Genomic DNA, 72,089 nt, shown 5'->3' on the forward strand with positions numbered 1-72,089 from the left:
GAGCACGGGTTCCAAAAAGGATTTTTTATGGCTTTTTATTAGAGTGCGTGACCGGACTAAGGCGTTAAAAGCGCTGCCACGCCCAGTTCACCGTATACGGCTAAGTAGAGGCCAAAATAAATAAAGTTTACAGGGGCGGTACACCCGCCACATGATAATTCGATAGCGCCAGGGCAAGCTCAGCCCAACGAACAAGGTGGAAGCTATTTCTTGTTTGAAGGGGCAGAGGTAAACGCGCAGACGGGTCCCAAAAATGATTTTTCTATGGCTTTTTATTAGAGTGCGTGACCGGACTAAGGCGTCAAAAGCGCTGCCACGTCCAGTTCACCGTATACGGCTAAGTAGAGACCAAAAGAAATAAAGTTGACTGGGTAGCATAAGTGGGAGGTCACGGGATACGGCCTCGTTTCGGAGACCAAAAGAAATAAAGTTGACTGGGTAGCATAAGTGGGACGTCACGACATACGGTCTATTTTCATACTTTAACGTACCGGTTTTTTGGAGCCAACCGGCCAATCAAAAGACATGGCCGGCTTTTTCACCATCCCTGTCATCTTACCTCTTTACTTACAAGGGCACTCAGCATGCCGATCATCATCATCAACTTTTCACATGAGTTTAAGCGCGGGTAAACAGCGGCAATAACTATGACTCTCTTGATTCTCGAAGCTAATGCCGCCAAGTCCCGTACTCTGACTATCCTGCCAAGCGGAAAAGCAGAGAAAGTGAAAATTATCACTGACTGTACCTACACCATAGGCGGAAATCAAATCGAACCTATTGGTTGTACAACTCAATGGAGGTACTTAGGTATCAGATTTATGGCGACTGGAACAACTTACGACAACGTCCGGCAGGACCTGAAAGTGTGCCTGCATCGGTTGTCAAAGCCGCCACTAAAGCCCCTACAAAGGCTGGTTGCCCTGCGCCAGTACGTTGTTCTGTGGCTACTCCACCGCTTGGTACTTGGGCCAGTGACAGCAAAGCTATTGCTAGGCCTTGACAGGACAATTCGATCCTCGAACAGACAGTGGCTGGCGTTACCAGTCGATGTGCCTCTGGTCTTCTTCTACGCCCCGACCTCCGAGGGTGGACTTGGGATTATGGACTTAAGAACGGCAATTCCCGGGATAAGAGTAAGAAGATATGATAAACTTCTCCACTCCCCGTACCACCCATGTGTGGTGGCAGCCACAACAGATACTATGGTAGATGCCACAAGGCAGGCTAGACAGCTCTGCACGTATAGGGACACCAATATTCGGAACTCAGAAGATTCCCTGAAATTTTGGAAGCGCCAATTGCACAGAAGTTTTGACGGGATGCCGCTAAAAGACTGTGCAAACGCCAAAGGAGCAACAGCCTGGCTAGGGGAAGGCACGACCTTCCTGAGGGGAAAAGAGTACATCGATTTAGTCAAGTTCCACATTGCGGCAATCCCAAATATAACAAGACTAAAAAGAGGGAGAAATGCTCCCATCTTATGCAGAGCCGGTTGTGCGACAGCCGAATCCTTGGGGCACGTCTTGCAACGATGCCACCGAACTGATCATCCCCGCATCCAAAGGCATGATGGTATAGTAAAGTATCTGGCCAAGCGGCTCCAAGTGAAAGGTTGGCGAGTCCAACTTGAACCCCACTATCGAACGACAATGGGCACACGGATTCCGGATCTGGTCATCAAAAGGGACGGCCAGACGGTGATCCTTGATGCCCAGGTAGTGGGGACTCGAATCCCTCTCAATGAAGCCCACGAAAATAAGAAGAAAAAATACCAATTCCCAGAACTCTTAGCCCTCGTGGATCCCTGCTCACGCGCAGTACTGTCTTCAGTTACCTTGTCTTACCGAGGAACATGGTAAAAGCAATCGGTAAACACCCTTACAGATATTGGGCTCGGTCGTGAGGACTTTAAGATCATCACAATTAGATGCCTGCAGGGGGGGTTACGGGCTTTCCGCGTGCGCCAGCGTATGACGTCAACACACGTTGGCTGAAGGCTGGTGCGAGCTTCCTTGTCTTGTCGCTATGCTGCGTATGCAGCACCCTGGAGCTGAAGGTTTCGCTACCAGTACATAGGTCCCTCTGCCTTCTCAGAGTGATATGTTTTGGGTCTCTTATCCTGAATTAACATTATATGTCGATTGAATAAAGAGAACTTAAAAGAATAGCCAAATGCCTCGTCATCAAATTAGTGATGCGCATGAATGGATTAACGAGATTCCCACTGTCCCTATCTACTATCTAGCGAAACTACAGCCAAGAGAATGGGCTTGGCAAAATCACCAGGGAAAGAAGACCCTGTTGAGCTTGACTCTAGTCTGACCGTTCTTTGTCCTGCTCCTCACATCCCTCCCTTTAGCAGCGGATATACTTTGGCACGGGAGCAGGCATCTGCACGCCGCCTTGACAATTGTTCCGGGTGTTACATATACTTTTTGCTTCTTTTTACTCTCCCATACATGTACATATCTCGGATGGAGGCTTAAGTGGGCCATTATAGCTCGCTCTATGGGTTTTGGTGACGATGGCTGCCCGCGGTGCTTAGTGTTGACCGGGCAGTCATTGTCACCACTTCTAATCACTGCTCTCAAGTCTATTTTCAGATTTTAACGTACCGGTTTTTTTGAGCCAACCGGCCGATCAAGGGACATGGCCGGCTTTTTCACCATCCCTGTCATCTTCCCTCTTTACCTACAAGGGCACTCAGCATGCCGATCATCATCATTAACTTTTAACATGAGCAATCAATAAACGCTCTACGCGAGGACCTTGTGCCCTCGCTGACCTCGCCTTGGGATATTAGCTGTTACCGTGCGCAACCTGTCGTTTTCCAATTGGCTTTTCTATATAAAATTTGCGCTTTGGGCTATTGGTCCCATTTCATTTATTTTTGATTGCTTTAAACCTGTTATTGCATCAGTAGGAACGGGCTTTTCTCTCCATTCATTTATTTCCTTTTATTTTATATGAGGGAGCAGACTTCGAAAAGGGGCGGTACACCCGCCACATGATAATTTGATAGCGCCCGGGCAAGCTCAGCCCAACAAACAAAGCGGAAACTATTTCTTGTTTGAACGGCCAGAGGTGAACGCGAGGACGGGTTCCAAAAAGGATTTTTGTATGGCTTTTTATTAGAGTGCGTGACCGGACTAAGACGTCAAAAGCGCTGCCACGTCCAGTTCACCGTATACGGCTAAGTAGAGACCAAAAGGAATAAAGTTTAGTGGGGTATGAGTATCTTCTCGCAAGACGGTGATGAGCTGATAAATATGGTCGAACAGGGCGTCGCAGTACTGAGGGGAGCGCCGGCGGGCGTCGACGTAGGAAACGAAAACACTACCGGGGCTCCGATTCCAGCTAATTTCACAGCAAACCCGATCAACCCGGCTGCCGATTTTAGGTTCACAGAGAAGTGGGATGCGATTGCCTCGCATCAGCGGCGTGTGGCAGAAATCCTTTTTGACGACAAGACCAAAATTACTAATTTGGTTCGGGCTCAGATCATTACGGAGTTGAATGCCATTGTCAAGGACTGTGCAGATTTTCAGGCGGCGGCGGCACGGAGAGATGGCGAGATTCAAGAACTTCGCCGGCAGCTCGCCCAAGCCAGGCAGGAGGCCATGGAATCCCGGATCCAGGCGGCCGTTGCGGGTATGCCGGGGCCCGGCCGCTCGTACGCCGCAGCGGTGGCCGGGCGGCGTATTTTCATCCGCTAGCATGTACAACGGGGCGTGGCACTATAGGCCAAAGCAGGTCACGTGGCTTCCGCTGCTTTGGAAAAAGTCAGCTAAAAGCTAAGTGTACTGTGGCGTATGTATTGTTAAACAAGATTTCGTAAATCACAAAAATACTGTACGCGACGCCCATTGCTGAAATTAACGCCCGTTGTCATGACAATGGTGGAGACGCTGCGACCTTGCCGAGTGCAAATGGCGTCGCGCATGCGAACTGAACAGCCGCGCACGCTCGTTGGCCACATTACCGTGCGTCGGACTACACTGGACGAAATGTAAGTACAATTTTGCATTATACGTGTGCTATCTTAGCAAGCATGTTGGCAACGTGGGACTTATGCTTGGCTCTGCAACGATACACTCAGCTCCTCCTGAGCGCGGGGCTCTTCGCACCACGAAATAACTACACGCTTCCCGCGAAGTTTAACACTTTGGGTTGCGCCTGACACTGCGCAGCATCCCGCCTGGTGCAAGCTGGTGCAAAGGAGCGTGTGCAAAATAATTTTCGCTGGATACTCCTATGGCACAAAGGAGCACCAAAACAACGCATCTTTACATTCGACCTGCCCCTGTACTAGCGCCAGGAATAATTGTCCTTTGCTCTATTCATGACCACGCGAGCTGCATTGCATCGCTGCACGAAGCATTATTGCGGTACATATTTTTTTCTTTCAAAGCTGCCATAAGGCAAATTGTATATATATATATATATATATATATATATATATATATATATGTGTGTGTGTGTGTGTGTGTGTGTGTGTGTGTGTGTGTGTGTGTGTGTGTGTGTGTGTGTGTGTGTGTGTAAAATCTTCTTTACAGACATTTAGAATAAAAATGCTGATATTTGGATTCGTGAGATGTTCAGACTTCGTTAGGCGATTGACTGGGAAATGCAGTGAATACATACCAGCAGCAAGTATGCTTCAAACTTAAGTTGCCACACTATCGTTAGAAAGACCCCAACATTGTCTCAAATATTCACATTCTTGTAACTGTTTGACAATATGCACCATTTGCAACTTTCAGCAATTTTGCAGAAACAAGTCTAGTTGCTATAGCAGTATTATGCAAAAGGTGTTGGTCAGTCCAGTATTAATGAACCTGCATAACTGACAATTTGTCTAATTTGTTCAAAACCACATCTGTAAAGAGAGATGTGCCACAAAGGTGGCGACTTTCTGCTGCTTGATACTGAATTGGTGAACAACTTGAAAGCCAGGAAGACAGACCATGCCTGACTGCATTATTTAGTAGAGTAGAAGAAAACGCAATGCGCTATCTCTGCGGAGATTCATTCAGTGCAACTGAGTTCGTTATCTTAAGTCTCTAATGAAAAGCCCGATCAGCCAACTTTAGAATGTAAAACATACTACTGCTAAAGCCAAGAAACACTAATATCTTTCGAAAAATACTAGTTCTTTCATTAGTGAAGACATACAGAAATTATTCTTATAGAATTATCTGTAGGGACACTTTAAAAGTAGGTCAGAATCAACGATACACGTTTTTCAACGATACAACTGATCAGGAGCTTACAAGGCCATGAAATACCCCCTAGTGGCCAAATAGAAATATCTCGGGGTATGGATAAACAAAGGACAGATGTACACGGAAAAGCACGAACAGTCTCTCCTAGCAAAAGGGCAAAGAGATGCCGGGATAATGAAACATAGGGCATTGTGGGGGTACAACAGGTATGAGGTACTAAGAAGTATTTGGAAGGGAGTAATCATGCCGGGGCTTACTTTTGGGAATGCGGTCCTGTGTTTAAGGGCAGAGGTTCAGTCAAGAAAAAAAGTAAATCTGAGAGCTGTGGGAAGCTTAGCACTAGGTGCCCACGGGAAAACCACAAACGAAGCAGTACAGGGAGATATGGGCTGGGCATCGTTCGAAGCACGGGAAGCTCAGAGTAAAACCTATACGAAAAACGTCTGAGGAAATTGGACGATAACAGGTGGGCAGCTAAGGTATTTAAATACCTATACAGAAAGAGCGTTGACTCACAATGGCAGAAAAGAACTAGGAAGCTAACCAGTAAGTATGCCAGACACGAGGACAAAGAAAGACAGAGCATTAAACGACAGGTTAAAAACGCGGAAGGTAAAAATTGGATAAATTCAATGGAAAAGAAGCATAGTGTAGAACTATATCGATAGTGGAAACAGCAGATCAGGAAGGAAGCGTTTTATGATAACTCAAGAGGCAGTGCCCTACTCTTTGAAGCTAAGTCAGGATGTCTTAGAACGTGGAGCTATAAAAAGAAATTTAACGAAGAAGACACATGTACTCTGTGTGGTAAATATGTAGAAACAATGGAACACCTCATACTAAAATGTGATGGAATCAAGCCCGATGTCGATGCGGCCACAATCACGCTTCCTGAGGCCTAGGGTTCAGAGATAACAATAGTCATGTAAATAAATATGCGGTGGAAATTAGCAAAAGGCGATTGGAGGATTGGTGGTTCAAAAGCAGAGAGGTGACATAAGGTTAAAAGGGTAGGAATACGTATTTAAGGAAAATCACGAATTTAATAAGGAAGACGCATTTAAAGAAAATCACGAATTTAATAACACACAACACAGGTAAACAAAAATAGAAGGCAAAATAAAAACCTGAGCATGGTGGCGACTGCCATCACCCCGTTTCAAAGGGGATGCCCCTACCTTCCATCCATCCAGAATAGTGTAGTGGGTACAAATAGTAACTCTGAAAAAAAAAATATTGATGACTATATATTTGCATTCTGCGGAAATCAGTTCAGCCATAAATAGGAAGCAAATGAAAAGTTGTTTATGATTGTCGTATGGACGGCAATAATTTTACATGGTCTATGTATCGGACATCTTGCCATAAAATCGTAATAGTTGACAGATACACAAAGCCTATCAGGCGGTAGTAGTAACAACCGGCTTAAAGGCTCTGTGCTGTCTTCAGTTCCCAAGAGAATATATGCTGTTTACATTCTATTTTGATTAGAATTGACTAATCACGGTGGTGAAAGTTGTTTCCCTCCTCTCCATTTTGTGAAATGTGACAAATGTTCCATTACATGAGTGCCTTGTTCTCTCTGGTCTTAAGCTGGACTAATTCTGCACTCGTTACAGATGCTGCTCAAGAATGCACATTGACTTCGGAGGTCTTCTTCAGAATATTGGAGTAAAGCCAGCAATTTTAATGGACTCAATCCGTCCATATGACCACTTGGTGCAAGCTTCATTTTTGTGTTACACATTCACTCATTACAATAACTGTAATAAAAGATTTGAAAAATACATTTCTCAAGTCCTCTATTGCCCAAGAAAAGAAACATATGATTGCAGGGAATTCAGAAAATAAAGCCTATTTGCACCCTTCATAGCATGAAACACAGTTTGAAGCAGGTGTACGTAGCATCTGCAACATAAAAAAACGTGAAATGCGATTAAAACTTGCCACATAATGGCAACTACAGAAATATAGAATGCCACAGGAATCTAAAGGAAATTTATTTCAGCATAAATATGAAGTTCAAAGGCATAAAGTTTCCTTATTATATGCTGATGGAGTTCTCAATAATTTTTTTAGCATGCTATATATCATCCTTGCCACAGGTAACATTTCAACACTCAACTTTCACTTCAGAACATGTTTTTATAGAGTTCGCCGCTCTGGCATACAAGTGACTCGTCAAGAAACCTTTGTACCGCAGACAAATTCCTCACAAATTGGGTAAGATGAAGTGCCAGTGAAAAAAGGCCCCGAAAACAAAAAAGGAATGGCAGACATTTTTTGTTACCACAGCAATCAGTCTTTGCTGCCGAGCTTAATTCTACCCTCAGATACACAAAAACCTCGCACAGTGCTGTGCTTAGTGATGATCTCAGCATACTGTTCAATATTGTATTGCTTTCTGTCTGGGCAGGAACTACACAGGAAATGTAGCGTTTTGAAATGCACTCACGTAAACACTGTCTTGCAAATTAAAGTGAAATTCAGAGGAAAATAGTATCAGCAGCCCCCATGACTTCCTGTCCTATGCTGGTAAAAGGCACCAGGAGAAAGAGTGGACAGGGTACGGGTGGGACTTTTGAAGTCATCCTTTAAGGTTTGTATGGCTCCTAAAGAAGTACGGTGAACTACCTAAAATATTCCACACACTTGAGGATTGGCCTACTGACCCAAGTCTAGTTACTAAACAGGACTCTTAATAGGCTGAACGTCTCAGCTGTATAGATTTTTCTAAACAGTGCTAATTTTTGCTTCCGAGTGTGTTTCTTTTATGGCATCGTTCTTTTTACTGTCACTTTACGAAGTGCGCCATTAACTCAAATGCAATCCTTTCCAAGAGCAGTCAAGAATTTTACATGGAAACACATGCGGTGGAGAGAATACGGTTAATTTGCACCACTTGTATCAAAATTTTCATTCTGGCATTTCTTGTGCCAAAACCATGATTTTATTATGAGGCACATCATAGTGAGGGACTCCAGATTAATTTGGAACATCTAGGGTTCAATAATGTGCTCCCAATGCACGGTATATGGGCTTTGTTTAATTTCATCCTTATCGAAATGCAGCAAGCGCGGCCGGGATTCATTGAGATGCTGTTGCTGTGGTGGAACGTACAAGCCATGGCTGAATACTTACAGAGTGTTTGGAATATGTTGTTGCAATACTGGAATTGATGACATCGCTAAAGGGCATCAAAGTATAGCGCTGTTTGAGGTTAGCGATCGCCTGCTCACTTATATGCTTGCATTTCTTCTTTATGAAGCAAGCATATAAGTGGGGTGCCAAAGTCTCGAGACACTTATAAGTTGCCACTTCAATTGTACCAGCAACTTTGGCACCCATTTAGAATTTTAGAACCATTTTACAATGGATATCAGACATCAGTTAATCAAAACACTGCAGTGGCGCCTTTGCTAGCACGATAGTGGCGAGCACGCCAAAAAGCCATGTTCTTCGCAATGTCACTGAGCCCCCCTACGCCCTAAATATGACATGCACTGTAACTAAAGCAATGGCATGTCAATTATCCACTACTGATGTGGCAAACAGAGGATGAAGATGGACAAGGCTGATTTCCAAAAAAATTGAAACAAGGTGTGAATATATATACAAACCATTCCAGCTTGTGCATCTGTCCTGGTCAACCATCTCAGAACACATAGCAAATGATAACATATTCACACCTTATTTCGATAAATTTTTTTTGGAGTTGGCACTTAATTTTGTCTCGTCCACAGTCCCATCTTTGTGTTGTTCCTTTAAAAAGAAGTCCCTGAATTATTTTACTCTAAGGATTGCTTCAATTAGTACCAATTTTTCTGTCAATCACGACAAAGGTTTGTAGAGGCAGACCACAATGCACACACCAGTGTTTTTGTAGTTCGTAGAGATTTCAAATTATTACTTAGACATGAATCTCCTACTCAGCCAATGCAGCTCAATACATGCCAAGTCATTTCAGCGTAGCACAACATGGCATTGAACGTTTTCACTGCACAATAACTGTATCTGTCATGATTTGAATTCTACTGCAACAAAGCAGATGAAGTGTGTCCCTGAAGAAAAATAAATAGCACCATAAGCAAAATAAAGATCTTGCTCAAAAGCTATTTATTGCAATATAGATGAAAAAACAGGAAGAACATTCTGTCAGCGACACTTGCAGAAGGTCATTTGCTGGCAAAACTTGACGCAGCAGCACCACCATGACTTGCGCCTGCAAAAAAAAAAGCAATCCATATTCATCTGCATTGCTACCACACAAAGAAACCCACGGCTTTGCTATTGTGCCAACACATTCCACAACTCGGCCCATGCATGTTATGCATGACTGGTAAAAGAATAGGGACCCTAAGCATGCTAAGAAAGCATCAGCAATGGTGCAGCGAGCTATTTCAAGAACAGATTTAAAGTTTGAGTTATAGAAATAAGTACACCTTTGCAAAATGTGCTCTTTCTGCAACATAATGTAGAAGAACTGCCTGCGACAGATTTGGAGCAGTAGCGAAACATCACACCGCATTGTGCAACCTCTGATGCCCTACCACTTATTTTTATGCTTTTTATGCACTTGCGACTAAATTGGCACATATGGCACGTACGTTCACTATACTCCATTCCATACGTAGCAGTCAACACTGTGGAAGCTATGCAAGAAGTTCGGTCAAGAAAAGTTATCACTCCGTGTGTTCCATCTATCCTTCGCTCACACGAGCATATATGCGAGGCTGCTCGACGGGTTGAAAATAAAAAAAATTCGAGAACAAAAACAAAAAAAGATCTAAAACAACGATTAGCCACCGTATACCACAGTACGTTTGTTTGTAAGGATTAAAATTTGTTTCATTCAATACTGAGCCTATATATAAAACAGTTGTGCACAATTGTGGTCAGAAAGCATCAAACTAGCTCGAAGTGCAAATGAAGCCACTGCAAGAAGTCTCTTTAGCCTTCACAACGTTGACTGCTATGTATGGAATGGAGTATATGCAGTTACGAAAGGTAACATCATTTCAATGTTCTAAAAGTTGAAGATAAAACATTCACAGAGCTGAAAAGAAGAAGCTGAAAGAAGTGTGAGCATGTTCCTGCTCCACTAGGAAGCCAATCCTGGCTATGAAGGGTAGATACTTGGGCATGTTGGCAGTTCATGTTTAAAAAAAAGAACTGCACAAGAGACAAGTACAAACAGGTTGGAAGTCAGCACTAAGTGTGTCCATGTTTCTCATGTTGTTCTTATTTCAAGCTAATCCACTGGCATTGGTGGTGGTGTAGGCCCACCGACACAACTGAAGTAGAAGTGTTCAAATCAAAATTTATTTGGCAAGAGTGGAGGAAACTGCTTTTAAAAATGAAAGGTTTCTACAGGAGCTACATTTCATTTTTCATTTTCTTCATCATTGGCTCAGCCACTGGCACACTACGCTGTTGCTGTTATCAGCTGCCGAACACAATGAATGAGAAGAAAATTTAAACATTATACTACCAAGTTTAAATTGTCTGCTATTGCCCTGGCAGTCAAGAATGATAACCATGCACCAGGACAGCACTTGGCTGTCAGCAAAATAATGATTTGTGACTGGCAGATAACTTCAGAAAGTACAAGCTCCACAAAGGGCAAAAAGGTCCTGAACAAGGGTAAAAAGGCAGAATGGCCGGAAATGGGAGCTCATCATCGATTATAGGTTGCAGTGCAATGGGCTGAAGGCATGGGAATCAACATTGCAGTTGCATCTGAACACAGGGAGACAGAGAGAGAGAACAACTTTAGCGAAAATGCCTGCAGAGTCGGTTAGGCTCCCTCCACGCAGGGAGGACAAGCTTTTACCGCGACGCCGCCACTACATCAGCCTCATGCATTGTGCTCCTCGAGGTCTTGGTTCCTCGCTACTTCCGCGGATCCGAGAGGGCTGCCGCTGCCTTCCTGGGGGTGCTGCCCCCCTTCTCCTCAGTTTCGCGTGGTTGCTGCCTCTCTAGAGCTGCCGAGACCTGCTGGACGGCCTTGAGTTGTGTATCTCGGTCATAGCTCCTCATTGCAGGCTCTAGCTGCGGCGGGATTGTCGTCTTCTCGCTGGCTTCTCGTGGATTTATACTACAGTCCCAAAGGATGTGAGCCGCGGTGACTCTCTCCTTAGCGCACAGTCTGCACACGTCACTCGCGTACACGCTCGGACACACGTGCTTAGCTAGCACCGAGGTGAGCAGGGACCCCGCCTGTAATTGCCTGTATAACACTGCCTCCTTCCGGGTAAGCCCCGGATGAGGTGGCGGCATAGTCTGTCTATTAAGTCTGTACCACTTCACTATTTCGTTAAAGGTGGTCATGTTGTCCTTGGCACTGCACCGCGACCAACACTCCGAGTCGGCCGTGCTTCTACACACAGGGACAAACAGGGACATTGGTGAAATATATGAATGCTGATAGTTTTGTCAGTAGACCAGCATGGTTCATGTCTTCAACATTCACGAGACACGACTTGGCGATTCGAGCTTGCACACTCATGTGCCAAAAGCTGCCAGGCAACTGAGCAGCAGCTGCAGAACTTCAAGGAATAATTTAAGAACGAATTGACAATCTTAATGTTTGCCCTAGTCACATCATCAAGAAGGACAAAGTCCCTTTACAAGACCCCACTTCACTACCATCAATGTCTGTGATGTGGACAGAATGAAGCTGCCACTATATTTAAAAAATGATACTGAAAAGGCAATTGGCTACTGGCGCTCAAGACACCTAAGCCTACTTCACCACTCACACCCTGAAAAACACAGCAAATAATGCCCATTCTGTGCCAATTATGCCAACGAAACCCCACAATACCTCCTATCCCTCACCAATCCCAATGGGAGGCTGTGCTGCTCAGCTCCAGCCTGAAAGACCAGCGTGAGCTGGTGGCCCGTGCCTGCTTAGCGGCCAAAAGAACCTTTGAATAAGGGCCCTTCCCTTGGTAGAAAGTTGGTTCACTAAAGCTTATTCTTTCTCTCTGTCAGTTTTAGAAAATGCCTTCTATTGAGGTACAGTATAAGGGCGCATCACAGCTGCAACTCCGAAATCAAATAAGGCAACAAATTGAACATCCATGGTTATTATCAGTGGAAAGGCAAAAATGCTGTAGCCACTTGATACTGCTGCTACCACACAGCTCTATGTCTGCGTTGCAGCGCCAGTGGGATTTACAAATGACAGATGCTGAGCACAGCATCAGATTCTCTTGGCGCATGAAGCCCACTTCATTTGACAAAGTGGCCAAATCGGTCCACAAAGCCTGGGCCACAGTGCCTATGTATACCATAACTACAGGCTTCAGGAAAGCTGGCCTAATTTCATGTCCACCTGAGTGCAACAATGAAGTGGAACCCAGCCGCAATCCAGAGGCCAATGACTGGGACAGTGGCAGTTGAAATGTTTGACATTGCATCACAGGAGAAGAACATTGAATGAAGTGCAATAAAGTTAAGAGTGCTGCTTCTTGGGCAAGTTGAAATTGAATCCTGTGGTGAAGTACGTTTTTAACTCAGGGACAGAGTAAGGCATATAGCTAAACGTTGTCTGCTCTTGTTTGTTGATCTGTGCCTTACTCTGTCCCTGTCCTAAAAGCACACCTCGTCACAGTTTGCAATAATGTTGCCTTCCTGTACCCAAGAGGAGCGTTTGTTGAATATTTTTAAAGTTTTCTTGTCCACCATCCTGTGTTCTGGGGTGGGTTGATCAGTTGCTGGTTGGGTTCTCCCTGAGTAGACACTTCATAAAAAAAGTTAAGCAAATCCAACACACATGCTGTGAAGCTTTGGTGATACCTATCTGATGCTGTATAAGGACTGGTTTGGTTTGATGACAGCTAGCCCCAGTCACATGAGCATGCCAAAGGTCCTTTGAAGTTAAGGAGCATTGAGCTTTCAAAGGCACATTAGTTCAAGGGATATGTCTCGGTGCTACACGGTCTCCAGATGGTCTCCGTTGAAGCTTTTAACAGGAACTGCAACGTATCCTTAGCGCTGCCATCACCTCGATAGTAATAAAAAAATATGGCCCAAATGCGTCTTATAATAAATTTGTCATATTCTTTTTCAGCAATATTTATTTTTCCTAATACATAGAAACATCAAAACAAAATCCACGCGTACTAAAGGCATTACTTTACCAAATACAGATGTATTTATTGTAATGATGGCCACCATGTGTACCGCTTCGTACACCGCATGTTGGCGTCGATTATTCAGTGTTGCCCTTGCTTCAGCCGCTTTGTTTCATTCCCTGTGGCTAGGCAGCGGTAGGTACACGTAAACGCGGTAAAATAAAGAACTACAAAACAAAAGTGACGAGGGAAGAAGATGCGCAGAAGAAAGCCAAGGAGTCTGGGATGCCTAGCAACCGCTAACCGAAGAACCAAATCGCACATGGCACTATTAACTCTATGCATGGCACACGTGTTGCGTCGATGTTGCTGCTGACGACAGGCCGGGCCGGCGCTGCTGCACCGGCGCGTTCATAATGATTGCGGGTGTCCCGAAAGTGTTTAGTACTTTAGCAATAGTATTCAGTACTTATAAGCTTGTTCTGAAGAGGTAAAAATTGAACTTTCATATTTAGATATTTTTTTTCTGCTGTTGGACGCCGTCTAGGCTCGAGAGTATTCCCTTGGGCTTTCCAAGGACAAATGCGCACTTCTTTGACTAAAATAAAAGCTCCCTTCCAGTAGGGCTCCTTTGCTGTGCCTGTGTGACAGTGCGCATTCTCCCTTGAAGTAAAGGATCTTTGATTCGAAGGACTTTGAAAGTGTCCATATGACTGTGTATAAGCTATGTAAAGAAAATCGGCTAAATTAAAGAATCCGTTAAACATACTTCACCATTCCATTAAGGGATCGAGGTTCTTTAGAGATGCCCGTGAGCTGACATTGCATGTTGAAGCTTTACGCACAAAGTTATTTTTGGGTATGCAAACAAATGTGGGCATGCTTGGTGAGCATTCAAGGGCTATATAAGCCACTTTGCAGGTACTCCCAATAACCGTTGTACTTAAATTCACAAATATATCCAACGAAGTAACAAACAACCCAACAGCTAGGCAGGCACACCAGACACAGGAAAGCAGGCAAGGGAAGCATCACTTAAAAAGAAATGCATCTGGCTATTAATTTCAAACAAGTAATAGCCTGATCTTCTATCCATTTGGTTACAGCTATAAGTGCAAAAAGCGCACATTACATGTAGTGGCAGGCTCACCTGTAGAGCAATAACTATGTGTATGGAAGGGTGGCATCACCTAGCAATACAATTATTAGCTTACTGATGATGATTATTGGCATTCGCTTCGAAATGGAGTGGTGAGAAATAGCCACCTAGCCTGCTTTGATTTAATTAGGTACGCTGTACATGTTTTTCTTTCTAGCATTTTTGCGTACATCTCCTGAAGCTTTCTTCTCTTCCTCAAAACTGCTCTACCTCAATCTACCTTGTGTGGCTACCTATGCCTGTAACACATCCAGTTCTATCAATCTCTTCCCTGCTTTTTTTCCACCAATACTTTAAATGTCTTGCTTATCTCTTGCTAAATTCAAGCGCTTCTGGACTATGTACACTACCTATGGGTCCCACTGGGTGAATCCCTCCACATTCCATCAGGATGTGCAAAGTTGTCTCCGGATATTTCCTGCAGCGCACACATGCCTCATTCTGCTGAGAATACTTGTTTCGGTATGTACAGAGTCCTGAATATTTGGCTGTTTATGGTCAATAAAAAAATAGATATTGCACTCACCACTGCATTGTTCTTGCTCAAATTTTGCAGAACGATTGCATTTTGGCATCGACTTCATTTAGTATAACACTTGGCAGGATTAGTCACCTGTTTTTTAAGACAAAAATTAGAAACTCTTGTCGTCTATGGGAAAAATTGTCTGAAAAGCAGCCCTGGCAGTGTCGCCACCTGTCGTCATCTGCAGAAAGCAGCGTTTCAGGGAGAGCTGCCGCGTGTTGCCCGCTCCTGGAGCAGGCCACTGTTTATGCTTTATGCTTGCATCGTCCTGGCAGCAGTTCATATGCCCATAAGCGGAGACAAATTTGCACTTTTTTTCTTGGAAACCAGGCAATTAACTGTGCCCAATATTATACTAAACAAAGTCGACTCCAAAATGCAATCCTTATGCAAAATTTGAACAAGAACAGTGCACCGATGAGAGCAAAATCTTTTTTTTTTTTAACACATGCAGCCATGTATTCAGGACCCTGTATTTGTACTTGGGCAATCAGCTAGAGCCTCAAATAGCAAGGCACTGCCCTTTGTGTTATCGCACTGATTTTCCCTTCCAATTTTTTTCTTCTTCCCATTTTTGTAAATCTCCATGGCCTTTTCTTTTTTTTTTCCCCCCCATTCTCAGCATCCCATTCGCTGTCTGTTTCTCTCACTTTCTTTCTGAGGAGTTCTGGTTGTCTATTTACACTTTCAATCACCGTGTACTTGGTTGCTTTCTTAACCTCTTCCTCTATTCTGTGTCCACGCTTTTCAGGTACAGGTACTTATGTACATTAGCCGCCAATTCATTTTGATCCATGTTCCTGAGTCCTCAAAACTAATTTTGCTCTGCGTTTCTGACTCCAAAATAGGCCCAATCCATGTCCCTCTGCACTGCCTCACTTTCAACCCTGACAAGAACAATTTCCTGCGTGGCGTCACCTTGTGGAAGCCGGAAAATAGAAGCACAAAAAGTGCTAGTATACGTGATGGCATCTTGACCGATTCCAAAAACACACGAAAGGGCAGTGCAAGCTGGCAGTGGAGCTGGGTGGGTTCTGCATCACCTGGCTTGAGTCACCTGGCACTGGACGAAAAATGATCGCATCAACAAGGTCTAAAACCAACTCGAATTCCTTTGTTTAGTGAAGCTTTCAGGTTGATGGTCGGTGAAGGTGATGTGCTTTGTTTCTGCAAGGTCCGCCATTGTTTCCGAAGATACGAAATGCATTCATCGCCAAAATCCACTGCTCAGTCATTACCAAGATGTGCCGTTATGCCTTAGCACCATATGCTGATGCTTGCAATGCTTGGGATTCACGTTTTTTTTTCTTTTTTTTTCCGCTACCATTTGCAGCTCGTAAAAATTTGTTTACGGAACTGCAACACACTGAAATAGGAAAGTATGCTATTTCACGATCACACAAATTGAGTTAAAGTGGATGCGTTTTATCACAGACGAGAGGTATATACTATTTTTTTATTATACATATCTACATCACCCACAAAGCATTATTGCTGGAGATATTCATACAACATTACACTGGCATATTATTAAATTGCAGTACAAAACTAAAGAAAAGCAGGACGTGCAATTTAATACTGGAAAATCACTGTTCCCTTTCAAATTTAGAATATGTGAAAGCCTCATGTAAATAAGCGAGACTGACTCCATGGATGCTAAGATTAATAGAAATTACAATAATTTGTGTGCTGGACATGGCTATTCTTTATTTTCAGTGGAAGCTAAGTTAATTTATTATTTGCTCATGAAACCAAATGGGTTATGAATTAATTTCGAGCTGCATAGCACAGTAAGACATGTGCACAACTTCTGCCTTTATTGTTCTAGTTTATTGCCACAGAAAGTTGTCCACAAGATTTATATGTCTTACTAATACATAATTTGGAACAGAAGCATGCAGATTTTTAGTGCCAAATTTCATATAGCACTGTTGAAGAAATTTCGATCATGCAAAGTTAGTACTCAGCATACTTGCCACTTTATTTTGATTTCATTCGCATTGAGACACACATTACTGTCGCGAAAGAAGTACGCAGCATTCTTTAAAGATCCTGGGTATTTCTCAATGCGGCGCTGTCAGGCAGAGAGCGGTGTCTGAGACGTGTAAACACGACAACGAGTGGCGCAGGTGACTGATGTTCACGCTTCTGCGTGGGAATGACTGCGACAGCGCCTCGGCCACTTGCTATCACCCAGCCGATGCAGTCATACCTGCCGTTCAAAGAACTCTTCTGCACACGGCCGACCTTGAAGGCATCCTGAAATGTGTCGAGCCTGTGCATGTGCCGCGGTCGGTGCACGCCTACCCATCAGTCATGATTAGTTTCGTTTCCTGAGCAACTCCTCCTCTAGCCCAGCCGCCAATAGCGCTGGTACGAAATACGAAGGCGATCTCACCTGTTTGGCATCTGCGGCCATCTATATGCGCGTCTTGCACTGGAGTTTGAGGTATTAGCCCCGAGAACGAACTACAGGGGTGCTGCGAGCGCCACTTGCGTGACATCAGGGCAAGCACTCGCGCCTGTCGTCTGCTACAGTTCGGGCGTTGTCCGGGCGCTTTCTGCGATATTTTCGTTTGCCCTCGTTCTCTCTGCTTGTATACTTATGGTGGTTGTCTCAAATATATCCTTATGACGTCTCACTTTGCGAACATTTATTCAAAGAGCTAATTCCTTAGACAACAATGCAGCTCTCAAAGGCAATGCTACAGTGCCAGCCGAAGGAGTGCAGACCAGCCCATTGCGGGTTTTTTATTTGCGGATGGACAATCGGAAAAACATAGCATATAAGAATCCAGTTATGATACCATACCTGCCGCGGTACAACAAGTATGTCACAAATGCTGGCTATATATGACTTCTACAAGAGTTACGTTGATTTTAATCTGCTAAAACAGGTTTGCTCACGACGAGTAGTTCATGATATAATATGGAATTTTTGCATTTCTTCACAGAAACACTCGGCAGTAACACGGAGACTTAACTAATACTGCAGTTTAGATTCTACAAGCACCACTTGCTTCTTTAACTGCTTGTCAACATTAGGCAGTTCTTCGCGTGTTTATTTTAAGCGGCAGAAATTTGAACTAAAGTTAATGAAGGCTTATAGCTATTTACAGACTGCAAATAGGAATATACCAATATATATTCCCTCAACTCACTTGAGGAATTTACTGGTGCTTGTTGCTTGAGGACTATACATGAGGAATCTTTTTGGCGAACTGACACAGGCTGTTCGTTCCAAATTTTTTAGTGAAGTATGCCTGTTGGACCGCATGGCTGCAGCTAGAAATAAGTCGAAGCATCAATCATTAGTAGTATGGGACATATTGAAGATATCAAAATTGCCCGGTGCAGGGTCAGAAATCAAGTGAAAGCATAAGCAAGGCTTGTAGTGCTTTCTCTATGAATGTTTGCGATTGGATTGGAGAAAACTATTTAGCCTGCAGTTGGGCAAGGTTCTCTTTTATGTACCGACGAGGCGAATAGTTATCCGTTTGTATAATTAAACACTGGATCGAGACATGGTGAGACAGAAGGTGCTTGAATTTTTCTTTTCTAGGCAATCTAAACTGCGCTGTAGTAGCTCGAGAATACTATAGCCATTCCAGTTGGCGCTGTAAAAAAAATGCTTTATGGTTTGAATTCGAAGTTGTAGTGAACTGATGGGTTTCGCGAACATAGCGTGCCTCGCCATACCGACAGTCGGTTGCTACCGCTACATGATCAGGGATGTGCCATATTGTCGATAAAGGCTACTGAGGGCCACTATCAAACATTTCATCACTTGCAATTGATTGGCTCTCGATCTTAACAACGAAACTTTTCTCTCAGGTCATTGCTACTATGGTGCTTGTGAATTAACTATGTAAATAGTCTACATGACGTGCCGTCGTGTTAGCAGCCACGAGCAATTCGTTTTTTGGAGGCCTGTTTCAGAGGGGGATGAATGTAGCAGCAACCTTTCTCATAAGAAATGCGCGCTTAACTATCTTTTACGCATTAATGAATGGCCATATTTGAATAGAACAACACACCAAAGTAATAGGAATCATGATGACAGCTTTGCTGGGCAGTGTCTTTCTAGCACGGATAACATGCTGACGCCAATTACGAAGATTTTTCTTCTATGTAAAATGCAATGTCTCTCATAGCTAAATACTAAGGGAATGTTAAGTGTTTAGCGAGGCATCATACACAACTTCGCGTGTTGAATTTGCAGACATTCCTATTATGCAAAGTTTATGGGCAGGCACGGCTCATATATCCATTGCAAGGCCAGTAGACTCCTTCAACGTTACAAATAGCTTGCGATACCCAGGCCGCAAATTTTATTGAATCATGCGCTTTAGGAGAAGGAACTGCGGTTCAGTCATGGCAGCAGAAAGAAGCCAGCATATCGTTCAATAAGCACGGCTCGACTCACTCATACCCCAAGCATACACGAAGGGAACGAGCGTGCGCGGCAACCGAGCAAGGCGAGCGAGCGGCGTCCTGGCCGTGACGTCACTCGCGAGAGGGCGCCACTCCTAATTCTCGCCGCTAATAGTAGCGGCGCCTGGTGGTGGCGACAAACATCATCTGGGTAGTACAAGCTGATCCCTGGATGTGGTGACCACATGTTTCCAGCCCAAGTTTTGCATCGATTCGCACTTTTTTTGTGCTCTGTTGCGAGTGCGGAAAGACAGGTCACTTCTTACAAACCACGCCGACCATGATGAGAGCTGGCCGCAGCCTATAGTTTAATGAAAACGGACTCTCCGTGCGCCGTGGGACGTAATGCTGAAAGCAGAAGGAATCGGCGACGCCGATAAGGAGAGACCTAGCTCAGCCTCAAAAAAGCGTCACCGTCGTTACTGCTGCGTCGTGGGCTGCCATGAACAAGGCCTGAATCCCAGCATCAGATTCTACCATTTTCTTTCAAGGCCTCACGAAGACGAGCGTCGGGCACGCTGGATAACTGCAGTTCGTGGCACTGGGTAAGCGAAACTTCGCGCCACGCCGACTGCTTCACCTGTTTTGAAGCTTCCTTGATTATATGCATTGCTAAAATTCGGTCTTTTTCATCTACAGTCCCGATGGCAAACTGTGGGAACCAGCGCCGAACACCAGAACCGCGCAGCGCACGAGCGCACAAGCACGCGCTGCAGCGCGATTGGGACGTATGTTACTGTGATCTCATATGTATTGCATCAGTTATTTATGAGTTGCTGAAGGAACAGATGACCGCTACTACAGCGCAGGCATAACTACTTGTCTAGCGGCATGCAGTCAACAAAGATTGCAGGAGGCCCGCCGTTCCGCAGCATGTCGAAAGACCGCTGCCGTTGCGGCACGTACCGTTGTGCGCTCAAGCAGTTCCGTGCACACGATGTCTGCTCATCGCTGCTGTGAATGCATTTATAGCAAGCATTTCCTCACGTTTGTGCGCCTGAATCTGGCAGCGTGCAAACCTTAACTGAGGTTAAACTTCGTACGCGACTCTCTTCACTTGCGATTGACACCGCGCTGAAACTTCGCCGCCTATTTCTTGAACGGCGGACACGTATTCGGCGTTGCATAATTTCTTGCCTTTACGCAGCGTGCGACCCCTGAAAAAAATCTTCGGCGCCCGATATTCGCTGGAAGCCGTGGTACAACACAACTAAAAGTGGCGGGTCCATATTGTAAACGTGCTTTCCAAAGCAGATGACCGAGCTTGGTACTGCTCAGTTCACTTTATCTCACTTTATCCGCCTTAATCCTCCCTAATCGGTCTTAATACCCTTCACCTTTATCCTCCTCCACTCATCTTAATCTTTATTCATGGATCTTAATCCTTCTTAAGGCACTCTGATCCACCTTAATGTTCTTTAATACACTTTAATCAACATTAATCCTCCCTAATCCACCTTATGTCAATCACTAATGATTCACTGATTAACTCGGGTAATCATTCCCTTATACAGGGGTGGACATGATTTGGGTCACCTCTGGCCTTGCTTGGGCCACATGATACTTCCAGATTACAACGCGACCTTGAAACAGATCTAAAGGCTTTCGGCTTAAAACTTAAAAACAAACTCAATGTTGACTAGCTAACGCTCGTCACCTGTCACCACGAGTATACTTGCCACAAATATTTTCAAGGCGCAAAGCAGAATCTATAATGCTGCACTTCCGACTGAATAACAACAGTTAGGACGTGCGAGGGGAATATTAAGCATGCTGAGGACAACCGCAAAAGGGCTGGTGAGCAGGCCGGAAGAATGAAAAAAAAATTGGAGGCTTAACCTTAGCGTATCCTTAGCGTTTGGAGGCATCTTGACCGCACACACGCCCGAAGGACGTTGGCGCGGGCACAGAGACTGACGCGACGGCGGGCGCGCGCCGCTTCATCCCTGGCGTGACGTCACATATCACGTGATGCAGCGATGGTGGCGCCGCCGCCGCGTCGCGCGCGACGGCACGAACCGAAGCGTGGAGGCCTCCGCCGGGCGACGTCCGACGGCGCGATATGAGGCCCCATCTGCAGCCGGTGTGACGTCATCACGTGACGTCACATCATGTGATCTCGCTTCAGGGTCAATGGTGGCCACCGCCGGGAGGCGACCGACGGCGCGATATGAGGCCCCATCTGCAGCCGGTGTGACGTCATCACGTGACGTCATGTCACGTGACCTACTTGAAAGTCAATGGTGGCCACCGCCGGGCGTCGCGCGAAGGCCCGAAACCTACGTTAATATGCTTCGCATAAAAAATGCAGCATTACGGGATGCTTTGCTACGAGCTATAAGAAAGACGCCTCAGCTCGCAAACAACGCTGTTCTTTGTCGGAACACGGTTCTTTCGGCCAAATTCATGCAGCCACTGCTTCCTGCGCAAGCCGTCACGCTTTCCTTGTGGTATCATAAAAACGGCATAACCATGTGCAGGCTTCTTGCTGCTGTTATATGCAACAGCCCGGCATAACGCTAGCACATGGAGCAGGAAACACGGCGTACAACGTTCGCTACACCGAGCTGAAGCCCGAGCCAGCCGTGCTCAGGAGGAAAATGGCGCGAACGAAAAAGAAAAACAAGCAAAACTCAAGATCCGCGCGTCTCCAAGGGTAACGGCAGGGAGACCAATCGTCGTGCAGAAAAGCGGGCGCAAAGCTGGTGACCGCGGGGGGCGGGGGGGGGGAACACGCAAGGGGCGAGGAGGAAGCGAGGAGGTCGCGCGGCGGCGGCAGATTTCAAAGAGTGCCGTTACTTTCAAATTGTCAAGGGACTTAATAAAAACCGTTTTCGCAACGCTCCCTGGGTAAAGCAGGAGTCCCATCAGCCGTACCTTTGCAACCGGCGCTCGCTACCCACTCCACACGTTTTGCTTTTCATTAGACGTCGACACCAATGAGCCGCGATTGATGAGAACACGGTGCTGTTACAGCTGATAACACCAGTTTCTTGCCACCGCAAAAATGTGCGACGCCGACGTTCCTGAGTGTGTTGAAGACACCGAATTGTCCACGCTGGAAACGAAGGTACTCCGCTGCAACTTGAATAATGCAGCAGAAGCAGAACAGTGGATGCGCAACTACAGCGCCGAAACCAACACATCGTGGATTGTGGACTTCGTTGCCACAAAATGCACAAGGTAAGCTATTTTTGTCAAAATAGTGGATATTCAAAATGCATAGTGTAACAATGGCCGCGTCCGCCATCTTCTCTGGGGCAGGCACGTACCCAAGAAGGGGGGCGCCCCCCCCCCCGAAGTTAAGACGCATACAACCCCCCCTCCCACCCACGCCCACTTCTCACACACATTCGATAGCGCCGTGAAATCAATGTTGAAACTTGACAGCTATTCCGCGGTCAACATTTTGTTGCCTTTTTCACTCCTTTTAGATGGCGGTAGTTATCGGCATCTTTTGGGGTGTGAAGGCCAGTTTCGTCATCGATTCGGTGCCCACGCGATTAACTCGAAATGCATTCAGTTGTCACCATCTTTTTGACGGTCACGCGCTTCGCTGTTGCTTCGTTAGTGCAGCCTTTCATCGTTTAGACTGATCCAGGGACCAAGAAAGGGATTCGGTTCGTGGTCAGCTTGTCTGTATGCACGTGGAATGAGTTGCGGCCAGAGAAAATGCCAATTGCGTTTGATTTTTTTTCTTTTGCTTCATTATTTCCTCGAGTAACGGCTTGCCGCGACGCTGACAGGTTCTCGGAACCATATAACCGCGATATGGGTTCATCATCATCATCATCAGCCTGGTTACGCCCACTGCAGGGCAAAGGCCTCTCCCATACTTCTCCAACTACTCATGGTCATGTACTAATTGTGGCCATGTTGTCCCTGCAAACTTCTTAATGTCATCCGCCCACCTAAATTTCTGCCGCCCCCTGCTACACTTCCCTTCCCTTGGAATCCAGTCCGTAACCCTTAATGACAATCGGTTATCTTCCCTCCTCATTACATGTCCTGCCCATGCCCATTTCTTTTTCTTGATTTCAACTAAGATGTCATTAACTCGCGTTTGTTCCCTCACCCAATCTGCTCTTTTCTTATCCCTTAACGTTACACCAATCATTCTTCTTTCCATAGCTCGTTGCGTCATCCTCAATTTGAGTAGAACCCTTTTCGTAAAAAAGCCGCCATGTTTCTGCCCCGTAGGCGAGTACTGGTAAGACACAGCTATTATATACTTTTCTCTTGAGGGATAATGGCAACCTGCTGTTCATGATCTGAGAATGCCTGCCAAACGCACCCCAGCCCATTCTTATTCTTCTGATTATTTCCGTCTCATAATCCGGATCCGCCGTCACTACCTGCCCTAAGTAGATGTATTCCCTTACGGCTTCCAGTGCCTCGCTGCCTATTGTAAATTGCTGCTCTCTTCTGAGACGGTTAAACATTACTTTAGTTTTCTGCAGATTAATTTTTAGACCCACTCTTCTGCTTTGCCTCTCCAGGTCAGTGAGCATGCATTGCAATTGGTCCCCTGAGTTACTAAGCAAGGCAATATCATCAGCGAATTGCAAGTTACTAAGGTATTCTCCGTCAACTTTTATCCCCAATTCTTCCCACTCCAGGTCTCTGAATACCTCCTGTAAGCATGCTGTGAATAGCATTGGAGAGATCGTATCTCCCTGCCTGACGCCTTTCTTTATTGGGATTTTGTTGCTTTCTTTGTGGAGGACTACGGTGGCTGTGTAGCCACTACAGATATATTCCAGTATTTTTACATATGGCTCATCTACACCCTGATTCCGTAATGCCTCCATGACTGCTGAGGTTTTGACAGAATCAAACGCTTTCTCGTAATCAATGAAAGCTATATATAAGGGTCGGTTATATTCCACACATTTCTCTATCACCTGATAGTGTGAATATGATCTATTGTTGAGTAGCCTTTACGGAATCCTGCCTGGTCCTCTGCTTGACAGAAGTCTAAGGTGTTCCTGATTCTATTTGCGATTACCTTAGTAAATAGTTTGTAGGCAACGGACAGTAAGCTGATCGGTCTATAATTTTTCAAGTCTTTGGCGTCCCCTTTCTTATGGATTAGGATTATATTAGCGTTCTTCCAAGATTCCGGTACGCTCGAGGTCATGCGTATACAGGGTGGCCAGTTTCTCTAGAACAACCTGTCCACCATCCTTCAACAAATCTGCTGTTACCTGATCCTCCCCAGCTGCCTTCCCCCTTTGCACATCTTCCAAGGCTTTCTTTACTTCTTCCGGCATTACCTTTGGGATTTTTAATTCCTCTAGACTACTTTCTCTTCCATTATCGTCGTGGGTGCCACTGGTACCGTATAAATCTCTATAGAACTCCTCAGCCACTTGAACTATCTCATCCATATTATTAATGATATTGCTGGCTTTGCCTCTTAATGCATACATCCGATTCTTGCCAATTCCTAGTTTCTTCTTCACTGTTTTTAGGCTTCCTCCGTTCCTGAGAGCATGTTCAATTCTATCCATATTATACTTCCTTATGTCAGCTGTCTTACGCTTGTTAATTAACTTCGAAAGTTCTGCCAGTTCTATTCTAGCTGTAGGGTTAGAGGCTTTCATACATTGGCGTTTCTTGATCAGATCTTTCGTCTCCTGCGATAATTTGCTGGTATCCTGCCTAACGGAGTTACCACCGACTTCCATTGCACACTCCTCAATGATTCCCACAAGATCGTCGTTCATTGCTTCAACACTAAGGTCCTCTTCCTGAGTTAAAGCTGAATACCTGTTCTGTAGCTTGATCTGGAATTCCTCTATTTTCCCTCTTACCGCTAACTCATTAATCGGCTTCTTATGTACCAGTTTCTTCCGTTCCCTCCTCAGGTCTAGGCTAATTCAAGTTCTTACCATCCTGTGGTCACTGCAGCGCACCTTGCCGAGCACGTCCACATATTGCATGATGCCAGGGTTAGCGCAGAGTATGGAGTCTATTTCATTTCTAGTCTCGCCATTCGGGCTCCTCCACGACCACTTTCAGCCATCCTGCTTGCGGAAGAAGGTATTCATTATCCTCATATTATTCTGTTCCGCAAACTCTACTAATAACACTCCCCTGCTATTCCTAGTGCCTATGCCATATTCCCCCACTGCCTTGTCTCCAGCCTGCTTCTTGCCTACCTTGGCATTAAAGTCGCCCATTAGTATAGTGTATTTAGTTTTCACTCTACCCATCACCGATTCCACGTCTTCATAGAAGCTTTCGACTTCCTGGTCATCATGACTGGATGTAGGGGCGTAGACCTGTACAATCTTCATTTTGTACCTTTTATTAAGTTTCACAATAAGACCTGCCACCCTCTCGTTAATGCTATAGAATTCCTGTATGTTACCAGCTATATTTTTATTAATCAGGAATCCGACTCCTAGGTCTCTTCTCTCCGCTAAGCCCCGGTAGCACAGGACGTGCCCGCTTTTTAGCACTGTATATGCTTCTTTTGGCCTCCTAACTTCACTAAGCCCTATTATATCCCATTTACTGCCCTCTAATTCCCCCAATAGCACTGCTAGACTCGCCTCACTAGATAACATTCTAGCGTTAAACGTTGCCAGGTTCATATTGCAATGGCGGCCTGTCCGGATAAGGTGAAAAATAAAATAATTCGAAATGGCGTTCATCATGAAACTCTGCAATAACCATTAAATCTATAAGCAACATGAATGTCATCCGTTACCTCGTCTGGTTTTTGCCTAATTGCAGAACACTTTTCGTGCAAGATTGCCAACTGTAAACGAGAGTCGCAAGGCGTTGAGAAATTAAGCGATCTACTAAGGAGTCCATTTTCAGCAACCGAAGCGCAACAACCAAACAGGAAGAAAAAGCAAAAGCTAACAAATTTAACCGTTGTTTATGAAAATATTTATACATCAACATCTTTTTATTTAAAGAGGAAGTAGAAGAAACGCCACCGGAAGTGGAGAACAATTCCGTACGCTTTGAATGACGCTTTTACAGTTATCAGTCGAACCGCCTGACATAGCCACTTCTATGCTGTGCTTATATAATTGTCTTGCTAAGCTTCCGCAGGGGCAGGGGAGGGGGGTAGTACGTCTAGAATCGCAACGTCCTGCACCCTACGAGGTTGTACTGGACTGGCAGCCACGCATCGTTACGTAACTTCCCAAATAACAATACGAGTCATTTGCGGCACTTCACATCGTAGAGCATAAGCGAGAGATCCAAAAGCACTGTGGCGGTCTCTCAAATATATATTTCTCTATAGTTCTTCCAGAGCTAATTAAAAAAGCGCTACTATAGTCGGATACAAATTAAGTCTCTAGTGAAGCCGCGCCCACGCCCTCATAACCGCCAGCCACTGTTCCTCCGGGAGGCTGCAAATAATTCGTACTTCAAACTTTTTCTGTTACCCAAATATGGCGGTAACCACAAAAATGATATTATTAGCGCATAATTTTATACATTTTGCCTCGCCTATTACAGTGGAATGGCCAAACCCTAATTCTTTATTGAACTGAAATAACATGCTTGCTTTGCTGCCACTATTTATTGTCAAGTTTCGCTTTAGTTGGCAGTGAAGTTTCATGAGTTAAACGGGTTCAGCAGTGAAATGAACGGCACCGCAGACTTTTGAAGAGTGAAATGCTCAGACTCCATACACTTTGTCCATGTCTGTAGCACACCTCATTTTTTTCGCTATTGCAGAGTTTCATGATGAACGCCGTTTCGAATTATTTTATTTTTCACCTTATCTAACCCATATCGCGGTTATATGGTTCTGAGAACCTGTCAGCGTCGCGGCAAGCCATTACTCGAGGAAATAATGAAGCAAAAGAAAAAAATTAAACGCAATTGGCGTTTTCTCTGGCCGCAACTCATTCCACATGCATACAGACCAGCTGACCACGAACCGAATCCCTTTCTTGGTCCCTGGATCAGTCTAAACGATGAAGGCTGCACTAACGAAGCAACAGCGAAGCGCGTGACTGTCAAAAAGATGGTGACAACTGAATGCATTTCGAGTTAATCGCGTGGGCACCGAATCGATAACGAAACTGGCCTTCACACCCTAAAAGATGCCGATAAATACCGCCATCCAAAAGGAGTGAAAAAGGCAACAAAATGTTGACCGCAGAATAGCTGTCAAGTTTCATTGTTGATTTGATGGCGCTATAGAATGTGTGTGAGAAGTGGTGGCGTGGGCGGGAAGGGAAAGGGGGCAGGGCCCCCCCTTGGGTACGTGCCTGCTGAAAGTAGAAATGAGCTCGCGATACAACGATGCTCTAGAACAGGATTTTGAATTGATAAACGAACCAAAATGTTTGGTTAAGCTGACATGTCAAATCTCTCCGTTCCACTTGTTGAGTCAAGCGGAGGTGGACGTCTGTTAAAAAGTGGAGATATCGATGGCACATAAACAGAAGGGTTGAAATTTGGGCCAGTTGGTACATAATACATAGTTGCGCATGCTCTGTTGGCCTTGCTGGGACTACACCGATTCTAATAAACTTCAGTTGATAGTCCAGTCGTTGTGGTGTGAAGCTCTCCTCTTGTTCTTTGTGTTTTTGACTGGTTTTTTTCGTTCAAGCACATAAACAGGATGGTTCGCAACATTGTTTTTTCTTGATTCTTGAGTTTTCGCTTGGTCACCACGGTCCTCCGTCAGGGCTATGGAACACAATTACAGAAGAACAAAATTGTCGCACTTTCTCATGCGAGCCGCAGTGTTGTGGGGAATGCAAGTAATCCGATTACCCAACAGGTTGAACGGCCCGTATCCAGCGCTCTCGCCTTTCCCCTTCATACGATCGCGATTGAAATCGGGAAAACTGAACGTTGTTATTCCGTCCTTTACGTTCATGGCAATTTACAACACAACAGTAGCGTCGATTGCGGCGTTTCTTCGTAATGCGCGGAGCAATCGCGGTTACCGTCGCTTCTATACCATCAGTCTGACCAGTGAGCCATGAAACTCTTTAAGTTCGACAGCGCGTCCGACTAGCGTAGACATTCATAGCTCTCTGTCTGGGTGTTAAGTGCACAAAACACTCGCAATATGGACCAAAATCTAGTGAAATCATTGTTTCGCAGTCGCTAGCTGCATAGGCAACTTAGCAAGGGAGTCGGGCTTCGCACTACTCAATTACTGCCTCTTCGCACCGGCAGGTGGCGCTACGCGTCTTGCAAAACTCCAGAGTCTGACGTCCATAAACAATTGCTTATACCCTCTCGAATTTCCTACCGAAGCCTCCAAAACAAGCTTGCATTGCATTGTAATCCTACAGATTCATTGCGTTCGCAGGAAAAGACGTCTCATGTGAAAAAATCTTTACTGCAAATCGAAGCTCCGCGGTAACAGTATTCGTCGGAGCGGATAAATCTTCATAAACTGTGATTGCTCTGTTTGCGTTGGAACTGAAATTGTGCGAGTCAGATTGCACATGCAAGTCCCGTGAGAACGAAGGTCAAACATGATCTGCGAGTTGGCAGTCACAATTAACTTGTTCCGTGGCCTGTTTTCTGCCGTTCTCCGCTGCAAGTATCAGATTTTCACAAGATAGGGCGCTGTGCATGTTTTCTCTGACTCGTGTTCAGCATTACCTTTGTGCTGCAGGCGTCCGAAAATATTGTGGACTTAGCTATTTACAGGCACTCCGGTTTCAAGCACGTCACGAGCAAGCGATAAATTAAGCAGCCCGGCAAATGCGCGGTTGGGCGCACTAATAGCGTGGCATCACGCTGCCAGAGCCGAAAACGAAAGAAACGCACAGTAACTAAATGTTTAACGCAAATACGGAAATCTAACGCACATGCGATTACACAGCGCGCTGCGTAGTGAAGCTTGAGGACAATACGTGCGGGCCTTCTCTATACCGTTGATAAACTTCTGCGAAAATGTGTAGGGCGATGTGCAACTCCATCTTACCCGCCCTTCCATTTTTTTCTCGAATGGAAGGGCGGGAAGGGCAGTTTTTTTCTTGCTTTGATGGACTTTTCTGAGCGTACCAAATGCGACCATTACCACTTTTCTATGGCTACCACGCTTTTGATGTGTGGCAGAGCTTTTATGTACAGAAGCCATTCGAATATGATTTACAAAAGTGAAACAAATTCTTTATCTGTATTCACATTACTTTGTTACAGAATGGTCTTCCGCAAGGTGTGGCGGTGTCAACACCACAAACGAAACAAAATTACTGCACGGCGCAACACTGACTGCCCAGCAAAACTCGATATAAAAATTAAGAAAGTGAACCCTGACACCCAGAGAAATGATAAGTATTTGTGCAGAAGCACTCCCCTCCCAGCTGTGATCAAAGTGGCCGCAACACATAATCACAGCACAGAATGTGCTGACTCACTGAAGTTACTGCGTGCCAGCCCAGAAACAAGGGCCGCATTCGATGCATATTTCGAGGCTGGTTTCACGCCTGCAGCTGCCATTCGGCACCACGAGGAGGCACTGGCAATGCAAGACAACAGCCACATTCTGCTTGCCAACGGTATGGTGAACCCACAACAAAGGAGTGTTTATCACTGGCACCAACAATGGAGGCTAGCAAAGTATGGTTCCATAGGAAATCCTCTTCCAAAACTCCAAGAAAAGTTGGCAGACTATGCAGCACAAGGTAAGATGTCGAACTGAACATGAATTGAGAATAGTACCAAACCAATAATTTTGAAGAGCATCTAAATCAAGAATAAAACCTAACAAAACCTGAGCAAAAAAAGTAACGCCTACTGGTTTGGAACTAAATGGATGAAGCATTTTCAATAACATGGGTAAAGAAACGCATTATGCAGAACAAAACAGCTTTCCTTGCACAATTCATGCAAACCACACAATATCGGCAAATTCTTTAGCGCCTTTAAAATTGGCCAATTTTCACTGTTTATGAAATGTCAGCATTTTTTAAAATTTTATCACGAAATAAATACATAATGCAGTTGCACATTTCTTGCATTAATTTGAAAGAAAATATTTGAAGATTTGTCCTAAAATCTTTCTGCTTCATCACGTTAGCTACAATGGTCCCAAAAAGCCACCTATCTTGGGGTCACTGATGCGCTTGCTCAAAAAGCAGAGTTTGGCAATTTAAAAAAAAAATGCTCTAGGCGATATAGATCCAAGTTTTCTTGGGCCAGTAGTTCTAACATCATAAGATTACCAAAAAATGTTTGGTGGTGTACGATGTCTTAGTTTTGGAGTGACAAGTCTTCAAACTTGTAATATGTGTATTGAATAAATGCGCTTTTCCACCTTTAGTGAATCAGAATGTTTTTCAAGGAAATTTATGCTATGTTTAGCAAAACAAAGGTTAAGTCTTTTCTAGAGAGATATTTGCCCCCCACCTCATACAAAATTTTCAATGAAAAAAATAATAGCTGGGACCCCACCAAGTCCTTTCCTGATCATGCCCTAGTCCGTGATTTTGTGTGCTGAATGTATATGCCCTTTACTTTAACTTTTAATAACTTTTTTGTTGCGGTATCTCTAAGAGATTCTGCAATTTTGTATCAGATTTCAGAGTATTTGCATTTCAGTGTACATTTCTCATGAAGCATAAAAAAGATGACTATTTAAATTGACTGGTATATGTAGAAAACAGGCAAAGATTAACAAAGTGACAATGACTTCACTGTTCAGGGAGGGCAAGTTCAATTTTAAAAAAGTCATGTGCTAGCAATATACTACAACAGCCGGCACACTATAAAAATTTGGTGCAAGATGTAACAAATGTGTCGAACTAAATACGGTTCACATAAAAAGTGGCATTGTTCTATACAAAAAATGCATCAACCAACACAACTGTTATGACATGCAAGTTCAAACTGTCTTTTTAAATATCAGTGTACTGTTTCTTAAATGGTTTACAGTGGTCATCAGCACTTGGCTTTGTGCTGTCTTGTTTCTCAGGCTTCTTTTAATTTTCTTGCTGCTAACACCTAAAAAGCTTCTTCGCAGTTTACTCGGTGAACCCTACTTAAAGCCACAGTGATGCGGACAAAGCATTGACACAAATGAATGTTCTTCCTCAAAGCCAGGCTTGCTTAGTTGTCGCTGGGAAGTAACATTGCATCACTTGGCAAGTAGAATTGAAGCAGCATGGCGTCTGTTTACAAAGTGGTACATGAGTGCACTCGCACAATGTCAGCAAACAATGCATACTTTTCTGAGTATGTGAGACATAAGACGACAATTTATTGTGTGTGTATGTGGGTGTGTGTGAATTTCTTAGTGAGTGCCTTAGGCTTTACCTGTGTAATTGTGCTGTATGCTTTCTTATTTCATTATAAACATTGAGATGCATAAGAAGTGAAGCATGTCTCGCTCAGCACTAAAATGGGTGGTGATACCTTTATGTTTACTTTATCATTTAATTAGGCCCAACACAATGATTTTACATTAGTGACCAACTACTGTGTAGCGAGATATGTGACCTCAGTGCATAAAGTTCATGGTGCACCGAGAATGTACCATGGAGAAAACAAAAAAAACGGCGTAATATTGGCTCATTTTGTCTATGTTGGATTTCATGCAATTTTGCATTCCTCTTGAGAACAATACAAACAGCCATGCCTGCATTTTTTCTTTCTTGGAGTTAAAAAATCTAGAAAGCTGCCCTTGGATCTCCATGTGCACAGTTGTGGGGCCACTATTTTCTTGCGCGCCAAAAGCATTTGGGTCCCCAATTATGAACCTATGATTTGCAGTGGTGAACATTAGGATCTGTCGGAGGCCAGTAATTACCAATTTAAATCCCACTATTAAGACACTTGATGAAAACACTAAAGGGCACGTTCCTATCACAAAATTAGTCCATCCAGAGCAAAGCAACACTTCATAAAAATTGAGATTAGCACTAGTATTCAGCCATTCAATATGCATTGGTATTACGCGATTTTAGCACCTTATGCACCACTTCACCACTGCCTACATTTTGTTGCTGCAAAGTGTAAAGAATGAATGAAATTACTTTTATCCTCTTTTTACATTTATATATATCTGTTGGAAACAGTTGAATTTCTTATGTATTCACTTGTGCATTTAGTCAAGTTTCCTAATATGACGTAGAAGCTGCTCTGAATAATGTACAGTAACAATAACAGCTGTTAAAGAAATTTGAGTAAACAGTGCAATAATAGCAATTGAAAAGCTCTTCACGTAACAATGTATTAAATTTATGTAACATCTCATAGAAGCTTTTCAATTCACTGATTCTCTTGCTTGACAGTGTGAAATTCACTTGATGACCGTAAGCTCGCATTATGCAGGGACGTGCATCTACACAGCTGGCACACCAGACTGCTGGGCGGTGCTTGTGGTCACTCCTATCATGCAGCGAGCTCAGTCTCTGGATGCCGCTCAGGAGATAATATTTGTTGATTCAACCTCCTCGTGTGATGTGACAAGAAGCACAGCGACAATCATGCTTACCGCCACAAAAGCAGGTGCCGTGCCTATTGCTGTGTTGCTGCACAACTCTCAAACCACGGAGGGCTACAACCTTGCCTTCCAACTGCTCAAGGATAGCTGCCCATCATGCTTCGGCAACAGACAGGTACAGGTTCCTGTTAATGAAAAATTCAATCTTGTAGCTATCCACATTAAGTTACACTAGCTACTAGGAAACATAAATACCCAAGAAAGTGGATGGGGAAACAGTGCCACTGTAGCTTAATTGGCAGAGCATCACACGTGAAATGCGTGGGGGATCGTTCCCCACCTAAGGCAAGTTGTTTTTTCATCCACTTTCATTTACGTTAATTTATCGCTTCTTTATTTCATTTATTAAGCACAACTAATTTCCCCTATGTCATCCTTGGTGTCAGTGTTGGTTGGCTTCTTAATTATCAGTAGCTATACATATAATTTATTGAGGCATTCTGAATAAGATCTGTTATAGGTTAGTGTTGGCACTGGCAAAAATCATGATCTCAGTGCTCCTTCTGAGCAACAGTGGTGTTTCAAACAGAAGACTGTTTCTTGCATTGTAAAAGGACTATTCAGTGGGCAAGTAGTGTTTTAGGCTAGCAGGGCAACCACTAGAGACAATTAGAAGATAGGCTCATACATGCCCGTTTTCGCTGCATAGATTAAAACTATGGACAAGTGTTGTCTGCAGGCGAAATATTCGGAAAAAAATTTCTTGCTCAGTTTCGGTATTATGCAGAAAGCTTCTGGCTAAATGTATTTCATCAACACTAAATGACAGGCAGCAATCGTCGTTTGTTCGTTTAGAGCTGGACCACTGGACAAGGAGGAATTTTGGCAAGCGACTCGCTGTCTTTTGAAAGAGGAGACAGACTGACACAAGATCTCCGGCTGCAGTGTTGTCATGCACATGGCGTAAAGCAAATGGTTCACCCATGGTTCACATATCACAAGCGCTGTCTGTGCATATAAGTGCCTTGGGATGAAACCCACTTACAGTTTTCTGCCTCGTGTTCCTCCCGTTTCTGAAAAGGCTTCTGTGAAATATTTTTCTTTTTGTTCATAACGCTTATTCTCAACGTGTTCTGCACACTTGGACAGAAAATAATAGGCTCTGTAGAAAACTGTGTTCCTAGTATCCATAATATATAAATATGGCAGCTCTAGTAAAAAAATACAAAGAATAACACTACAGTGAAACCTCGTTAAACCGTAGTCGGCCGGAGCTCGGAAAAAGTACGTACTAAACGGTAGTACTGTTTAAGCGAAATAGCATGAGATCGCCCACTTACCTGTCGAAAACAGAACTCGGGGAGAGTGCGATGAAAGGGGAAAAACATGCAGTACTTATTCACTTCGCGGGACGTAAGTGTTATTCTGGTTTGATGTCGCGGCGGCCTAGCACGACGACAGCGGCCTCAAACTTGGTGAAGCTGCGTGCCAGCTTCTCAGCCATCCCCTCTCCTCTCGGCAAACACTCGCACGGCAGATTCCTCGTTGGCGTTACGTATTCTCCGTGCACGCGCGCAGTAGTGCTGCATAAGTCCCTTTTTCATTGCCGGGTGCCGGAGTTCGGAAAACTTTTCGTTTGTATTAGTTACGTTATGGCGCCCCTGTTCTCCTTGCGACGATCGCATTCATGAGGCTGACGTAAAGCACAGCTTCTGCCACTGTCGGGCCTGGATAGCCCGTGCTGTCGCTAGTTGACACTTCAGCAACAACAGCGGCAACGATGGTGAAAAGTCGAACCTCGTAGCCGACATCTCTTCGCGGTCGCAGCAGCGCTGCCGAGCAACTTCGCATTCCAAATGCCACACACTGTAGTCAACAGCAGATCCATGTCGCGGGCCAGCGCCGACTTCTTCGTGTCACGTTCGGTAGCACGGACGATGTCTAATTTTTCTTCTATGCTGAGCACCCGGCGTCTTTTTTTATCCTAGCTTCGGCTTGACGCGAGTCCTCGCTCGCACGACGCGACAACGCTCTCTGGCACGGCGTCCATGGATGGATGGATGGATGGCGGCTATACCCTTTGTAATGGGCGGCGGCTGGCGCCACCTAGCCTTTTGCTCCCCCCTCCTATTTTATTATTATTCTTTTTTTTCCAACCTAGTTTTTACTCCCCCCCCCAAGATAACTATCTAAAACAGTAGAGGAAACATTTTGTCCCCGATTTATGTTATTATCTATCCCTTGACTTCCTCCACCAATCCTCTAGCCTCCCCTTCGTTACTGCCACTCTTTTCTCATCTATTTGCCCTCGTTCCCCGGGAAAACCTAATGCCCCTTCCATATCTGCCTCTGTTCCCTCTGCCTGGGTCGGGCGAAGGGCTGTGCATCTCAGCACTATATGTTCAGTGGTCTCCATTTCTGCTCCGCAAGCTGCGCACCGAAGGTCCACGTCTTCAAATTTATCTCTGTATGTTTTCGTCCTCAAAACCCCCGTCCTAGCCTCGAAGAATAATGAGCTGCCCCGCGAGTTATCAAATAAGAGCTCTCTCTTAATCTCCTGTTTTTGTGACCTATACATTGATAGCGATGGCTTTCCGAGCATTCTTTCTTCCCACATTTTAACGCGATAGCGTTAAGGAGCTCGTGTCGCAGAAAAGCCGGTGTCGTCGGTGTCGGCGTCGGCGGCGTTGACCGTGAGCGATAAATCACGGCAGGCGCTTCATAAATAAAAAGCAATTTCCAAGATTGGCCCGGTGGGAATCGAACCCAGGTCTCCGGAGTGTGAGACGGAGACGCTACCACTCAGCCACGAGTTCGATGCTTCCAAGCGGTGCAAACGCGCCTCTAGTGAATGCGGTGTTGCCTTCGAAACGAGCCGTGGAAAGTTATACTGCGGTGTATATCGGTAATTATGAACATGTAACGTACAGAAGTCACAATTACACGAGTTGCGAAGTGCGTTTCCGCTGCATTTCTTCTGCGCTTTCCGCACACGCAGAGCCATCTTGCGGCAAACACAGAAGACCCCCTCCTCTCAATGTACGGCGCTGCCCCGACAGGAGGCGCGCCGCGCGCGCATTGGGACCGCTGCCAGGCGCGTCGCGGGACTCCCTCTCCCCTGACGACGCTTCGCCGTGCTCCCGCTTTAGATTACTATCTATCTCTCTGCCCGTGCCGATCACGACGTTTGGCTGAGACGACGTTTGGCCCCTCCGAGACACCGAGTTCTTTGGTTCGTTTCTTTCGCTCAGGCGCACGTTTCGTTGCCGCGGCGAACGCTGCGTTGCTCGACGCTCACCGCGTGATAGGTGGGCGCTAAGTCCGATGCGGGGCGCATCGTAAGTGATCGCTGTGCCGTAGCGCATTGTCTTATACCCCTTGGCGGGTCGACGGGAACGCTGTCGCGTCCCACTCTTGAAGGCGAAGCTTAAGCGTCCTCAAATTTTTTTCTTTCCGTCTCCTTCACCTCCTTTCCCACACTAGAACCACTTTGGATCCCCTCCCTCGGCTGTAGGTATCTATTCCTCAGCTTCCTCGTTCGGAGTGTCCACTTTGTGTTCAAACTTTTCATGTACAGATATTTGTACACTTTTCCTGCCCACCTTTTTTCCTCCAGTGCTGAGAGTCTCTGTTCAAATTTTATTTTTTAAATTTTTTTACAAATTTTATTTTACTCAAGTATGCGGGGTCGAAATGATGTTGATGTTGATGCGGCTTCACGTGCAAACGCACAGGGTGCTTGGAGGCCATTGTACGGATCTCTGGGGCTTGTTGTTCTGCCGGGCCGCCCGATGGAGACGACGCACCGTCGTGTTTGCGCGACGAAAAGTGGAAAAGCTACGTTTTAACCGATGCGTACGCAATAAGCTGGTACGGTTTATGCGGATACAAAATACATTATGTTCAATGGCCGCTGAGTCGGGGATTTGACTTTACTACTTTAAACCGAAACTACTGTTTAAGCGGGTACGGTTTAACGAGGTTTACTGTACCAGGAAAGAAGCAAGGCTGAATAGGTAGCATAGTGGCTATGGCATTGCGCTGCTGAATGCAAGGTTGCGAGTTCGATCCCTACCATGGCAGCCACAAACAAGCCCATATACTTAGATTTAGGCGCGTGTTAAAGAATCCCACATGGTCAAAATTAATCCAGCGTTCCCTGCGAAGGGTCTCATAATAAGTTAGTGGTTTTGCCACGCATACCACCAGAATTTATTTCACTGAAGAAAGCAATGGGTTGACTTTGAATAATTACGACAGATACAAATGTTAGTTCAATAACGAAAATACAGTTGTTAATGCTCAAGTATTCACTGTGGCGATGTGTGGCCAAGTCATGGACCTTGCAGAATTTTGAAATAAACTTTTTTTTTAGCTCTGGTGCTGCCGCAGAGTTGAGAACTTCAGGGACTGCCAGACAATCTAACAAATAAACTGCAAATGAACATAGTTACCTTGGCCGGACTCTAGAAGAAAGCGATGTTGTGATAGCCGAATTTTCGGTTCTGCTTAAGCCTCATAGAGGAGCTACTTTCCTAAAAATCATACTGGTTAGGATCACCATTGCATGCATTACTGTTGTGTAGTATTATGTACAGGCACCTAAATCTGATATCGCACAAGCACTAACGGCACTGTGAACGAGTGACTTGTGGTGGTGCGATTTAAGTAAATGAGGATAAGTGCATGCATGAAAGTGCACACTAACTGCCACATTCTCTAACGAGCCTTGACTTGAAGCTGCCCCACTGAACTAGGTTCTTCATGTGAGCTGGTTAGTATGGTGACATGTTAAGGCAGGTAAAGAACAAATGAAATGGATAGTGGAAAAAATGAGGACATTGAAGCTGCCCCTCGATTTCAAAGTGGAGCGCGGCGCTTTCCATAAAGCAAACAATGCCCTGCCGTCCAATAAAGCTCTTCAGTGATTACTGCAACTGGAAGTTGCTTGAGAAATGCATCTCCACTCCATCGTATCAAACTAGATTCCGAGGGCACCTGGTTACAAAATTATGGTGTCCCCCACTTTTTATTTTGCATTCTTCATTTTTATAATGGTTTAAATTCATCAAGTTCCATTAATGATAGGAAAAATAAAACTCTCTGGGAATTAAAGCAAGCTTTTTGGTTTTAGGTTTCAATTGTGTGGCATAAAAAATGATGGGCAAGGCATGAAGCAAGTGTTCACAACATTGTTCCAGCTTTCACCTTAGCGTTGTCAGCAGTTGCTGCTGCACATACAGTTTAAAAAGATTGGTGAAGTTTCTTTTCCAATAATTTGATTTATTCACAATTTGAATCGGCAGTTAGCATCAGAAATAGCCACTACAATAATGTTTCGACCATAGTTTTACTGACACATGTCCACTAAGTTCGGTGCCAGCTCCATTATAGCATTTGGTATAAACAAATGGATTCATAGCAGTGAAGATAATAGCCTAGCAGGTGGAGCTCAAGCTTGTTGCTACTCTAACTGCAATTGGTTATTGTCATTTGGGTGGCTAATTCATTCAATGTATGGCAGTGAGTGTTCTTGTAATGGTGTTGTATTTAACAAACATTAGAGCCCAGACAGCAAACTTGAGGTGTTATAAATGCATTAAAAAGCGAATTTTCAAGATGTTATAAATTCTGTAAAAGCACAGGCACAACACATAGATTCGACATCATTCTTACACCATTCATTCAGTATTTTAGTTTAATGAAATAGAGTTATGGAGGAAAATTAGCAATGAATAGGCAGCAGAAAGCCTACTTAGATATCTACATCCAGATGTTAGAATATATTTGCAATCTATGCAATCCTTATTGCAGGCTCCCTTAGTACTGATGTCTGACAATTCCCGTCCCGAAAAGGATGCCTTGAAAAAGGCATGGCCCGCAGCAGAACAGCTCCTATGCCAGTTTCATGTGCTGCAAGCAGAATGGCGCTGGCTGACTGCAGCGGGCAACAAAGTCCCCAAGGAAGACCGACGTCAACTGATGGCTGCCTTCCAAAAGGTACAGAAATGAACACTTAAAAATTCCATGATGAAGTGACTGTCGTACATACCAAGAGGTGTTGAAATGAGGTAAAGTGCAATGGAAATGAACATTTTTTCATGACATCCTAGTAAAAAAAATTTATGTCGCATACATCATGACACTCATCAAGGCAGCAGAAATTACTTCTACTTGTGACATACAGTCCACTACCAATAAAAATAAAACAGTGGCTGCCCTTGAGGTATTCAGGAATACAGGCCTCAAGACTTAAAAGCTATCCTGTGTTGACAGTGAGACTGCATGTGTATTCTTCAGAAATAAAAAAAAACCTTACATCTTTGGAGCATGTGTATATTTGCAATGGTAGCTGCCACAGGCTTTCTTGCATTTCAGTAAGGTTGATTGTATGTTGAACATGAAAAAGTGCATAATGCAACTATTATTGCCGAGGCTAAAAGGAGGGAAAAATAAACTAAAATAAGCCTGCATCAACAGCACTCACCATGGAAACTTGGCAGAATATTGTCACGTGGTAGTGACGTTAAAGAACACAGTAGCAGTACTGTGAAAGACAAACTAGCTTTTATTGGGCGAACCTGTGCCCACAAAACAGGGTACACTTAAAGCACAACGATAGCGGCGAACACAGTCGGCGATCGTCGAAAATCTGATCAGCGGGTCCAGCGCGTCGGCTTTTATACAGTAGTCGTCGAATGTTCCAGATTAATCGTTCGGACCCACGTGCCTTCCACAAAGTTCTACATCATTCGCGTCACGCGATGAGATAACAACGTTCGGCGACAACAGACAGCGGATAGAAGCATCGATAACTTTCCAGAACCTTCGGATACATGCAGGCGCGTCCCGCGCTGCGCGATCACATTTGTTAGGCGGCGAAACCTGGTCGCCCGATAAATATAAATACACGTGTCAATACCCCCCTCTTAAAAAGCATCGTCCCGATGCTACAAAGAGAGCGAAACACAAAGGGACACTTATTAAACATAAGTAACAAAATAACGAAAAGAAATAAAGTCCAAAGGTCAGTTACGCGAAGTCCCAAAGTTCGTCAACGCTGGTGGTACGGCTTGAGCCGCACAACGTGGACAATTTCAGGTCGTGAGCGGCGCCGCTGTGACAGCGAAATGCCGTCTGGCACGACCTCGTAGTCCAGTGCACCAATACGTCGGATGATCTTGTACGGTCCAAAATAGCGACGCAAAAGCTTCTCGCTCAGTCCTCGTCGGCGTATAGGGGTCCAAACCCAAACACGGTCACCGGGCTGGTACTCGACAAAGCGTCGTCGGAGGTTGTAGTGTCGGCTGTCGGTCCTCTGCTGGTTCTTGATCCGCAGGCGGGCGAGCTGTCGGGCTTCTTCGGCGCGCTGGAGATAGCTAGCGACGTCGAGATTTTCCTCGTCAGTGACGTGGGGCAGCATGGCGTCGAGCGTCGTCGTCGGATTCCTGCCGTAAACCAGCTTAAACGGCGTGATCTGTGTTGTTTCTTGCACCGCCGTGTTGTAAGCGAATGTTACGTACGGCAGGACCGCGTCCCACGTCTTGTGTTCGACGTCGACGTACATTGCTAGCATATCGGCGAGGGTCTTGTTCAGGCGCTCCGTGAGACCATTCGTCTGCGGATGGTAGGCAGTTGTCCTCCTGTGGCTTGTCTGGCTGTACTGCAGAATGGCTTGGGTGAGCTCTGCTGTAAAAGCCGTTCCTCTGTCTGTGATGAGGACTTCTGGGGCACCATGTCGCAGCAGGATGCTCTCGACGAAAAATTTCGCCACTTCGGCTGCGCTGCCTTTTGGTAGAGCTTTCGTTTCAGCAAAACGGGTGAGATAGTCCGTCGCCACGACGATCCACTTATTCCCGGATGTTGATATCGGAAACGGCCCCAACAAATCCATCCCAATCTGCTGGAATGGTCGGCGAGGAGGTTCGATCGGCTGTAGTAATCCTGCTGGCCTTGTCGGTGGTGTCTTGCGTCGTTGGCAATCTCGGCATGTCTTGACGTAACGGGCGACGTCGGCGGTCAGACGCGGCCAGTAATACCTTTCCTGTATTCTCGACAGCGTCCGGGAGAATCCGAGGTGCCCAGCGGTTGGATCGTCGTGTAGGGCGTGCAATATTTCTGGACGCAGCGCTGACGGTACAACAAGAAGGTAGCTGGCGCGGACTGGCGAGAAGTTCTTCTTCACGAGCAGGTTATTTTGTAGCGTGAACGAAGACAACGCGCGCTTAAATGCCCTAGGGACAACGTCGGTGTTCCCTTCCAAATACTCGACGAGACCTTTTAGCTCCGGGTCGGCTCGTTGCTGTTTAGTGAAGTCTTCCGTGCTTATTATCCCAAGGAAGGCATCGTCGTCCTCGTCGTCTTGCGACGGGGGATCGATGGGGGCGCGCGATAAGCAGTCGGCGTCGGAGTGTTTTCGTCCGGACTTGTAGATCACCGTGACGTCATATTCTTGCAGTCTGAGGCTCCACCTCGCCAGCCGTCCTGAAGGGTCCTTTAAGTTAGCTAGCCAACACAACGCATGATGGTCGCTGACGACTTTGAATGGCCTGCCATATAGGTATGGGCGGAATTTCGCTGTAGCCCAAATGATTGCGAGGCATTCCTTTTCAGTCGTAGAATAATTGCCTTCCGCTTTTGACAGCGACCGGCTAGCATAAGATATCACCCGTTCATGACCGTCTTTCTTCTGGACTAGGACGGCACCGAGGCCTAGGCTACTGGCGTCAGTGTGGATTTCGGTATCGGCGTGTTCGTCGAAATGTGCGAGTACCGGCTGTGACTGCATGCGTCGTTTTAGTTCTTGAAATGCGTCGGCCTGCGCCGTTTGCCATTTGAACTCGACATCAGATTTGGTTAGATGCGTTAGCGGCTCAGCGATGCGTGAAAAGTCCTTGACAAAGCGCCTGTAGTAGGCACACATGCCAAGGAATCTACGCACTGCCTTCTTGTCAATGGGCTGCGGGAACTTTGCGATGGCAGCTGTTTTCTGCGGGTCGGGGCGTACTCCGGATTTGCTGATGACGTGGCCTAGGAACAGAAGCTCGTCGTAAGCGAAGCGGCACTTTTCTGGCTTGAGAGTTAGCCCTGATGATTTGATGGCCTCTAGTACTGTTGCAAGCCGCCTAAGGTGATCGTCAAAATTTCCGGCGAAGACGACGACGTCATCCAAGTAAACGAGACAGGTCTGCCACTTCAATCCTGCTAAAACCGTGTCCATGACGCGCTGGAACGTTGCAGGCGCCGAGCACAGTCCGAATGGCATAACCTTGAACTCGTAGAGGCCGTCTGGGGTGATGAAGGCGGTCTTTTCGCGATCTCTTTCGTCGACTTCTATTTGCCAATAGCCAGACTTGAGGTCCATCGAGGAGAAGTATTTAGCGTTGCAGAGCCGATCCAATGCATCGTCTATTCGTGGGAGGGGGTATACGTCCTTCTTCGTAATCTTGTTCAGACGACGGTAATCGACGCAGAAACGCAGGGTTCCGTCCTTTTTCTTTACCAGGACCACAGGGGATGCCCACGGGCTTTTCGACGGCTGGATGATGTCGTCGCGGAGCATTTCGTCGACTTGTTGCCTAATAGCTTCACGTTCTCGCGTCGAAACTCGGTAAGGGCTCTGGCGGAGTGGTTGAGCGCACTCTTCGGTTATTATGCGATGCTTTGCAACTGGTGTTTGTCGAATCTTTGAGGAAGTCGAAAAGCAGTCCTTGTATCGTCGGAGAAGACTTCTGAGCTCTTGCTGCTTGCTTATGGGGAGACTTGGATTTACGTCGAAGTCTGGTTCGGGGACAGTGGTCGGCGGGGTAGATGCGGCAGTATCTGTGAGGACTAAGGCATTGCTCGTTTCCACAATTTCCTCGATGTACGCGATTGTCATGCCCTTGCTGATGTGCTTGAACTCTTGGCTGAAGTTGGTTAGCATCACTTCCGTTTTCCCTCCGTGGAGTCGAGCGATCCCTCTTGCGACGCAAATTTCACGGTCTAGCAGTAGACGTTGGTCGCCTTCGATGACACCTTCTACGTCAGCGGGTATTTTAGTGCCGACCGAAATAACAATGCTGGAGCGAGGCGGGATGCTCACTTGATCTTCGAGCACACTCAAGGCGTGGTGACTACGAGGGCTCTCCGGCGGTATCGCTTGATCTTCAGACAGGGTTATCGACTTCGACTTCAAGTCGATGACTGCGCCATGTTGGTTTAGGAAGTCCATGCCGAGAATGACGTCGCGTGAACACTGTTGGAGGATAACGAAGGTGGCAGGGTAAGTCCGGTCATGAACGGTAATTCTTGCCGTGCAGATTCCAGTCGGCGTAATCAGGTGTCCACCAGCGGTCCGAATTTGAGGGCCTTCCCATGCAGTTTTAACTTTCTTCAAATGGGCGGCGATGTGTCCACTCATGACGGAGTAATCAGCCCCTGTGTCGACTAAGGCAGTGACTGCGTGGCCGTCGAGAAGCACGTCGAGGTCGGTGGTTCTTTGTCTGGCGTTGCAGTTAGGTCGTGGCGTCGGATCACGGCTGCGTCGTGTTGAACTGAAGTTGGAACGTCGCGTCGTCAATTCGTCGTTCGTCGGTGTAGTATTGCCTTCCTGACTTCGTCGAGACGGCGGCGTGTCGTTGTTATGTCGTCGAGATCGTTTCGTCGTCGTCTTCGTCAGCGGCGGAGGATCTTCGTCAGTTCGACGAACAGCAACCGCACCTCCATCGGTTGCTGCTTTTAGTTTTCCGGATATGGGCTCGCTGACCGGCCCCGGGCTGGGCCAGTGTATGGTCGGCGCTGCGGCGACAGGTAGCGGCCTGGTGACGGCGAACGGGATGGTCGTCGAGGGTTCCACCGAGTGGCGGCGAGGTAGGCGGCGATATCGCGAGGGCGTTCACCTTGCTGCGGGCGCGGAGCGTTGACGGCGAAACCTCGCAGTCCCATCTCCCGGTATGGGCATCGTCGGTAGACGTGGCCGGCTTCGCCGCAGTGGTAGCAGAGCGGGCGGTGGTCGGGAGAGCGCCAAACGTCGGTCTTCCTTGGGTAGGTGCGCTGGGTGACAGGTGGGCGTGCTGGCGGCGGTGGCGGCGGACGACGGAATTGCGTCGTGACAGGGCCCTGGCGCGGTCGCGGCGGGGGTCCTTGACGGCGTGCGACGGCGGCGTAGGTCATCGCTTCTGGCTGGGGCTGCGGTAATTCAGGTTGCACCTCAGGGGCTCCCAGTGATCGCTGAACCTCATCTTTCACGATGTCAGCAATCGAGGCTACTTGAGGCTGCGACGAATTCAAGACCTTGCGGAGTTCTTCGCGCACAATGGCCCTTATGGTCTCTTGGAGATCAACGGAGCCCAGCGCTTGGACGGCGCACTGAGGCGTGAGCACTTGGCGGTTATATTGCCTAGTGCGCATTTCTAACGTTTTCTCAATCGTCGTAGCCTCTGTCACGAACTCGGCTACGGTCTTCGGTGGGTTTCGGATTAGTCCGGCGAAAAGTTCTTGCTTTACGCCTCGCATCAAGAAACGCACTTTTTTCTCTTCGGACATTTCCGGGTCGGCGTGCCGGAAAAGACGGGTCATCTCTTCTGTAAAGATAGCGATGGTCTCATTAGGTAGTTGGCCTCGGGTTTCCAGCAGAACTTCGGCCCTTTCTTTTCGGACAACGCTCGTGAACGTCCTCAGGAAGTTACTGCGGAACAGGTCCCATGTTGCTAGGGTGGACTCCCGGTTCTCGAACCAAGTCCTCGCGGCATCTTCCAAGGAGAAGTACACGTGTCGTAGCTTATCTTCAGAGGTCCAGCTATTGAAGGTCGAGATCCTTTCGAAGGTTTCCAGCCAGGTTTCAGGATCCTCCGACGTAGCTCCACGGAAGGTAGGGGGCTCTCTGGGTCGTTGAAGTACGATGGGTGAGACTGGGGCAGCCATTGTGGTTGTCTTGGCCACAATCTTCTTGGTCTTCTCAGGCAGAAGTCCGTGCTCCGGGGGCAGCTGTTGTAGACGACGGCTTACTCGATGGTCCGTGACTACGTTGGTGCTCTCTTTACGGTCCGGGCTTGGGTCACGGCTTGTCGGGGGCGTGCGGTACATGGACCAAAAGCACCTCCACCAGATGTCACGTGGTAGTGACGTTAAAGAACACAGTAGCAGTACTGTGAAAGACAAACTAGCTTTTATTGGGCGAACCTGTGCCCACAAAACAGGGTACACTTAAAGCACAACGATAGCGGCGAACACAGTCGGCGATCGTCGAAAATCTGATCAGCGGGTCCAGCGCGTCGGCTTTTATACAGTAGTCGTCGAATGTTCCAGATTAATCGTTCGGACCCACGTGCCTTCCACAAAGTTCTACATCATTCGCGTCACGCGATGAGATAACAACGTTCGGCGACAACAGACAGCGGATAGAAGCATCGATAACTTTCCAGAACCTTCGGATACATGCAGGCGCGTCCCGCGCTGCGCGATCACATTTGTTAGGCGGCGAAACCTGGTCGCCCGATAAATATAAATACACGTGTTCAGCATACGTTCGGCGACAACAGACAGCGGATAGAAGCATCGATAACTTTCCAGAACCTTCGGATACATGCAGGCGCGTCCCGCGCTGCGCGATCACATTTGTTAGGCGGCGAAACCTGGTCGCCCGATAAATATAAATACACGTGTCAATATGTCCATCTGCTCATACTAATGACTATAATCAGCAGTGCCATTGCAAATATCCCAGCTCTAATGGGAGAGTAAGAAATCAAATACAAGAAGGAAAAGGGGACCTACTATTTGTGAGCAGTATTGCGTGTTTCTAGAAGCAAAACAAAAGTCGCTTATATATTTCTATAAAATCAGCTTTTTTCTTGCTTTCAATGATTCAATGCTTCTAAGCCCATCTGCAGACTGCAAAAAATGAAGGGCTGCTGGTTATATTTGTCCATTAGTGTAACAAATGAACTCATTGGCTACCTTTGAAACATTTATGCTATTAGGTCTGACAGCTTGTTAGACAACAGCTGATCATATCTTCTTTTCTAATTTACTAAGTTGTTAGATTTCTTGACTTTCTTACCTGACAAGGCATGTTTTACTAAAATGCTATCTTACCAAGCATAAAGTGATTGTTTTATTTAATATTTGGTCAATCAGATTTCTCTCTCCCTCACTACTGAAAAAGATTTGTATTAGTACTTCTACTGCCAACTGAACAAGCCTTTGGGAAACTTGGTTTCGTCTACCATTTTTATTTTAATCTTAATTCCCTTTATTTCCTATTTTGCAGGAAGGTAAGCCCACTGTATGATCAGCCCCTGCTAGCATGTTTGAATCTGTTTTTGTTTTCTTCAGCCCTGCTTGCGAATAACAGCAGGACCCATACCTGTCGTTTTTCTATATCAGCTAAATACCATCCTCTTTTCTGTTTATCCTCCCTCACCCTTTTTTTAAGCAATAACTTCCACTTGCTAGGTGCACCTTCTTATTCTCTTCCTCATCCCCACTCAGGGTGGGGTATAACCGTGACTGTCCTGAGCGAGATCCTACTTGCCTTGTAATTTGCAGATACTGTATGCAAAGGACCAGAGCCAGCTGGAAGCAGCAAAAGAGCACCTCCGCACTGTTGGCCATGAAGGCTATATCCACCGAGTCGAGGCATTTCTTTGCTGTGAACAAGAATGGGTAACGATGTACAGAACAAATCTTGCAACAAGGGGGCACAACACTAACAACTATTCAGAAGCCTCGATAAGGATTCTCAAAGATGTTGTCCTTTGCCGCACAAAGGCATACAATGCAGTTGCCTTGGTCGAGATAATAGTCTCGACTTGGGAAAAGTATTTCGAGACAAGGCTTCTGCGGCATGCGCACCACCGAGAGGCATCACATCGCCTCACGTTTGAACACCTGCTGCAAGATCTTCCAGAGCTGCCCGCAGGGAGTATTACCAAATCTGGCGAAACCTACTATGTGCCCAGTTCCTCCAGCAACTCAACATATCAGGTACAAGCTGATGTGGGCATTTGCACCTGTTGGGTAGGCAGCCAAGGTGCCTTCTGTAAGCACCAGGCTGCAGTGCAGAGGGCCTTCGGAGGGTGCTTCCCTAATAGCCCTAAGCTCACACCAGCAGAGTGTAAGCAGCTTGGGCAGCTTGCATTAGGTGAGCGATGCCCCCCGCTGGATTTCTTTTTACCGATGAGGCCAGCAGAACAAGACAATGCCCCCAGTGAGCCCATAGAAGATGAAGCCATGGCGGAAAGTGCCTCAGGCGCGCCATCGCAACAACAGCCATGGCAAAGAATTGCTCCCAACTCCTGTCCACAGCCAGGACCAAGCACCACTCCCGACTTCTGTCCTCAGCCAGGACCAAGCACTGCTCCTGACTTCTGTCCTCAGCCAGGGCCAAGCACTGCTCCCGACTTCTGTGCACAACCAGAGGTATTCTGACTCTTTCCATATGAAGTCATTTCGAGGTGTGAGCGACAGTGTGCAGTGCTTTATATCCAAGATTGAGTTGTGCCCCATGCTTAGAAGAGTAATAATAGTAGTCGAAAATGTACAACTGCAGCTGAGATAATTGTGGCTGATTGTGTACAATGGCAGCTGCGAACACAAAAGTCTTCTTTACATGTTGCTCCACACATATTTGAAACTGCATGGGTACTTCAAGGTCACAAAGTATGTTTATGTCATCCAAGCTTATTTGAGGGTGACTATTTCTCACAACCTTTGCTACTTGCCAACCTTGCCAGCCATATGCAGACAGCATATGGCTGGCAGTAATGTTCAGTATTAAAAGCACACAACTTAAACAGACAACCAAAGCATGTGCAAGAACATTGCATAATGTGACAACGCCAAATCAATAAGAATACAGGTTCGTCTGCGCAAAGACAGAACAAAGTTTGCCCATAATGCAAATAACCTATAGGCATGTGATGTAACTAAAGATTACAGACTTCACGATGGAACTGCTTACAATAGTTAACATTATGGGAAGCTGCATGTCTGACTCTGCTTGATGTTTGAGCTTTTGTGCTGTTTCCCTGTGTGAAAAGAATGGTGCAATATGATGTAAAATAATTTTGCAGGACACTGAGGAAACCTACACTGCATTGGAAAGGGCACTCAGGAGAACGCACAAGCTTGCAGAAGGGAACCCCGGCTATGGAGTGTTGCTGAGGAGCTTTACTGCTGCAATAGGAAAAGTTTCCAGCAGCAGTGGAGCATACAGCATGCTCCTGAGGCTAAATGCTGCTGCTCGAGCGCATAGACACCATGGTAAAAAAATCCGGGTCCAGCCAACAGCTTCGGCAAGGCGCCGAAGCGGAGTCACCAGAAAGTCCGGCCGAATTCCTTCTGGTCGGCCAGCCAAAGCTGGCAATACAAGGAAACCAAAACGCGGGCACAAATTAAGTGACTCAGTTCAAGCGAATGTGCCGGCAGCTAAGAGCCACTAAAACTGGTTAGGAGGAACTCTTGCTATCTTTAATATGTCAGGGTATGTGCCTCGGCTTATCCAGTTATTAATTATTTTAGTGAGTACTCCCACAAGAATATCCATATTGTCTTTAAATGCTTTTACGGTAATGCCATCGTGACCAGTAGCTTTGTAGCAAGGCATGCCTGATATTATTCAGGTTAATGGCATGCTCGTCCACTTGATCCAAGGAAAAAACGTGCATGGATGATGGGGCAATCGACATTGCTTTCAGTAACTGGAATACGCTCCGCTAGCTTTGGGCCAATGCTAGTAAAATACGCATTAAATGTGTCGGTGCACTTGTCATCAAGATGTTCAAGAGTGATCGGTTTTTTATTTGGTTTATCAATTACTGCTTTTATAATTTCCCACATTTTTTTGGTATTGCCTTGTGCTTGTTTTATTAAGAATGCATTGTATTTTTTTTACCGCCTCCGGATAACAGCTACTACATGGTTACGAGATATTCGATAGTATTGCAAATAATAGGTGTTATCTCTATGTTTTTTCCATTTTTGGTACCACCAGTCCTTTTCTTTTATTGCTGTAAGTATGATGCTATTCATCCACGGGCACAAAGGTTCCTCGTATTTGTTTTGTTTATATGTGGTACACTGAGATATCATGTGGGCTAATGCATTTGTAAAGTTTGCGCATTCGATATGAGTGTCACTGCTAAATTCATCTTGAAATTCCTTTTCCTTAATTTTTTGCCGCAGTATTTTGTAATTTATCCTGCGATTTGCCTAGATGGTCTTTTTTGCAATAGTATTATTTGCGCTGTGTAATAACACAAAATAGGGCAGTGGTCAGTGAGACTCGAATCGTATACGCCAGAATGTATGTTATCACTGTTACACAATACATGGTTTATAGTTGTAGATGCACTTGGTGAGAATCTAGTAGGTTCTTAGATTGTATTCTTAATGTTGTATGACTCCACTAGGTGCATGTATTCACAATTCGTGTCTTTGCTGATATCAATGTTAAAGTCGCCAACAATAGTGATGGTACCATAGCTCTTACTGCTTAGGGTGGAATGGATAGATTCCAACGATTGATAAAAAACGGGCAGACTAGAGTTTGGTGGCCGGTATATTGCACCAACAACAGAACGTGAATCTAAAAGAACAAAAAGAGAGATTCAACCGTACTGTTACTAATCACAGTATCGGTGATTATCCTAAAGGGTACCGTCTGCTTGATTAGTAGAGCCACTCCACCACCGCACGATACAGCATTCCTGGGATTGCTTACAAGACTGTATCCCGGGATGGAGATGTGCTCACCTCCTTTTAACCCAGTTTCCGTTAAGCCAATTACATCAAAGGTAAAGTTATGCTGTGCCAAAAAGGAACACAATGTATCTTTGTTTCTTCAAAAACTTCGAATGTTACAGTGAAGTATCGATATACCCTGGGTTTTGTGGAATTCCCGTTCAACATCACGGATAGAGAATGCCGTGATTGGTGTGGCAAACAAGACTTAGCTCTAGAGGCTCTAAACTACCTTTTTCAGGTCGTCTTCAGAAATGATGTGCAATACACGAGAATTCTCGGTTTTTCGCATTAGAATTTTGGCCTGCGATTCCCATACTACTTCCAATTTTTGTCAGTGTTATTGTGAATGGCATGATCGAAGTTAATTCAGAGTATCTTTATGCAGCAAATAAAGATTCTTGCCTCTGCAACCGAGGGTTTCTCGTTTTCTTTTTGAAGTATCCACCGAAGCTGCAATAAGCATGATGCGGATAACGCAGAAAGGAGGTAACAGAAAGCGTCACCATAAAAGTTTTGTTTAAGGTTCATTCAAATAGTTCGTTAAGTTGCATGCATGTGTCCCATTATCCACGTTTTGTCTTTGCACACTCGAAAAGCGCGAACAGAAAAGTGCAAAACTTGCCCAGCATTCTACTTGCACTTTCCCACGGTTAAGAGAGAGCGACTATCTAAATAAGCAGCTGCATACATTGACTCTCTCTAGTTATTATTGCTATTATAAAACACTGCATCTTCATTTCCTGGACCTCACGCGCTCGCAGCGACCACGACCGTGTCAGCGACCAAGAATTACAACTCGTGCTGAAGCGTACCTGGCGTCAACACAGCAAATGCTACGAACGCGACATAAGTAACATACCAACAAGTCCACTCATCACGCTTTTTAGTAGCACAGTCAAGCGCACCGATTGAGACAGCACAGCTAATGATGTAAAAGTTTACTCACATTTCGCTTTCTGCAGGCTGGGGCGCTCCACCGACGCTCGGTAGCTCGATCAGCAGTGCTCATCCTAGGGCCGCTAGGGCGTCGCCTTTTGCCAGAGCGAGGTTGCGGTGCCGTAAGTGTCGTAGCTTCCAACGGGCGTTAATTTCAGCAATGGGCGTCGCGTACAGTATTTTTGTGATTTACGAAATCTTGTTTAACAATACATACGCCACAGTACACTTAGCTTTTAGCTGACATTTTCCAAAGCAGCGGAAGTCACGTGACCTGCTCTGGCCTATAGTGCCACGCCCCGTTGTAGATGCTAGCGGATGAAAATACGCGGCCGGGCGAGCCGATTGCCCGGCCTCGTCGGCGGGGGCGCCGGGGCCTGGGCATGCCTCGGGGACGTCTGATTGTCCCGGGACTACGTCCAGTGTAACGACCTCACGGCAATGGGTGCAGGGCCACGTGGCATTTTTGACTCCGGTAAGTCCCACCAACTCTCCTGCTAAGGATGTTCTGCGCCTGCTCAAGGCTAATATAGACCCTCGTAGTGCGGGACTCGGGGAATTAACTTTGCGCGAGACCCGTCTTGGAGTTACGGTTATCGCTAAAGAGCCTACTACTCTTGCCCGTTTACAAACGGCAGTTAATGGAAGCCCGATCACGCGTACAGCTATGACCATGCGTATCCCGGAGAAAAGGAAACCACATGTTAAGGTCACTGGCGTTGACCCTGAGGTTTCCTCCACGAACCTCATTGAGGCAATTAAAGCCCGGAATCCCGGGTTGGATTTGGACACTGCCGCAAGCAAAGTTTTAGTCTCGTTTCAGGAACGTGGCGGTAATATGACACACATTGTTGAGGTCAACCCGGCAGACTTTCGTAAAGTCATGCAAAAAGACAGAATTTGTGTCGGGTGGACTGCCGCGCGTGCAGTTGAAGATCTTTATGTCTCGTTGCGCACGTTCTGCGCATCGTATGGGCACACGCGCCGCTTCTGCCCCGTCAAAGACGACACGTCTAAGGCGACATGTACAAAGTGTGCTTGTAATCACCTGGCAGAAACTTGTACTGTGCGCATGGGGGATGCGGCGGTGGCCTGTGCGGCGTGTAGGGCGACGGGAAGGGACTCGGCAGTACACCCGACGGGTGATATTCGTTGCCCGACGCGGGCTGAGCGGGTCGCACGGTTGAAAGCCCGTACGGACTATGGTAATTAGGTGGAGTGGGGCCCGCAGCGTTCCCCTCTTGGGGTTGGGGCGCTGCGGACCCTCTCAACAGGAATCGGGTCCAGTGGTGGGGTGCGCGCAGACGGCGCGGTCGCATGCGGCGGGGCGTCGCATAGTGGGTGCGGGGGTTCGGGGGCGCACGCCATTGGTAGGAGCGTTTGAATTTACTACCCATACTGTCAACCGTCCCACTTCCGTACGACTTTTCCATGCCCACGAGCCATAATCTAAAATTCATTCAGGCTAATTTGGACCACGCAAAGGCGGCGACGTTGGTGCTGGTCCGCGCCATGCAGACGCAAGGCATCACATTTGCTGTCGTCTGTGATCCCTACATCAGGGCGGGTGCGATTCCTTGTATCCCGGAGAATTACCATCGTTTTGCTTCGCCCGACAGTCCCCGTGTAGTTATTTTCGGGGACGGATCGGGTTTCGATTGTTTTCCCGTCTTGACCAGCGCCAACGTCGTTGCGGTGAAATTGTCAACGCCCCTTATCACAATTCTCTTGCTCGGACTCTACGCGCCGCCGCATGTGGACATAGCCCCATTCCTGGATACCGTGTCGGATTGTCTAACGCGCGCCCAGGAAGACAATGTCATAATAGCTGGTGACTTTAATGCCAAACATGTTAACTGGGGTCGTGGCGGCTGTGATGCCCGGGGTGCTGCGGTGATGCAGCTGATCTACGCTCATGATCTGCATATCTTAAACGATCCCGAGTCGGCAGCTACGTATGAAAATCACTATACCGAGAGCTGGATAGATATCACCTTGGCCAGTGCTGTTCTGGCCAACAGAGGTTACATGTGGCGGGTGTCGGAGGAGGAGACACTTTCCGAGCACCGCCACATTGTCTTCTCGTTTGAGGGAACGCCGCTCCTGCTCAGGAAAAAGCTCACGTTCACGGGCCGCTTACGCCTCACCCGTAGGCTCGTCAACGAGCCCTGGTTCGTGACGGTGCAACAGCTACCGGTGTATACTGGCCAGGCCCTCGACCATATCGTCCGGAAGTTCTACCTATTGTACGACCGCCATTACGAGAGAAACTTGCAGGTGCCGAAACGTGGGCCACACCAGGCGAATGCTTGGTGGTCGCCGGAACTAACTGTCGAGCGCAACCGTGTTCGCGCATTGCGCAGACGTTACCAAAAGACTAGAGACCCATCCCTACGCAATGCCTTCCGTTTGGTGTTCGTGCGTGCGCGCGTCTCCTAGAGACGATTAATTGAGGTATCCAAATCTCAGGCACTCAAAAACTTCTGTACAGAAAGTTCCCGGAAAAGCATGTTCGGCGTAGCGTTCAAGTCGGCATTTGAAAAACTCCGCCACCCCATCGTGTTGCCGCCCCTACGCTCGCCGGCGGGTACCATGACCAAAGACGGCCTGGATTCCGCGGCGTTACTGCTCCGAACGCAGGTTGCCCGTGATGATTCGGCGCAAGACACTGCTCTGCACAGGGACTTACGCGTGCTTGCAGGTGCCCCGGCTGTCGCAAGAAGGGACGACAAATTGTTCACCCTGTCTGAGGTAGAACATTCCCTGCACATTGGCCGGACCGGATCGGCCCCGGGCCTTGACGGCATTACCCTTCCCATTCTCAAATTACTTTTTCACTTTCACCCGGGTTTCTTTCTCTTTCTTTTCAATTTGGCATTAAAATTGGGGCATTTTCCAGAACAGTGGAAGAAGGGCAGGGTGGTTTTCATCCCTAAACCCGGGCGCCCTCCGGATTCTCCGGGCTCCTACAGGCTTATTGTCATGAATTCCTTATTTGGCGAAATTCTCGAAAGATTATTAAATTCCCGATTTTATTACTTTCTTCACTCCTCTCATCTTATCCACGCAAATCAATTCGGTTTTACTCATGGAAGGAGTGCCGTCATGGCCTTGTACGAACTGCGCCACCGACTCCAAGTCTTGAAACAGTCAAAAACGCCGGCTATCCTGATCGCCATTGATTTTAAATGTGCCTTTGACTCCGTCTGGCACCCGCAGGTTCTCGCTTACATGCAGCGCAACGGTTGCCCTCGTAACTTATTTAACCTACTCCGATCCTTTTCAACTGATCGCACGATTGTGTACCGTTCCCATTCGGTAGAGGTGTCTGCTACACCTACGTTGAGGAGTCCACAGGGGTCCCCCATCAGCCCGCTTTTGTGGAATGTCGTGGTCCGCGGGCTCCTGGAGTTGGATCTCCCCGGGGATGCGTTCGCTCAGGCGTACGCTGACGATACCGTCATCGTCGTACCTGGCGTGAACCGAGCAGACATTGAACGAAAGGCGGCCCGGATTTTGGACCGCGTGCACGCTTGGTCTCAGGAGGTCCGGGTCGCTATTAATGTGGACAAATCCTTTTTTGTGGCGTTCCCTCACGGCACAGCTTCGGTTGCGGAGCAGGAGCTCAAAGTGTGTATGGGTGAGGGCCACCTCCGAAAGAAGGACAGCTTGAAAATTCTTGGGGTAGTATTTGATTCCCGATTAGGTTTCCAACCACACGCGGACTACGTCAGGCAAAAATTGGAGCGAACCACTCACAAAATTTTAGCTTATCTTCGCCTTCATTATTCCCTTCGACTGGGGACCCTCCAGAAGCTGTACCGTCAGGTAATTTTACCCATCATCACATATGCCGCTCCGGTCTGGTGGTCGGACTTTTAGCCGGTTCAGGTTTCCGTTTAGCCGGCTCACTCCCCACCAAGCCTTCAGCAAGTCCCTGAGCCCTGCATTGCACGTCTACACGGATGGCTCCTTTACACAGATCTCTGCAGGCGCCGCGTATGTAGTGATGATCCCTCCCCACCGCGTTCTTCACATAGGAAAATTTAGCGTACGGGGAGCGAGTAGTGCTTACTGCGCAGAGGCGGTTGCATTGCAGGAGGCACTGCATTACTTACTGTTCGTGCCGACATCGTTTACCGCCGTCAACGTATATTCTGATTGTCTCTCCCTTTTGTCGGCACTTTCTGCCTACACTTCCACTGACATGCGCGTCGTGCAGCTTAAGTGCGCTCTCCGGAGTTTTTCAGCTCGCTTCTCCATTGCTCTGCATCATGTGCCTGGGCACCGTAACGTTTTGGGAAACGAGCTGGCAGATGACGCTGCCGCTAGTGCTGCACGTTACGGCCTCCCGCGCGTACTGCGCGCCTCCATCCGAGCCATTAAAACAGAATTCTACGCTCAGATGCACCGTGAGTGGGGCCTCAGGTGGCGGTCTGCCCATGGCGATGCAGCTCTCATGCACTGGGTGCCCAGCGTCGTGCAGATCCCTGCGTTCTTCCCGCCTTCCCGCTCTTTAGTTCACATTCTAACGGACCATGGCCGCTTCGCCTATTATTTGCACCGGTTTGGCCTTGCGCGCACAGCGCTCTGTCCGTGTGGCGCATGCTGGCCGAAACATTTCAGCATTATCTAACTGATTGTACATTGACGAGGGAACTGGCGGGCCACCTGGACGTTGCCTCACGCGAGACCATTCGGGTTGCGGATTACCCGCTCCTGCTTCAAAGCGCCCGAAATCGCGCCATTCTTACCCGAATTGAACGCTTGGTGAGCTTGGCGGTGCCCGCGGGATATACCCCCTGTCGATGCATGGTGAACGCGTTGGGCACAGTGGCGTGGCCATGCATTCTCTGTTACGGCCAACCTTGCTGCAACGCTGGGCGTTCCAGCGACTGGGACAGCCGCTTGCTGCGGAGTGGCCGGTGTGAGCGCTCTGGCTGGCCCCTTATATCCAGCGACTTGGACCCCGGCACCCTTTATTCTCCGGACCCTTTCTGATGGTATTACCCATGCAGCGTCGGTTGGGGGTTCGTGGCTGACCCCACGCCCATGCACTCAGCTCCTATACGGAGCTTCACCGTAAGGTCACTTCGCTCAACGTACAAGAACGACCGGCATTGGAGCCGTGGCTGGCTCACCGTGTCCAGCTACTAGGACCCCGGCGTTCTCGGTTTGGTTTGCGATTGACGCCTCTCGTCCATACTGTGGCTACCGGGTAGTGCCCTGCAGGCGCATGCTCGCCCTTCTCACCCACTGCTTTCACTGCCGTTTTTGCCTGCCCTGATTTGTACGGCCGTTGGCGCTGCCTCCTCGGGCACTGGCTGCATACGGTAATTACTCACGCCTCACGGATTCGATGCATCGGAGACTCTGTCTCCGTGGGGTTGTCCGGGAACCATGCACTTTCCAGGCTCTCCTACTGACTTGTGTCCTGCTCTCCATGTTGCGGCCTGGACCCGGATGGTCTCGGTGATCTGGCGGTGTCCTTTGGTTCTTACGCCGAGCTCTGGGCTCTGTTTCCTGGGGTCCCGCTGTCGCGGTTTTCGCGGTTTTAGCGGTGGCCCTACTGCCAGCACGGGCGGTGCGGACGTGGGTGCGCGCAGGGATTCCCTACCTGTTACCCCTTCCGTGCACGTCCTTTTCACACTCCGCTCCTTTATTTCTTTTCCTTTTCCGTTCTTTTGTCCTGCTCCCCCTATTCCCCACTTTAGCAGCGGCTGTACTTCGGCGCTGGCGCAGGCCTCTGCACGACGCATTCGTGTTTCTTCCTTGTAACTTCTCCTTCCCTTCTTTCTCATGTACCTTACATGTCCATCTACTGGTACAGGTACGTCAAAGTTTCGGATGGAGGCTTCGGTAGCCCTAAGCGCTTACTTCTTGGGTTTTGGTGGCGGTGGCTGCCCGGGGACTTGTGCTGTCCGGGCAGTCGCTGTCACCTCTTTTACTCACTCTTCCCTAAGCGACAGCTCATTGGGTTTTGGTGACGGTGGCTGCCCGGGGACTCACGCTGCCCGGGCAGCCCCTGTCACCATTTCTAATCAATGTTTTTAAGTCTTTCAGGTTTTCACGTACCGGCTCTGGTGCTCCCCGGCTGACCTAGGAACTCGACCGGGGTCTTCATCATCCCTGCCATCTTCACTTTTACCTGGGCACTCAGCATGCCGATCATCATAATTACCTCTCTCTGGCGACGTCAATAAACACTCTACGTGAGGCCCTTGTGCCCTCTCTGACCTCGCCTTGGGATACTAGCTGTTACCGTGCCCTCCCTTTCTTTTTCCAATTGGCTTTTCTATCCAAATTTCCACTTTGGGCTTTTGCCCCTCTTCATTTATTTTTGATTGGTTTAAGCCTCTTATTGCGTTATAGGAACGGGCTTTTCCCTCTTTTCTTTTATTTTCTTTTATTCCATCTGAGGGAGCAGACTTCGAAAAGGGGCGGTACACCCGCCACATGATTATTCAATAGCGCCAGGGCAAGCTCAACCCAACAAACAAGACGGAAACTATTCCTTGTTTGAAGGGCCTGAGGTTAACGCGAGGTCGGGTTTCAAAAATGATTTTTGTATGGCTTTTTATTAGAGTGCGCGACTGGACTAAGGCGTCAAAAGCGCTGCCACGTCCAGCTCGCCGTATGCGGCTAAGTAGAGACCAAAAGAAATAAAGTTGACTGGGACGGTACACTTGCACGAGCGCTCGTGCAAGTGGCTGGCTGGCCGGCGAAATCGGGCTCCTGAGATTTTCTCCAAAACCAAGGTATTTCGCATTTGGCTTTTCCAAATTTTAGCTGGACTTGTTTTTAAACACGTAGGGACCGTATTCGACATAAAACCGGGACAAAAAGTGGCTTTTTTCGCAATTATTCGTCATCTCCTTGCTGCCGGCTGTCGGGTTCAAAATGGCATGGGCTCATACCCCCTGAGCCCCGGCCATGCCCCGCACGCGCAAGGGCAAGCACGCGTCGCCGTCCCGCTCGCCCCCGCGGCCCTCGGCCGCCGGGGGTTCGCCCCACTCGCGGGGCTCCGAGTTTTCCGAGGACGGCGACGCGCTTGTCGCGCGATTCAGTGCCCTCGTGGATCAGCCCCCCGTCACCGAGGAGGGGAACCGGCCCCCGGCCGGCGATGGCGAGGAGGACGACGTCCAGTCCTCCGTTTCGGAGGGCACGGCCCTGGCCGCGGCGCGACCGGCGGGCCTTGCGGGCGGTGCCGAGCGGCGGTGCCGAGCGGCGGTGCCAGGAGATCCAGGCCGAGGTGCTCGCCTTCTGCTCGGCGCCTGCGAACAAGGTGTCGGTGGACGCTCGCGTCTTCGTCATGAACAAGGTGTTCGAGGTGGTCGCCCTATGTTCCAGCCTAATGACGGAGGCGGCCGCGGTGCAGCGGCGGGCGAGCGTCGCGGCGTGCAGGCTAGAGGGCCTTGTCGGGGCCGTGACTGACCCTGCGGGTGCCGGCCTTCCTGGCGCCGGGGTTCCTGCGGCGGTTGGTGTAGTGTCGTAGGGCGACACTAGGTGCCCTCAGTTGCATAACTATGAAATCCATAGAGAGATGGCACCACTGTTGCCCGGGTATATATATAGGTGCTCGCATGAATAAAGGGGTTTTGCGTCTGGTGTGATATGGGTTGACATCTGTCTCGTTCTTCTGCTGGCCAACACTACAGTTGGCGCCGCGGCGTCGGGAGCCGGGCGCCTGTCGTCGGTTGGCGCCGCGGGCGCCTGCGCTTCGGGCGCTGCGCCGATGGCGCCCGGCGCGGCGAGTTACGCCGCCGCCCTGCGGTCGGGCGGCCTCCTCGATGCCGGCGCGGTGCCGGGTGCGTCCGGAGGCGCCGCCCGGGGGCCCGCGCAACCCCTGCACGACCACGTCTGTTTCCTTACGCCGACGGCCCAGACGACCACGCCTGCGAGGGATGTCGTCCGTCTACTCAAGGCAAACATCGATCCTGCGGCCAAGGGAATCGAGGACGTGTCACTACGACACACCCGGTACGGCGTTACGGTTTTTTCAAACATAAAACAGTCTATCGACAATCTACACAAGGCCATACAGGACAATGCCGTCACTAGAGCCGCGCTAATCGTCAGGGTTGCGGAAAAACGTAATCCGCACGTGCGTTTTTCGGGAGTAGACCCTGACGTCGCGCCTCTGGATTTTATTGCGAGGCTCAATGGCCGCAACCCGGGCCTTAACCTCGACCCCGACAAATGTAGGGTGCGCGTGACTTTCAAGGAAAGGTCGGGCACTTACGCCTACATTGCGGAGGTTGACCCGCCGGCTTTCCGCGCTCTCATTAATCGTCAACGCCTTTCCGTGGGCTGGACTATGGTGCGTGCCCACGAGGACCTTCACGTCCCCACGTGCACCTTTTGTGCCACGTATGGTCACAGCCGCACCACGTGTCCGGTTCGCGCCGACGCTGCGAAAGCAGTCTGCGTGCGTTGCGCGGGAAATCACCTGGGCGGCACATGCACGGTGCGCATGGGAGACGAGGCGGTGCGCTGCGCAGAGTGCGATCGGGCCGGTTTATCGTCTGCCCACCCTGCAGGATTCCCGCAGTGCCCCATCCTGATGGAGAGGGTGGCGCGGCTGCGAGCGCGCACAAACTATGGCGGGCAGTAGCGCGACGAGCGCTGCGGGAAGGGGGGGCGGAGCGCGAGTGGGGGAGCGGGGTGGCGCGGCGGCAGCGGGCGAGCGACCCGGCGGGACGCGGCGCGCGCGGACACGGCGGTCAGCATCGCGTTCATCCAATTCAATCTCGATCATGCCAGACTGGCCTCGCAACACTTGGGCGACCGCATATCGGAGACGGGCGTCTCGCTGGCGGCCGTATCCGACCCGTACAGGCCCGGAGGCAAGCTACCACGTATGCCGCCAGGGTTCAACGTGTACGCCATCGACCGGGATCCGGCGGCAGTGGTGGTTACGCGAGGGCCGCCATACGACGTCTCCCCCCTGTTACTCTCCAAACTGGTCGTCGCCGTGTACTGTGAGGCAAGCCATTTTCAGTTCGTGTTTGTCTCTGCGTACGCGCCGCCCCACCGACCGATGGACGAAACCTTTTGCGGCATCGAAGAGGCTATCGCGAAGGCCCGCACGCCTAACATCGTCGTCGCGGGAGACTTCAACGCGAAGCACCCGGCGTGGGGTCCCTGTGCGGGGCATGAACGCGGCGCCCGCCTCATTGAGTTTGCCGGGGCGAACCGCCTCGTCGTCCTTAACGATCCCCAGTCGCCACCGACGTACGAGACGCGCTACGCGCCCAGCTGGCTCGATGTCACGCTGGCGGCGCCGGCCCTCGTCGCGGCTGGGCTCGATTGGACCGTTCGCGAGGACATCACGTTCTCGGAACATAAGAACGTTGCGGTTCGCATCGGCGCTGTTCGCGACAACCGTCCTCGCCGTCTCACCCGCTATGCGCGGGAGGAATTGTTGACCGCCCTCGCAAGCGAGCCGTGGTTCGCGCGGGATTCGGGGGCTAGCCTACAATAACCGGGCGCCATCGACGAGATACTTGCGGGGTTCCAAGGGCTCTTTGACCGGTATTACCGGGCAAACCTCCGCCCTGTCAAGGGCCCGGGGAGGCCTTGGTGGACCCCGGCGCTGGCGCGGGAAAGACGCGCCGTGAACGCGTTGCGGCGCGGATACCAGCGCTGCGCGGCGGACGAATTGAGGGCGCAATTCCGCACGGCGTACAGCAAGGCCCTCGCAGTTTTCGCTGCCACGTTCGCGCGGCCAAGACCCGCACCTCCGCGGGTGGTATACTAGTTGTACGTGGCGCTCCATCTTTTCCGCCGCGTATCGGGAAGCGTTCGGCAGGGTGCGCCCGCGGCAGTGCTTGCCGCCGCTCGAGCTGCCCGACGGTACCCGCACGACTACGCACCTAGAGGCGGCGGCCCTCCTACTGAGGACGCACGTGGCGGTCGATGATCCCTCCTCCGACGGGCATGCCACGCAGAAATCAGGGCGCTAGCGGCGTCGCCCTTTTGTAGGCGGGTAAGTGACGCGCCTTTTACGGCAGCCGAATTGCAGTGTGTCCTTCGCAAAACGATGGACGCATCAGCAGCCAGGCCGGATAGAATCACGCCCTATATCATCAAGGGGCTAGCGCGGTCGCATCGCGCTTTTCTGCTCGGGCTCTTCAACGCGGCGCTTGCGTTGGGATACTTCCCCCGTTGCTGGCGTACGGGGAGAATCATGTTCATCCCGAAACCGCAGCGCGCGCCCGAATTGCCCACCTCATACAGGCCGATCTGTGTTACGTCGGCACTGGGCAAGGTGCTTGAGCGCCTCTTGAACGGCCGGTTATACTATTTTTTCAAGAGCGGAGGACACCTGCACGAACACCAATACGGCTTTACCCACGGCAGGAGCGCTGTCATGGCCTTATATGCATTAAAGACCCGCCTGCTTGCACTCAAGGAGGCCAAGACAGCGGCCATCCTAATGTCGCTGGATTTTCGTGGCGCTTTCGACAGTGTGCTGCACCCCCTCGTCCTTAAATTCTTAAGGGACCGGAGGCTACCGACGAACTTATACCATCTCCTTCGCTCTTTCCTCGAGGACCGCCGTGTGGAGTTCACCTCCCACGCGGGCGCGGTCGAGGCCGGGCCGTCGATGGGCAGCCCCCAGGGTTCACCACTGTCTCCACTTTTGTGGGACTTCACCGTACATGGGCTCCTCGAGCTTCCCATGCCCGCCGGAGTGACCGCACAGGCGTACGCCGACGACACAATTCTCGTCATTTCGGCTGAGACGCGTGACGGGCTCGGCGCGGCGGTCTCGGAGGCTCTTCGGCGGGTGGTGGCATGGGCTGAGAGCGTCAAGGTCTCCCTAAACATGGATAAGTCTTACTGTGTCCTGTTTTCTCATGGGCATGGCGGTATGGAACGCGTCCACCCTACCATCCGCCTGGGCACCTCGGGCAGGGGCCTGAAATTCGTGGAGGCCCTCAAAGTCTTAGGCGTGACTTTTCACAGGCGCCTCCACTTTTTTCAACACGCTGACAGCCTCAAGGAGAAGGCCGAACATCTGGCCTGCCGGGCGCTTACGTTCCTGCAGATGCAGGGTACCCTGCAGCCGGCGGCTTTAACACACCTTTACCATCAGGTGATGCTGCCGGCTCTGACGTACGCGTCGGCAGTGTGGTGGTCTGCCAAGCGAGACTGCAGACTCAGCGCCCGCGTCACAACCATGCAGCGCACGATCCTGCTGGCGTTGTCGGACGCGTATCGGACGACGCGCACGGCCTCCCTTCAGGTTTTAATGAAGGTGCCGCCACTGTCGCTTGAGCTGGACAGGACCGCGGCGGAATTTAAGCTCTTCGCCCTGCACGAGGCGGTCGAGTTCGGCGACCTCGCGTTCTCCCCGCGCGACATCCTCTACCCCGCCGACCCTTGGGGAGTATACCCGGCCGCGATGCGCGCGTTTTCGTTTGCGCAACTGTCGGCGCCGGAGGCGCGCAGCAGGTCGCGTGCCGCGGGCCTTCATGTTTTCACCGACGGCTCCTACACGCCGCACTCATCGGGCGGCGCCTTCGTCGTCCTCGGCCCGCGGGAGCGGATCGGAGCGGTGGGCCGATTTCGTGTGTGCGCCGCCACGAGCGCCTATTGCGCCGAGGTGATCGCCTTCGCGGAGGCCTTGAATTACTTGTGCGGCCAGCGGCAGACGGGCGCGGTATCTCTATATACCGACTGCCTTTCTCTGCTGCAAGCGGTTGCGACGCCCGGCTCGGCTGACCCCCGCATTGTCCGTATTCAGACCGCGCTCGGCGAGGTTGCCAGCTTGTCCGAGGTGCGACCATATCACGTGCCCGGGCATTGCGGGGGTGTTGGCAACCAACTCGCCGACTTCCTAGCGTCGCGGGCCGCTAGGTACGGGCTGGATCGCAGAGCGCCCATACCTTTCAGATCGATCCGCAATGCGTTGGCAATGGCAATCCGCAATGGCCCGCCGGGCGCAAATGGTCTGCGGGGCCATTGAGATCTGTGACGAGGCCCCGCCTGCGACCCCCATCCGCCAGAAACGTCACGTGAACCCCGCGCCGAGCCCTGCCACCGGCTCATACCCTCCTCACAGCTGGGGGTTCGAGTCCCGCTCGCGGAATTGTGCTGAACACTTTTTTTATTTTTTTTTTCCTATATACAAGTACACAGACACAAGTCGGATTGTGGAGGCCGCTGTCGTCTTGTCGACCAGAGACTGCGGGGCTTCGCGCCCCTGGCGACACGACCTCGGGCAACCGACCGGCTGTGCGACCTTTCGGTCGGTGTCTGAAAGAACCGTGACGCTGTGCCACTTTCGTCTTTCACCCTTGGCCAATACCGCAATCTTCGAGGACGGTCGCGCCCCGTAATCGCAGGTTTCGAGCACCCGCTGGAATCCGCCGTTACAAGGCAACTCGCCTTTATTATGCGGCGATCGTCACCCTCCGTCCTCTTCACGAACGAGGCGGCAGCGCCCTCATCGGCCACACCATCATTTCGGAGGGCTGCCTCAATGGATGCTAACAACCGGGCGTCGTGACAAACATATCGGCAGTTCGACTTCCGCTTGGCGCGCCGTGCGTTGCGCGGCGGCATTACCCTACACTCGCCTGACACGGACCGGTTCTGCGCCACCTCCGGGATCGGCCCCGCCATTCCACTTCGGAGGACGTCCCTTGGACTAATTAACGGCCGTCTTCCGTGGAATCCGTGAGAGCCTCTCGGCCATCGGCGACCGTGCCGAGTACACCCTGGCGCAAGCGAAGAGGACAAGTCACGGCACAGCGACACAGTGTCCGCTGTGTGTTTTGTGTACTTCAGTGTACAGTCCTTTTCTTTTTTATCTATTTTCCTTTTTCCTTTTTATTTCTATTTTTATTTCTTGTCCCTCTAGTCCACACCATGACCTTCGTCCTTTTGTTCACAATGGATAGTTGATCCATTTCATGCCTCTCTTTTTATTTTATTCTTGCCCTTTTCTTTTTCCTTTGATTCCCTGTTGCTTGTTTATTTATTATTTCTTAGTTTTCTTGGTTTTTTTTCTCATCTTCATGGCCACGTCCATGCCCTCACGTCTCCGCCTCATTCATTCATTAAAAGAGAGCCCTGTGCGAGGGTTTCTGCCCTCGATGAGACACCTTGGGACACATGCGCGTTACCTATGCCCACACTTTTATTTTTCAATTGGCTTTTCTTTACCAAAACATGCGCTTTGGGTATTGCTTGAAAACCCCTTTTCATTTATTTTAACGCGATAGCGTTAAGGAGCTCGTGTCGCAGAAAAGCCGGTGTCGTCGGCGTCGGTGTCGGCGTCAGCGTTTTTGCGGCGTTGACCGTGAGCGATAAATCACGGCAGGCACTCCATAAATAAAAAGCAACTTCCAAGATGGTCTGGGTGGGAATCGAACCAGGGTCTCCGGAGTGTGAGACGGAGACGCTACCACTCAGCCACGAATTCGATGCTTCCAAAAGGTACAAACGCGCCTCTAGTGAATGCGGTGTTGCCTTCGAAACGAGCCGTGGAAAGTTATAGTGTGGTGTATATAGGTAGTTATGAACATGTAACTTACAGAAGTCGCAATTACACGAGTAGCGAAGTGCGTTTCGCTGCATTTCTTCTGCGCTTTCCGCACACGGAGAGCCATCTTGCGGCAAACACAGAAGAGCCCCTCCTCTCCATGTACGGCGCTGCCCCGACAGATGGCGCGCCACGCGCGCATTGGAGCTGTCGCGGTTCGGACTCTCTCCCCTGACAACGCTTCGCCTCGCTCCCTCCGCAGAATCAAGCGTCCTTCCTTTCTTTAGATCACTATCTCTCTATCTCTCTGCCCGTGCCGATCACGGCGTTTGGCTGGCGTGCATCATTTTTAAATTGGATTTAAACCTGGTATGCTTTTCTGCAGGTACAGGTTTTCCCCACCCTTTATTTTTGTTTTTCTTTCAGGAATGACGGGGAAGTAGTCGGCCGGGGCGGCACACCCGCCACATGATAATTCAATAGTGCCAGGGCAAGCTCAGCCCAAGAAACAAGGCGGAAACTATTTCTTCTTTGAAGGGGCAGAGGTAAACGCGAGGACGGGTTCCAAAAAGGATTTTCGTATGGTTTTTAATTAGAGTGCGTGACCGGACTAAAGCGTCAAAAGCGTTGCCAGTTCACCGTATACGGCTCAGTAGAGACCAAAAGCAATAAAGTTTACTGGGGCGTGAGGTTCCGTGAAGACCGCGTGAGGTTCCGCTGCCTCCACGGCCGTCACAGCAGTTTTCGCCGAGGCCTCGGACATCACCTCATCCCTATCGTCATCACCTCATCCCTGTCAGTAGCCTGCAGCTGATCAACGAGAGAAGAAAATTTGGAGGACGCTTAAGCTTCGCCTTCAAGAGTGGGACGCGACAGCGTTCCCGTCGACCCGCCAAGGGGTATAAGACAATGCGCTACGGCACAGCGATCACTTACGATGCGCCCCGCATCGGACTTAGCGCCCACCTATCACGCGGTTAGCGTCGAGCAACGCAGCGTTCGCCGCGGCAACGAAACGTGCGCGTCTGAGCGAAAGAAACGAACCAAAGAACTCGGTGTCTCGGAGGGAAAACGATGTACGCCAGCCAAACGTCGTGATCGGCACGGGCAGAGAGATAGATAGTAATCTAAACCGGGAGCACGGCGAAGCGTCGTCAGGGGAGAGGGAGTCCCGCGACGCGCCTGGCAGCGGTCCCAATGCGCGCGCGGCGCGCCTCCTGTCGGGGCAGCGCCGTACATTGAGAGGAGGGGGTCTTCTGTGTTTGCCGCAAGATGGCTCTGCGTGTGCGGAAAGCGCAGAAGAAATGCAGCGGAAACGCACTTCGCAACTCGTGTAATTGTGACTTCTGTACGTTACATGTTCATAATTACCGATATACACCGCAGTATAACTTTCCACGGCTCGTTTCGAAGGCAACACCCACTAGAGGCGCGTTTGCACCGCTTGGAAGCATCGAACTCGTGGCTGAGTGGTAGCGTCTCCGTCTCACACTCCGGAGACCCGGGTTCGATTCCCACCGGGCCAATCTTGGAAGTTGCTTTTTATTTATGAAGCGCCTGCCGTGATTTATCGCTCACGGTCAACGCCGCCGACGCCGACGACACCGGCTTTTCTGCGAGACGAGCTCCATAACGCTATCGCGTTAAAAGCGAGCGACCGCCGCGTCGCCGTCCTCCGAAAAATCGGGTCCCCGCGAGCGGGGTGACTCCCCAGCGGCCGAGGGCCACGGGGGGGAGCGAGACGGCGACGCGTTCGCGCCCTTGCGCGTTTTGGGCATGGCCAGCGCTCAGCGGGTATGAGCCCACGCCATATTGGGCCCAATACCCGGCAACAAGGCAATCGCGGAAAAATCACAAATTTAACCCTTTTTGCCCCGGTTTTTACGTCAAATACGATCCCTACGCGCTTAAAAACAACCCCAGCTTCAATTTGGACATGGCCAATCCGAAATACCTGGTTTTTCATCTAAAATCGCGGAGCCCGACGCAGCCGGCCAGCCAGACACTTGCACGCGCGCGCGTGCAAGTGTCTGACTGGCCGGCGGAATCGGGCTCTTGCTTTTTGCTTCAAAGACAAGGTATTTCGCATTTGGCACTTCCATATTGTAGCTGGGGTTGTTTTTAATCGTGTAGGGACCTCATTCGTTGTGAAAATCGGGCGGGGAAGGGTTTTATTTTCGATTTTTGGGTGATTTCTTGTTCGGCCGGCCATCGGGCACAAGATGGCCATGGCTCATACCCATTGAGCCTGAGCCCGGCCATGCGCAATACCGCCAGAGACCATAAGGTCTCGCCGTCTCAGCCTGCAACGGCCAGCGCGGGTGCGTCGCCGAAATCGGATTTTTCCGATGCCGGCGACGACATCCTAGCGGCAATCGCGTTAAAGGAAGAGACTACGGACCGGACCGCGCCGCCTGCGGCGGGAGACAAAGACGAGCGGCTGTCCTCGGTATCCCAGACGACCGCGGTGGCGTCTCCCGCGGTCGCGGGGGCAGGCTCGCCTGCACGAGATCGAGGACGAAATCCAGCTATACTGCTCGAATGCTGTGAACAAGGTACCCGTCGCGGCGCGCAGCTTCATCGCGGCCCGGCTCTACGAGATCGTCCACCTGTTCTCGGACCTGCGGTCGGACGTGTCGATGGAGCGGGGCGCGGCCGTCGCCCTGCGTGGCGAGTTGGTCGAGGCGCGCCGGGCCATCGTCGCCGAGGGCCGCCTCGACGGCTCTATCGTCATGGCATCCGGTCCGGGGAGTGCGGGACGCGATCCCGGCGCGTCCGCGGTGGCTGCCGGCTCGGGCCCTGGTGTTTCGGCCTCGGCAGCGGGCGCCGTCAGCTACGCCGCGGCGCTGAGGGCGTTGCCCGCGGCGGGGGCGAGCGGCGTCGGACCGGCCGTGGCGGCGGGGGCGCGCGGACGGCGCCAACGTTCGAGCACGTGGCCTTCCTCACGCCCACGGCACCGACGACGACGCCGGCGCGGGATGCCCTGCGCCTACTGAAGACGAACATCGACCCGGCCGCCAAGAACGTCAGGGAGGTCACGCTGCGGCACACAAGGTACGGCCTGACAGTTTTTATGCGAAGCATATTACGAGAGCTCAACCCAGCTCCTCAGGCGCGGCGGTGTCGCCTTGAAACCACGTGACACCGTGACGTCATGACAGAGGGGAAGTGGCTTTGGCTCAACTCTTGCAAGACGGGCTGGGTGGGAATCGAACCAGGGTCTCCGAAGTGTGGGACGGAGACGCTAGCACTGAGCCACGAGTACGATGCTTCAAAGCGGTACAAAAGCGCCTCTAGTGAATGCGGTGTTGCCTTACAAACGAGCTGTTTCTAAAGCGTGCGTCTCTTGCTCAGGCGCACATTTCGTTGCCGCGCCGAACGCTGCTTTGCTCGACGCTCACCGCGTCCAATGCAGGGCGCGTAGTCGCTGCCCTGTAGCCCATTGTCTTACACCCCTTGGCGGGTCGACGGGAACGCTGTCGCGTTCCACTCTTGAAGGCGAAGCAGTAATGCATGAGTTGTTTCTTCGTCTAGCCGAACCAAATATAGCCAAGCAACAGCAGTTCACCAGGCTAAACAGTGGTTCAACAACTAAAATAAAGGCTAGTATGCTTCGCATCCTGGGCTTAACCTTACCTAAGCGACAGCCATTTTTTCGCACGCGCGCGAATCGATAGACAATCTGAAGGCGGTGATCGCGGAGAACTTGGTCACGCGCTCCTCGTTGTTAGTCCGTGTCGGCGAGAAGCGGAACCCCCACGTGATGTTTAGCGGGGTCGACCCGGACGTCGCGCCCGACGAATTCATACGAGTGCTCAATGAGAGGAACCCGCGCCTCGACCTGGACGTCGACGCGTGCAAGGTGCACGTGACGTACAGGGAGAGGTCGGGTACGTGCGCGTACGTCACGGAGGTTGACCCGCCCGCGTTCGCGCGCATTATGAAGCGGCCCCGATTGTCGGTAGGCTGGACGGCGGTGCGAGCGGTAGAGGACTTGCACGTGCCCACGTGCACGTTCTGCACCTCCTACGGCCACGGTAGGACGACGTGCCCGCTGTAGTATAGTGTCGCCCCCTGTCAGATCTATACGTCATCGCACATGTATGGTTTGTAGTTGTTTAGCTAGATGGCGCCCCCCCCCTTCTGTCATGTGACAAACTTGGAGGTGTCATCTGGCGTGTGAAGCCTTTATTAGCAATAAACGGGAGTCTTCGCTCCGGTTTTCAACGGGAGCAGTTCGCTCCGCGTCTCCTTTACTGCGCCGGCGCTAGCCGCGCGTTCGCTGGTCGGGGCCCCCCGCTTGCCTGCCGCTGCCGACACATCATTTGGCGACGAGGATGAGATTCCCGCAGCAGTTCCGACCGAAGCCCCGGGAAACGGACGAGCTTTGTAAGTGAAGCGTCCCTTCCGTGTCTGCACGGCCGGCAAACGCCGCCGACGCTCTTGGCGTCGCGAGGCTTCTGAGCCTAGGCCTGCTCCCCCCCCCCTTGCTCTTCCGTGCCCCTTTCCTGCGGCGAGCTCCGGCTTGCCTCCTGCACTGTCTCCTGCACGCTACCCGACATGGCTTTTACGGCGAACCTTCCCGTTTTTCTTGAAGTGCCCGGCCCACCGTTAATTCCCTGGTATCGCTGGAAGAAAATTTTTCAGGACCACCTCGAAGCGGCCGGCGGTGGCGACTGGACGGACGCACGACGAGCGTCTGCGCTCGCCAGCGCTCTCGGGCGTGAGGGACAACGGAAGCACTTTGCAGCCGAGGAGCAGGAAGCAGCAAGGCAGTTAACCAGCGCAGCGTCAGCTTCAAGCGAAGCAGCAAGGCAGTCGACAGGCGCAGCGTCAACGTCAAACTATGCGGTCCCGCCAGCGTCAGAGTTTCCGAGACTCTTGCAGCGGCTTGACCGGCTGTTCGCCGCGTCAACAAATGTCCTGGCGGAACGGCACGAATTCACCAGCCGAAAGCAGTTTGAAGGAGAAGGATTCCTGGAATTCGTGACCGCATTGAAGGAGAAGGCGGTACAGTGCAACTTCGGCACAAGCTATGACGAGCGCGTCCGAGACCAAATCATACATTGGCTAGCGAACGCCAGCGTTCGCGAAAAGTTGCTGGCCCATGGCGGAACCCTGTCCCTGGACAAGGCAGAAGAAATTGGACGCTCGTTAGAAGCCCTGCATCGAGCGAACCGCGCGTTCGGCTCCGAAAATGTACGAAGAATCGAGGCATCGCAACTTGGCGTTCCGTCGACGAGCCAAGATGGCCGACTTCTTCCGGGGAGCCGCCAAGATGGCCGACGTAGTCCGGCAGGCCATGAAGATGGCCGGCTTCTTACGGGAAGCCGCCAAGACGACGGACTTCTTACGAGAAGCCGCCAAGAGGGCCGACATTTCGCACATGGCTCCTCCGGTAACCGTGGTGCATGCGATCGGTGTGGCAGCACGAAACATATTGCCACATACAGGAATTGTCCCGCAAGGAACCGGCGGTGCAACGCCTGCCACACGTTGGGCCATTTTGCATCCGTATGACGAAAAACCAGTGTTGTTCAACACGTCTCTTCCGCAGAGACGCTGTCTTCAACTTCCGCAGGGCAGCCGTCCGCGTCTGTCTTGACGGTAAGCGCTTATGAAACTAAAGATTTGGAAGTTCCAGTTGTAGTTAACGGCGTCTCCATGCGACTGCCGGTGGATACGGGAGCGTCTGTCTCATTTATGACGGCCGAAGATATTGGACAGCACTTTCGTCGACAGCTGAGACTGTCACAAACAACAGTGGACTTGAAAAATTTCTCCAAGCAACGCATCGACATTCAAGGCCTGTTTCAAGCCACTGTCCAGTTTTTTCAAAGGTCATGCTCCGTCACGTTCCACGTAACGACTACAGGAACATCACTGCTGGGTTCAGATGCCATCCAACGCTTGGGCATACAGATCGACGGTACGTCGCTGACATGTCTACCATCGCTTCCTTCAGTACAGAGCCCCACAGGTGTGCCTCCGGGTTATGATCACCTCTCCAGTGACGAGTTCGGTCTCGTCAACAACTTTGTGCACCGAATTCATCGGCAGCAAGATGCGAAACCAGTATCTTCAAAGTTGCGCCGACTACTCCTGGCTCTCCATGACCAGGTCACAAATGAATTGCGACGTCTCGAGGACTGCGACGTCATCGAGCGCGTCGAGGCTTCTGAGTGAGTGTCTCCACTCGTGGTGGTGCGCAAGAAGGATGGAACCATGCGGCTCTGTGTAGATCTACGGGAACAGGACAATCTGGTGTCTCAAGTTCAAGAAAGCCTTGCAGAAACAATGGCAGACTAAACAGTACGTAGACAAACGTAGAGGTGCTCAGGCAACTTCTATCAAGGTGGGAGACACCGTCAGAATAAGATTTAAGAGGAAAGGATTTTTTAAGTACAGTAAACCTCGTAAGGTCAAGGCCCAGATAGGACCATCTACTTTTCTGCTCAGTGATGGGAAGACGTGGCACGTGTCTAAGTTAACCCTAGTGTTAAAGGATTCAGCAGACCGTACATTGTCTACAAGTGATAGAAATTTTTTGTACTCGTATTCAAACCTCGATAGTCATTCCGGTGACTCGTCTGCAGTGACATCGTCTTCTCATAAGCATCAGTTAAGTAGCTTGTCTGACTGTATCACTTCTGAGTCTACGCAGTCAGCAGTCGTCTCTGATTCCGTGGGGGAATCGGTAGCATCCCAGGACTTGTTGGAACTTCGAGAAGAGCTTCCTGGGCAACCCTCTCCAGCTTTGAGTGACAACCACATTCAGCTTTCCAACCAGGGGGAGGGAAATAGTGGGACGACTAGGTCTTTAAAGTCGACCGATACGCGTCGCAACCCCCGAAGTTCTTCTGAGGTACGCACGCGTCCTCATCGTGACAGAAAACGGCCTCCGTGGCTCGATGATTTTGTTTCTGTAGTGTAGAGCGCATACCCGTCTTCGAAATGCCACGGCTTGGGGCCTCGCTGCGACATTTAGGAGACAGTCCACATGTTTCATTAACACAGGTATAAAGTGCTCCTTGTTGCGGTGCAGTGAGTTTTGTGCCGTGTTCCTTGTTGAGCTTTGTTTGAGTGACTGTCTGTGTTTTGGTGCCCAAGACTTGTGCGCGTGTACGTGAACTTGGGCGGGGACGAATTGAATTTGTTGTGGACTTAAGTGCGTGCTTTGTGTGCAACTGGTGCGCGTGTGTGAAGGTGGGGGGGAATGAACTGAAATCGCCTTTGGACTTGACTGCGCGTTTCACTATGTTTACTTTGTTTCCAGGGGGGGATGATGTAGTATAGTGTCGCCCCCTGTCAAATATATGTGTCATCGCACATGTATGGTTTGTAGTTGTTTAGCTAGATGGCGCCCCCCCTACTGTCATGTGACAAACTTGGAGGTGTCATCTGGCGTGTGAAGCCTTTATTAGCAATAAACGGGAGTCTTCGTTCCGGTTTTCAACGGGAGCAGTTCGCTCCGCGTCTCCTTTACTGCGCCGGCGCTAGCCGCGCGTTCGCTGGTCGGGGCCCCCCCGCTTGCCTGCCGCTGCCGACACAACACCCGCACAAGGCGGACGCTACGAAGGTGGTCTGCATGAAATGTTACGGCAATCACCTGGGCGTGACGTGCCGCGTGCAGATGGGGCAGCCGGAGGTCTGCTGCAATGAGTGCAGAAAGGCCGGCCGCGAAGCGTCCCATCCCGCGGGATTCCCCTAGTGCCCCATCCGCATGGAGCGGGTGGCTCGCCTCAGGGCCCGCACCAACTACGGCCCCCCGCGATAGAGCGGCACGGGCGGCCCGTGAGGGGGGGAGCCGTGGCCCTGGGGGAGCGGATGGGGCCGGCGGCGCAATTCAGGTGTGTCAACTGACGCTAGACCACGTCCGCCGAGCGACGGCTTTGCTGACGGATCATATGGCGCGAGAGGGTTGCGTGTTGGCGGCCGTTATGGATCCGTACACGCAGCGGGGTCAGCTCTCGAAGCTTCCGCCGCACTACCAGGCGTACGCGGCGGTCGACGGCCCACTGTGTGCGATCGTCGTGCGCCGGCCATCTTTCGACGTGTTCCCGAGACACGTGTCGAGACTGGTGGTCGCGGTGGAATGCTCGTCGCGCGAGTTCG

General features: G+C 49.4%; 1 long non-coding RNA gene across 1 annotated transcript; it reads right to left on the minus strand.

Moving 5' to 3' along the window:
• Positions 1 to 9,327: 9,327 nt before the first annotated feature.
• On the minus strand, positions 9,328 to 50,719 carry LOC135908016 (uncharacterized). Its single transcript, XR_010566166.2, has 4 exons — positions 50,490 to 50,719; positions 46,332 to 46,446; positions 32,867 to 33,000; positions 9,328 to 9,450 (listed from the first exon to the last, which is right to left on the minus strand). It is a non-coding gene; the product is annotated as an uncharacterized lncRNA (long non-coding RNA).
• Between the last annotated feature and the right edge of the window lie 21,370 nt (positions 50,720 to 72,089).

This window comes from Dermacentor albipictus, chromosome 10 (assembly GCF_038994185.2).
Source record: "Dermacentor albipictus isolate Rhodes 1998 colony chromosome 10, USDA_Dalb.pri_finalv2, whole genome shotgun sequence".
Taxonomy (NCBI): domain Eukaryota; kingdom Metazoa; phylum Arthropoda; class Arachnida; order Ixodida; family Ixodidae; genus Dermacentor; species Dermacentor albipictus.